This window comes from Bos javanicus, chromosome 21, assembly GCF_032452875.1.
Source record: "Bos javanicus breed banteng chromosome 21, ARS-OSU_banteng_1.0, whole genome shotgun sequence".
Lineage (NCBI taxonomy): Eukaryota > Metazoa > Chordata > Mammalia > Artiodactyla > Bovidae > Bos > Bos javanicus.
In genome coordinates, this window is record NC_083888.1 from 59794310 (window position 1) to 59866398 (window position 72089).

Genomic DNA, 72089 nt, shown 5'->3' on the forward strand with positions numbered 1-72089 from the left:
CCGCGCTCTCCCACAAAAGCATGCCCAACCTGTGGCTAGTGGGGACACTGGATGATGGATTGTCCCCAGGGACGCCCTGGCACCCCTGGGGAGGTCCCCAACATCCCAGACCTGGAGAGTGGAATGTCCACAGGGATGCCCTGGCACATCTGGAAAAATCCCCACTTCTCCTCAGAACCCTAGCCCAACCCTACGAGAGTTGTTCCAATGATGGGGCCCAGGTTCCAGCCCCCCAGCCCGTGTCCCAAACACGAGCTCAGAACTTAGGGTAGATGGGGTAGTGGCTGGGAAAAAGACCTCTTTTATAGTAGACACTGGAGCCACTTTCTCTCTCTTAACTTCCTACTCTGGCCCAACCCAAGACTCAAAACCCACAATCAAGGGGGTCTCTGGAGTTTCCCGAAGGCCAAAAATCAGCCCTCCATTACTCTGTCAATTTGGAAAATCGACCCTTATATACTCATTCCTCATAATGCCTCAGTGCCCGATGGCACTGTAATCCTCTCTTATCTACACTCACTTTTTCATCCTTCATCCAAGACACTCCAACAGTTCCTTCGTAACCACTTCCCCATATCCAACGCTGACCAACAAAATTTAGATAACCTTACCCGCTCCTGCCAAACAGGTCAACGTACTAACCCCAATTCCAACCTTAAACTGACATCCTTTCCAACCCATCAAATGCGAAGCAGCCTTCCAGCACAGGATTGGCAGATAGACTTTACTCATATGCCCCTGGTCCAGACAGTCAGATACCTCCTGGTTCTTGTGGACACCTTTTCGGGATGGGTAGAAGCATCAAACAAAAGAGCCCACACCGTGGCCCAAATCCTCCTCACAGAAATTATCCCCAGGTTTGGCCTGCCTTCATCCCTACAGTCTAATAATGGCCCGGAATTTACATCCAAGGTCACCTAACAACTTGTCCAATTCTTACAGATACTCTGGAAATTTCACATTCTATACCATCCCCAGTCCTCAGGAAAGGTAGAAAGGATGAATAGAATAATCAAAGAAACCCTTACCAAACTAACCCTTGAAGTACATCTGGATTGGACTAAACTTGCCAATTGTTCTCCTCAGAATGTGGGCTTTGCCCAGAAAGCCCCAGGGGCTGAGCCCCTTTGGGGTGATGTGTGGAAGGCCCATGCTCCCTCCTGGACTCCCCCCGAACCTCCTCCCACACCAAGCTTCCTACACTCCCCTCTGCTGGCAGAACTCCGCAATGCCCTCTGGAAATACGTCAACCACACCTTGCCTGCCCCTGGCCCCCAAGCCTCCTGCCCCCTTTACAAACTGGGGACATGGTCTATCTGTCTGATAATCTCCAGAGTGACCTAACCCCAAAGTGGCAGGGACCATTCAAAATCCTCCTCCTTTCCCCAAATGCAGCTAAACTCGAGAAGGTCACCTCCTGGGTATACCTCTCTTGCCTAAAACGGGTCCCCTCCGACCCTGCGCTGCCCTCCTTAACTGACCCCTATCAGGTCTCCCTCACAGGACCCACCTCCTTAAAATTCACCCGGCGACAACCTCTGTCAACCATCCAAGAGGACACTGAATGACCTGGACTCTCTTCAACCTACAACTGTTCCTGACCCAACTACTACCAGACCTCTGGACCAGCGCCCCGACAGGAACCTCCTCCAAAGACCTGACTACACGGGTGTCTCAACTGTGTCTCCAGGGAACCTTCTACAACCTGAGTCCAGACGAAACTGATTTCTTTACTTTCATTCTCTACATTATTCTACATCCTAATGAACACTGTTTCCCTCAGATTCAAACAACCACCCACTTGGGGCCTTTTCCCCTTTGCCCTGACTGCCCTCTCCCTGTCTCTCTAACTATAATAGCACTCTGAATCTTAATCCTGGCTATAGGCCTAGTAACTGTCTCCTCTCAGGACTGGCCACCTATCCTTCGTCTTTCCACGGGTATCGCCTACATTGCTAGCTGTATTCTACTCCTAGGGCGCTATTTCCTCTGCACTGCCTAACTAACACGGTGAAGGCAATGGCACCCCACTCCAGTACTCTTGCCTGGAAAATCCCATGGGCGGAGGAGCCTGGTGGGCTGCTGTCTATCGGGTCGCACAGAGTCAGACACGACTGAGCGACTTCACTTTCACTTTTCGCTTTCGTGCATTGGAGAAGGAAATGGCAACCCACTCCAGTGTTCTTGCCTGGAAAATCCCAGGGACGGCGGAGCCTGGTGGGCTGCCATCTATGGGGTCACACAGAGTCCGACACGACTGAAGCGACTTAGCAGCAGCAGCGACAGCCTAACTAACAGCCCCGTGACTCCTCTGTTTCTTATCCTTGCTGCACTCCCCAGCCTTCTGGCTACTCCCTGCCCCTGCTCTGACATTTATTCCTATGTACATTCCTCATGTTATAATACAGCTCCAAAACCACGCACCATGAACCTCAGGGGCAGAAAGTCCAAATCCCTACTCACTGTTAAGGTACAAAAGACAGGGAGTTTCATGAGTACTTGCCATAAGCCAAACGGAAGAAACATAGGTTTCTATCCCATTACCCACTGGGGGTACTCAGATGGGGGCGGGGTACTAGATCAAAATCGAGAAAAGAAACAAGTCATAAAGAATATAATTTCCCGGTTACAGGCGACCCCTGAGCCTTATAAACGCCTAGACCTCCTTTCCCAATTACAGCCTCTCCTAAAACCTCCCTCTGGCAACCAAAACCTTACCCACCTTCTCAACTCTTCCTTCCAATTCTTCCAGTACACACAACACACATCCCAGTGTTGGATATGCATGTCACTGTCTCCCTCACCGCACATAGCAATGCCTTTACCTTCAACCTGGCTGTCACAGGGCAACTATACCGCCCCTTCCCAACAAAAAGTACACAACTCATTGGGCCAGTCTCTGACAACGTCCTACTCTCAGCTTCTTCAAACCTAACCTGTATTAACTACTCTAGTCCCAACTACACTGGTCTTACAAACTCTGCTCCCTCCTTCTGTTCCACTTGGGTTCTCTGGAACAGCACAAATAATTGCACCAACCCGGGAATCTTCATTCTCTGCGGGACCTATGCATATTCATGTCTCCCCTTGGACCCCCCTGGACCTTGCATCTTGGTCTTTCTGACCCCGGGCCTAACATTCCTCAAAGAAGAAGAGGTAGAACAAATCGTCTACCCCCAAGGGGAACTCTCCCACAGGAAAAGACAGCTGTCATAGCCCCCACCCTGATTGGGACTGGCATAGCAGCAGCCCTAGGCACCTGGATTAGAGGCATCTCGACCTCTGCCCATTTCTGCTACAAGCTGTCCCAAGAACTTAATGAAGACATGGAACAGGTAGTGGAGTCCTTAGTTTCAATTCGAAGACAAATTAACTCATTAGCTCCTGTGGCGCTACAAAGTAGGTGCACCCTGGACCTTCTCACCGCAGAAAAGGGAGGGACCTGCCTTTCCCTAGGAGACGACTGCTGCTATTTTATTAATGAAACAGGCATAGTCCAGGGCAGAGTCAAAGAACTTAGGGACAGAATTGAACGCTGCAGAAAAGAGTTACAAAACCTTTACAATCCCCAAAACCTGTTCCAACAGGCCCTCCCTTGGTTGCTCCCTTTCCTGGGACCACTGATACTTATCATTCTATTCCTCTTATTTGGACCTTGTCTCTTCAATCTCTTTCAAAGGTTTCTCCAGGAACGGATTCGGGCCATCTCTAGAGATCAGGTCAAGACCATTGTTCTTCTCGAGAGCCTCACCCCAAGCTCAGAAAAAGGAGACCCTGGGCCCTAGGATGATCCCCTATTCCAGACCCAAAATCATAGCCCCTATTCAGCAGGAAGTAGCCAGAGAGATATGGCGCCCTTTTCCCCATTTTTTTATGATTTCAGGGTCTGGAATGAAGGAGTCTTTGGGGCCTAGAAAAGAAAACAACAGTTTCAAAGGCCCTTGCTGAATCATCTAACTTCGGAGAATACAAAACAGAACTTTAGTTCCCTCCCTGATGCTCCAGGCAGCTTGCATCTATCTGCGACTTATCACCCACTGTCCAGAAACCTTCCACCCCCTACACCTGCTCAGAAGACTTATCACCTCCTGCCCAAGTACAAATGCCATCTCAACTAAAGAATACCCAAAACATCCCGCCTGATTAACATTTCCCTTATCGCTTCCACAAACCTCCCTATAAATATGGAGCCTCCCTGATCCCTGTCCACGCTCAGCCTGGTCGTTAGGCCGACTGTCGCCCCTCCTTGCCTGAATAAAGGTAACCTACTTCTGTTGAGGTCGTCTTTCCCTTTTCTGCCTCAGCCCGAACTATACCTTACAGCAAGGAGGCAGAGATCCAGGATAAATAAAACCGCGAGTCAGGTTTGGGATGCTGAGTAGGGTATCCAGGTTGAAATGACCTGGAGACAGGTGTGGGTCTAGAGAAAGGTTGGGGCTGAATTCATAGGTTGGAAAGTCATCATCAGAGGTCATGCCGGCCAGAGGAGAAGAGAGAACTATCTGGGGCAGAGGTCAGCAAACTCCCTGCAAAGAGACATACAGTAAATAGTTTTGACTCTACAGGCCATGCGGTCAGCTCCTCAGCTCTGCTGTTGCAGCATGAAACTGGCCATGCGTGACAAATGGGCGTGGCTGAATCTGAATACAACGTCACTCAACAAAATGGTCAGCAAGCCAGATTTGGCTTATCAGCCATAGTTTACTGACCCCTGATCTAGAGAACAGGTATGCCAAGCAGAAGGAAGAATGCAAGACTCTCAGTAGGAAAGAGAAAGAATTAGCAAAGAAAACTAAGTAGAAGCAGTCCAGATGGATGGCAGCTAGTTGGACGAGAGAAAAAATCTGATGTGGAGAGTGAGAAAAGGAGTTTAAGAGGGACATATACATTTCTTCTTAAAGATGGCAAACGGCTGAGAAAACAAGGCCACCACCTTTGTTCCCCGAGGTGCACAACTCCGGAGGTACCACCCACTCATACTGGGATGGACTGGTCCCCCAGGGCTGTGCATCATGGTGCTCTTGCTCCCCTCAGATTTAGAACCACCCAGAACATAACACATGAAAGATAACCCAACACCGGGAAACACAACCACTGACGGTAAGTCCAAACACAGCTTGACCTTTGGCGTTTTACAGCAAGGGGCTGCCATGACTCGTTCCTGCGGCAAGTTAGAACACCGGGGCTAAAACCCTGGCCTCAGGACTCTCTGTACCACGTTACATACCATCAGCCTTGCATTGCCAGCTGGTGGGCTCATTACTTCCAGCTTCTTGGAGCCGAAAGACAAGGTCCCCCATTATCTGTGGGAAATATGTTGCAAGGTGCCCAGTAGAGGCCTGAGACCGTGGATAGTATCTAACCCTATATATACCATGTTTTTTCCTTATACATACATCCCTATGATAAAGTTTAACTTATAAATTACGCACAGTAAGAGATTAACTAATAATAAAAATATAACAATTAACAATATAGTATAATAAGAGTTATGTGAATGTGGTCTCTCTCAAAATATTGTAGATTTCATGCCTTTTCCATTTTAACATAGCATTTATTACACACTGTGGTGCTTTCCAGCTGCAACAGCAAAATTAGCATGAGTTTTTTCCCTTCTTCACAATCTCATGGATAGAATATGTGTTCTCACTGTAGATCTTAATGGTATGTGACTTCTTTCCTTGAGAACTTTTACCTTTTTACTTAAATGAAGCACTTTATGGCTTCTTTTGGGCAGATCCAAATGGCCAGCATCACTACTCTAGTTAAGGGGTTGCAGCCGTGCATTCCGGGAAACAAACTCACTCAGAAGGACAATGCAGATAGTGGAGTGCAGTTGATTACACCTGCAGGCCCAAGGCGGAGTCTCCTCTTAGCCAAGGACCCCGCCAGTTATTGTGAAAACCTAAGTATACGTGCTCAAACCCACCTCCCCAAATTCCTTGAAACTAGTCAGAACAAAGGAAAAGAAAGATATGATCAATGTTAACCCATGATTCATGTGCCTTAAGTCTAGGTAGTTAACAGAGGACAATTATCAATAGGCTTGTGGTCATACCCCAATAAGCATAATAGAATTTATGATTCTATTCGGTTACAAAGAAAATTAGGGTATTCTTTTAGGCTATGGAGAGTCTAGGTACGAGCCCTGGGGCTCTTTCATGGGTGGGGGGTGTCTGGTTTTCCAGTTGGTATGTTGTTTCTATAGATACTGGGCATATAGCTCAAAGTCCACAGTCCAGCCCAGGATGGAGTCCTGCTTTCAAGATGGAGCCTGTTCTGTTTCCTCCTTCAAAGGAGTCCAAGCTCTCTCTACTTGCCACCTGCCAGGCCAATTAACCAAGAGACAGAGTGTTTTGAGGCAAGGAATAAGCTGGCTGACCTAGAAGATAGCAGACAGATGTTTCAAAATAACCATTTTATTGGGGTGGGTCTGGATGCCAGGTTCTTTTTATAGAACAGAGATGGGGGAGGTGAGGGAATAAAGTAAAAAGGCCATTAATCTTGCAACTATCTCCTAGACTGACAAGCCTTGAGAAGGGGATGTTCATTTCTTTTTTCCTGGAGCCATGGGTGGGCAGGGTCTAGAACAAAGGCATTCTGGTTTAATATTCAGGCAGAGGGGCAGGGTTCCCCCAGGCAGGCTATTATGTATAAACAGTATCCTTTTAGTGAACAAAAGCAAAGGGAAGCAAAGGTTAAAAGTAACAGATCCAAAACGAAGTCAGAATTGGCTCCTCCCTGCAACACTCTTGTGCTCTGGGACCATTGTTAATACCGTAAGGGTTACTTAACCCTAGCACTATAATACCAAGATGGCCAGTAAGTGACTAAGGGCAGAATATGATGGAAAAAGGATGATTCATTGTGCCATGTGCTTTCCCAATGGCTCAGCAAGTAAAGAATCCACATGCAATGCAAGAGACCAGGAGAGGTGGGTTCGATCCCTGGGTCAGGAAGATCCCCTGGAGAAGGAAATGGCAGCCTATTGCAGTGTTCTTGCCTGAAAATCCCATGGATAGAGGAGCCTGGCGGGCTACAATCCAAAGGGTTGCAAAGAGTCAGAACTGAATAACAGAGCACATACGCATCGTCCCATGGAGGACGGTAGGAGATTTCATCATGCTCCACAGAATGGCCTGCAATTTAAAACTTATGAATTATTTCTGGAATTTTCCATTTAGTATGTTCAGCTCTCTCAGTTGACTTTGGGTAACTGAAACCATGCAATGTAAAGCCACAAATAAGGGGGGATTCTCATGGCTCTGTACACTTAAAGGCTACTAAAAACTGGGATTAACGAAAGTCAGGATGTTAGGCGAAGCACACAGATTGAAACCGCCCACGCTGGCCAGGCACCATAGTAACTGTTTGCATGAGTTGCTTTACGACAGGAGGTCTTGGTAAGGAACACGAAACTAATAAGCCACCACCAACCGGAAGAGTTCGGGAAAGGTCAAAAGGAGTCACCACATGTCCAACCACCTCCCAGAATCCTTCTCTCTGGCATCCATCTTGGCTGAACAAGGCCTGCACCACCAGGAAGGACTCTGAGTCAGAATGATTGGCTAAGGACAACCCAGAAACTAATCCCATCACCATAAAACCCTAGACTAAAATCTCTTGCTTTGTCAGCAGATGTGTCTCCTCGAACAATTCATTTCCGAGTTTTAGACAAGAGCCCAGTTTCGGGCCCTGGAAGGGGTCCCCCTTCCTGCAATAAGGATACAATATTTACAAATCTCTGTCTAAAAGGATTTAAAGAAATGTAAGAGGAAAACAAGCATAGTACAAGTTTTACTCTTTTGTTTATATATACAAAGACCTGTGTTTTAAGTAGGTATATAATTAACAATACAGTTTGAATTCAAGTTTACCTTTTCATTCTGTGATATTAAGACCTGGATAAATTCATTCTTGGGTTGCCTGAAGCAAACAGGAATGGGAGTGCCTGTCACCCTGCTAAACAGTCTCCAAGGAAAGTAGAAATGTTGAAAAAAGGCAGCTGTAACTTGGAGCAAAAATCAACCTATTTATTTGTGATTATATGTCATGTTTTTTAAGGCAAACCCCTCAAATAAACCAATTGTTTGATTTTTTTTTTTTTGTAATAGAGCAAATCGTATTGTTCTTGCAGTATTCTTCATCTTTTTAGCCACAGACCAACAACCATTCCCTCCTTCCTGTTTAAATTATATTTATAAAAATAAAAGAACTGGCATTGACACTTGGTTTGTCCCTCAATTTTTTTTTTAATAAAGCAAAATCATTTTGCATGTGTGCTAAGTCGCTTCAGTTGTGTCCGACTCTGTGTGATCCTATGGACTGTAGCCCAGCAGGCTCCTCTGTCCATGGGATTCTCCAGGCAAGAATACTGGAGTGGGTTGCAGTATTAACTAAGAGCGAAGTTTCCCTAGTTAATCCCTCTAAGTCCCCATTTTCTTGTGTGTAAAAGAGGCATCATTATAATAATACCTCCCTGAGGGGTAGCTCTTGGAGTGGCTCCTGCTCAGCACTGCAGGCTTGCTCTCAGGCCCAGGCCAGACTTCCTCCCGCATTCTGACCTCGGCCCTCTCCTGGAACACCCCAGGATGTCCCTCAGCACAGCTGAGTTCCGTCTGATTTCCAGAAAGTGTTCCTTGATGAGTCCTCTACATCTAAACTCTCTTCCCCTCCTCCCTCCCTTCTCACCTCAAACATTCTGAGCAGGTATACAGGAAGAAAGGAAGCAGAAAGCGAAAGAAAAGAGAAAACCTACAATGAGCCATAGCAGTTCTGCCTCCTAGGAGAGATTCTCCTTGGAACAGTTCGTGTTTTATTTAGCAAGAAACACATTGATGGGGCACTGAATCCCGAAGAGCTACCCCAAGTCAACCAGAACTAAGTTGTTCTGCATTATAAGCTAAGAATATTAGCATTTCAGAGATTAGTTATACGAAGAAAGGAGGGAGGAGCCCGGAAAAATGAGGTGATGGCTTAGTGGGGAGGGGCTGGTGCTGCTCTAACAGTGGCTGTTGGTAGCTCAGTCACATCCAACTCTTTGTGACCCACCAAGCTCCTCTGTCATGGGATTCTCCAGGCAAGAATACTGGAGTGAGTAGCCATTCCCTTCTCGAGGGTATCTTCCAGGGATTGAATCTGGTTCTCTCACATTGCAGGCAGATTCTTTACCATTTAAGCCACCAAGGAAGCCCAAGGGACTTTTCAAAACCGGTGTCCAATATCTGACTTTAAGGTATAGTCTGAATGTTGAACCAAAAACTTCCTCAAACCCTCAAACGTAACTCCATTCGCACTCCCAAATCCTGTCAACTGCAGCCATGTGGTCAAGGAATGACAATGGTGCCCAAGGGGAGGTGAAGTGATGTTCATGGAACAGGAATGGATGGGAGATAATCCATAATCCAATCTTGTAAGGGGCAATGGGCAGATGTGTGAGACCCCAGGAAATCTCTGGGGAGACAGTGAAATGTGATGTGGAAGAAGGGGAGGAGTCAAGCTGACTTAAATCATTTCTAAAAGGATGGAGTGCCCTAGCCAATAAATAGTTCACATCAAAAAATGGGGATTTTACCATGAACCAGATGGGATCATCAAATCATGATCCAAATCTATTATTCTTCTGTGTGTGTGTGTGTGTGTGTGTGTGTTGTAGCTCAGTTGTCTTGACTCTTTGCGACCCCGTCGACTGCAGCGTGCTAAGTTCCTCTGTCCACGGGATTCTCCAGACTTCCCTGATGGCTCAGACAGTGAAGAATCTGCTTGCAGTGCAGGAGACCTGGGTTTGATCCCTGGGTTGGGAAGATCCCCTCGAGAAGGAAATGGCAACTGACTCCAGTATCCTTACCTGGGAAATCCCATGGACAGAGGAGCCTGATGTGCTGCAGTCCATGGGGTCACAAAGAATCAGACATGACTGAGCAGCTAACACACACTTCTATAACATATGCTAAATCTGTGTGTGTTCTTTCCAGGATGAAGATTTATTGTGGTTATCCATGACCCTCAAGAGTCAGAAGATCAGTAGGAAGGAGACACTCAGATCTTTAACCAAATACAATCCAATCAAAAAGGTGGTGAAGTGGACATGGCTTCTAGGTGTCCTCGGTTGGTGGTCTGATGAGGCTAGTGTTGAGGGGAGGCATCATTTGATCAGAGCAACCAAGTTCTCTTGATTTTTGACTTTTTGGCTCTTCAAGTTCTCGGGCCCAGGTAATTAGCATCTTAACCAATGAGGCTGCTGTATAAAGACCCGTATCATCTGGACCAGGTTCCAAAGATGAGTTTGATTACTGAGTTTGATTATAAGTTTGACTACTGAGAAGTGCAAAGAGCTCTCCCATATTATTGAAATGTTCAGTTTAACAGTTTCATGGACTATTGATTTTCAACCTCAAAACTATTTGTGAGAGCATTTTGTTGGGAAATTTCTCACTTCAATTTGCAAACTGTTTGTCATAGGAGGTGCACTCACCAAAATGAGATGGACTCACTAACTGACAATGATTTAACTGGACTAGTTCAAGTTACCTTGTTTGGTATAAAAAGATGGGGGAGAATCTTTTAGAATTAGTATATTTCTAAGGGCATTTCCCCTTTGTTTATGAAGTTGTTTTGTAAGCAGAATACAGTGACACTAACAAAGTAGCTTTAAAAAAAAATAAGAATCAAGGAAATCTGGTAACAATGGCATTGTTTCCCAATTTCCTCAAAGCCCCTCACAAAACCCAGCAGAGTAACTAGGACAGAAAAATAGTGTAGAAAGGAGAAAAAAAAATCAATAAAAGGAGTCTTCCAAAGGATTCAAGTGAAAGTGATGGATAAAGAAAACAGGCTAAGGAGATTCAACACATACATAATAAAAGTTCCTCCTCCACTCAAGCCCTCAACTTCAGAAAAGCAACACTGTGGAATAGAACAAATACAAGATACTTCTAAAAAAAACTTTCTGGAAAATAAAACAAAAAACAATCACTTGAACCTGTGTTTTTTGTTTTCGTTTTTTAAATATTTGGCTGTACCAGGTCTTAGCTGCAGCATATGGAATCTAGTTCTCTTATCAGGGGTCAAACCCAGGTACCCTACATTGTAAGCCTGGGGTCTTAGCCACTGGACCCCCAGGGAAGTTCCAAACCTGCGTATTTTAAAAGGATATGATGTCCATGGGACACACAACCAAGAACAGTCAACTCTGAGACGTAGACTATTAAAAGTATCAGATTTTATAGAAATGAAACCCTTCTGACATTAGGTAAAATGACCAAATAACTTCCAGGGGACTAGACCTCTATGGACCACTTTTTAATTTAATATTCATTATTTATCTGGCTGCACGAGGTCTTTAGTTGCGGCACTTCGGGTCTTTCATTGTGGCTCTTGGACTCTGGTTGTGGTGTGGTTTCAGTAATTGTGGTACACAGACTTAGTTGCTCTGTGGCAACTAAGCATCTTAGGACGCCCACCAGGGATCAAAGTCGGGTCCCCCACATTGCAAGGTGGATTCTTAGCCACTGGACCAGCCAAAAATTCTCATGAACACTTTTAAGTTAAAACACAATGGAGTAATAAAGTACAGATACCAAAGAAAGAAAATGTGAACCAAGAATTTTTTTTTTTCAGCCAAAGTGATCTTCCATTATAAAGGACACAAACAAGCTGATGAAGCTGAAAGAATCAGGGAACATTGCTTTGTGCCCTGCCTGAGCGACCTACAAAACAACAAGGTTCAGACAATCAAGAAGTGTTTAGAGAAGCTTTTTATAAGAACTACTAGTGACCACTAAATGTATTTAACTGTAGAATGAAGATTAGGAGGCCAAAGGATGACAAATACTATCTATTTGTTCTATCTTCCAATAATGAAGACAAAATTCATCTGTTAAAAACAGGGAGGGAAGGGCAAGATTATGTATAATGTCAGCTTGCTCCTTACCTCAAAGGTAGTATTTAGCACTAATACTGGCCACCTGATGTGAAGAGCTGACTCATTGGAAAAGACCCTGATGCTGGGAAAGATTGAAGGCAGGAGAAAGAGACAACAGAGGATGAGATGGTTGGTTGGCATCACTGACTCAATGGTCGTGAGTTTGAGTAAACTCAAGGAGATGGTGAAAGACAGGGACACGTGGCATGCTGCAGTCCATGGGGTCACAAAGAGTTGGACCTAACTTAGCCACTGAACAACAATGACAAAGCTTTCTCATTGCCTTAAAGGTAATATGTAGCACTAAATGGATTAGATACCTAGGGAAGAAAAAGGAAAGGGGAAGAAGAGGGTACTAATTTCAGGACTGTTCACAGTAAGGAACCAAAACCTCTGTTACCATCCAACATGGCAGCCACCAGTCACATATGGCCACTTAGTTTTTAATTATCATTAAATAAAATTCAATTTCCCAATCATACTAGCTACATTTCAAGTGCTCCACTGGCTACTACATGTAGCCAGTACATCTTTCACACACTGGAGAACACAGATAACAGAACATGTTCATCATTATAGAAAGTTCTTCAGACAATGCTACAACAGATAGCATCTTTAAAAGAAGGATTAAGAATATTACCCTAAGATATTAGTATAAAGATAACCATTGAAACAAAATACCCAGTCAATCGATGGTATTTTGCTTTGACATCCCAACAGATGAATAGATAGCCATTCTCCACATACTAATCTGCAGAGTCAACACAGTCTGTCAAAATATCAGCTGACTTCTTTGCAGAAGCTGACAAGCAATCCTGAAATTCGCACAATATTCAAGGGAACCAGAATAATGAAAACAATCTTGAGAAAGAACAAAATTGGAAGACTTATACTTCCCAACTTCAAAACTTATCATAAAAATAGTGATCAAGACAGTGTTGTATTGGCACACATCACCTGAATAGAACTGAGGATCCAGAAATAAACCCTTACTTTTACAGTCAATTGATTTTTGTTTTTAATTTTATTTATTTATTTTTGACTGTGCTGGGTCTTCACTGCTGCATGGGCTTTCCTCTAGCTGCACCGAGCAGAGGCTACCCTCTAGTTGCGATGCATGGGCTTCTCATTGCAGTGGCTTCTCTTGTGGAGCACAGGCTCTAGGTGTGTGGGCTTCAGTGGCTGTGGCGTGTGGGCTCAGTGGTTGTGGTTCCCGGGCTTTAGAGCACAGGCTCAGGAGTTGTGGTGCACGGGCTAAGCTGCTCTGCGGCATGTGGGATCTTTCTGGACCAGGGATTGAATCCGTGCCTCCCGCATTGGCAGGTGAATTCTTTACCACTGCGCCACAGAGAACCCCAGGCAACTGATTGTTGACAAGAGTGTCAAGACACTTCAGTGGAAGGAAGAAGTCTTTTTAGCAAATGATACTGAGGTTAACTGGCTACACACGTGGACTCCCACCCTCACAACATACATAAACATTAACTCAGACTGGATTATATGCATTAGTGTAAGGGTTTCAACTTTAAAACTCTTGGAAGAAAATCTCAGAGTAGACTTTGATGACTGTGAAGGTTAGGCAAAGCTTTCTTAGATATAATATCAAAAACGCAAGTAATAAAAAAGATAGACTCATCAAAATTTAAAAGTTTTGTACTTTAAAGGATACCATCAACAAGTGAGTAGACAATATACATATCGGGAGAAACTATTTGTAAGTTACATCTGATAAGCAAGTTGAGTCCAGAATACATAAAGAAGTCTTGTAACTTGGTAATAAAAAAGAAAGTAACCTAATTGAAAAATGGACAATAAATCAATCATGATGATTTAATGTATAGCACGGTGATTATGGGCTTCTTTAATGGCTCAGACAGTAAAGAATGTGACTGCAATGTGGGAGACTCAGGTTCAATCCCTGGGTCAGGAAGGTCCCCTGGACAAGGAAATGGCTACCCACTCCAGAATTCTTGCCTGGAGAATTCCATGGACAGAGGAGCCTGGCAGGCTATATAGTACATGGAGTGGCAAAGAGTCAGACACAACTGAGTGACTAATACTTTCACGTTCATGTTGACTATAGTTAACAATACTGTATTATATATTTGAAATTTATAAAATAATTTTTAAGATATGCTCTCTTATCATCACAAGAAAAAAGTCTGACTATGAATGGTGATTGAGTATGCCTGATACATTACATGTCAAATATACCTCAACTACAAAAATGGGCAAAGCATCTTAGTAGGCATTTCTCTAAAGAAGATATACAAACGGCCAATAAGCACATGAAAATGTACAAACATAATTAGCCACCAGGGAAATGCAAATCAAAAATAGAAAGCTTCTTTATACCTTCTATGTGGCTGGAATTAAAAAGCCAGATAATAACTGACAGGGATGTGAAGAATGAAACTCATACAATATTTGTGGGAATGTGCAACCACTTTGGAAAATGGTCTGGCAGTGCCTTAAAAAGTTAAAAAACTTACTGTATGACTCAGTAATTCTACTCCTATGTATACAACCAAGAGAAATGAAAGCACATGTCCACACAAAAACTCCATGTGTGACTGTTTGTAGTGGCATTATTTATAATAGGAAAAAGTATAAATAACCTTAATATCCATGAATATATACAGTGGGGCATATTCATGTAATGGAATATTATTCAGCCATAACAATGAATGAAATTTTATTATATGCCATAATACATGTGAACCTTGAAAATATTATGCCAAAGTATCATCACAGAAGGTTACATACAGTATGATGCTATTTATATGAAATATACAGAACAGGCAACCGTGGTGATGGTTGTACAACTCTGGGAATATACTAAAAACAATTGATTGTACATTTTAAGAGTGCATTGTATGGTATGTCAATTATATTTTAATAAAGCTGTTACATAAAATAACCATATAAAAATTAAAAATGATGAACACCCAATTAAAAGAGCTAGAAAAGAAACAACAGAAACCAAAAGAATATATAACTTTAGAATTAAAGATAAAAACAGACATCAGTGACAGAGAAAACAAGCAAAACAACAGAATTAACAAATGAGTCTAAAAGCTGGTTCTTTGGGAAATAAAATAGACAAGCCTAATTTTACTAAATGGGTAAGTAAGATTTAGTAAAATTTTTAATAATGAAAAAGATAAATAACATGGGACGAAAAGTAGAAATGTGGCTACCAGGAGTTGGGGGTGGGGCAATTGAAAAGGGGTTGGTACAGGATAGAGTTTCAGCTATAAGAGGAGTAAAGCCTGAGGATCTAATGTAAAACATGGCAAACATATAGTTGATAACACTGGATTGTATAACTGAAATTTGCTAAGGGAGTAGAAGTGAAATACTCTCAAAAAAATTAAAAATAAATATGTGTAGTGAGGGCTAGGCAAATTAACTAAAAGGAGGAATACTTTCACAGTGTATATATATATATCAAATCATCATGACATATAATTTATACACCTTGAAATTTTATTTGTCAAATATATTTCAATAAAGCTGAATTTTTAATGATAAAAAAGAAATAACATAGCGCAGTGATAAATCCAGAAAGGACATTAAAAGTCCTGAGACTATTTTGAATAACTTTGAAAACAAAACATAAAGCCCAGATGAAATGGACACCTTTCTAGAAATAAGTTATTTAATCAAAGTTGCCTCCAGTAGAAATTAAAAGCTTAAACGGACCAACTTCTATAGAAGAAATTAAGAAGCTGGAGAAGTAGAGTTCCTTGAAAAAAACACCAGCCTTGAATGGAATTCTTTCAAGCTAAAAAAAGATAATCCCAATGCATTTTACAGTATTACAGAGTAGAGCAAAAGAAAAGCCTGTAAATTATTTTTATGAAGTGGCTATAACTTTTTTGATGTCAAAAGCAAAGATGGGGGAGAAAAATTTCAGACCTTTTTAACTACAATGCAAAATTTTAAAATAAAACATTAGCAAAGAGATCCACCAACACACTAATGCATTATTCATCATAATTAAGTGTGGTTCATTCCAGGAATGCAAGAAAGAGTCAATACCCTAACATCTAATATTATTAGAGTTTAATAAAGGTACCATCTAATCAACCCACTCTGGTATTCTTGCCTGAAGAATTCCAAGGACAGAGGACCCTGGCAAGCTATAGTCCATGGGGCCCGCAAAGAGTCGGACATGACTGAACACAGCACATAATCCTCTCCTTACATATCAAAAGGCAGGTAATAAAATTCAGTATCTGTTCAAGTTAAAAATTGTGAAATAGGAATTGAACATTTTTTAACTTGATAAAATATACATAATTAAGCCCCAAAGACTGTCACGCGAGTGTATATTCCTGGGTTCTTTGTCTTGTCACAACAAAGGTTTGCAGTGACGGACATTGAAGCCCCCTCGGCGTGTCACAGCTGTCTGGTCTTGGATAGACTGTGTTAGAGCTCTCAGGTCTCCAAAGGACAATGTTATAGGTCTTAGACAAATCAGTGTCACAGCTCAGTGTTACAGCTCTATTTTATTTAAAAGATAGGTCGATCCAAAGATGCGAAGAGCACCCCGGCGCTCGGGGCGGAGTGGGTGGGGGATGGGGTGGGGTGGAGAGAGAGAGCTAGCTTTGGCTCCTCTTTTTTATGTTTATCTCTAACTGGGTCTGTCCTATGTAAATTGGGCCAGCCAGGAGTGTTGTTTTACCTGAGGTCCTCAGACCTTCTTTTGTTCTATTTTCGTGGGCTTTTCCCTTCTTTGTCTTTCAGCCACCGCCATTTTGGACTCCTTTTCCCTATTCTAAGTAAGTAAGTAAGGATCATACTCACTGGGGAAACACCAGAGGCCTTTCCAATAAAGCTAAGAAAATTTTAAAAATGTCTATTACTTCTATTACTTATCATAGCTTTGGAGATATTAGACAAGAAAAAGGAACGACAACCGTTAAGAGTTATAAAGTTTACCTGGTTTGCTGTAAGGAAGAAGGTGGGTTATAGATCACAAGAGACTTCAGATGCATCAACCACACGCAGTCTGAGTCTTGATTTAAACCAGCTGCAGAAAGACATTGGTGACATCTAGGGAAATCTGAAAACAGACTGGGTTAGATATTGAGGAATTACAGTTAATTTTGTTAGGGGTGACAATGATACTGTGGTTATCAGGAATAAAATGTCTTCTCTGTGAAGATACATAATAAATTACTTATGAGTGAAATTATACAGCCTGTAAAATACTTCAGTCAAAAACCAAACCCCAACTTTTTGGGGGTTGGGGGGGAATGAAACAAGACTGGTATGATACTGGTAAATGCTGAAGCTCTTTGTCAGATGCCAATATACATTTGTGACCCAGTTCATCTTGCTTGGCTTCCTCAAGAATGCTGGTTCTGGGACTTCCCTGATGGTCCAGTGCCCAAGACTCTGCACTCTCAATGCAGGTGGCATGGGTTCAATCCCCGGTCAGGGAAACAGATTCCACAAGCTGCAACCAGCAGTCCACATGCTGCAATTAAAAAAGCCTGCATGCCGCAATGAAGATCAGGGATCCCACGAGGCGCAACCAAGACCCGGCACAGATAAATACATTAAAAAATTAATAAAATAAATATTTTTTAAAAAGACTGCAGGCTTTTTGACGATGGCCTCTCTGCTGTCCCTCCTTCCCTTTGGCTGCACATAGGAGTGTCCATCACCCCTGACTGAAGCCCCCTTGCGACCACACTTCTCTACAGCAAAGCTCCTAGCAAGGGCTGTTCCTCCTCACTCCCCTTCTTTGTTATGCCCACCATGACCAGACCACATCCCTATCACAGCAAATTTCTCCTGATGATATCTCCACCAGCCTCCACATGGCCAAATCTGATGCCCACTTTTCTCAGTTCAGCCTCTCGCCAGTGTGCTCCCCAGCCTAGCATCGTTGCCCTCTGTAATGACTTCTTTTTACGGTTTTAAAGATGCCACCATCTTTCCATGAGGGGCCTCAGCCAGGTCCCTGGCTTTCACTGACATTTTAATCCTACACTGATAGTTTTAGTCCTGACAGGAGTTCTAGATCTATATTCAAACAACAGCCTATTGACTCTCTAACTGGAACGTCACAAGCAACTCAAACCTCATGTTATTAAAAGTCTGGACGTTTCTGTCCTGCTGAGCCCACCTCAACAATACCACTGTCCATCCTGGGGGTCTCAACCACAACCTCAAAATCATTCTTGTTGCAGAAAACTGAGATTCTGTATCACACTTATAATTTATCAGGATGACTTATTCTCATAAAGGGCTTCCTCTGGTGGCTTTGAATCTGCCTGCAATGCAGGAGACTCAGGTTTGATCCCTGGGTTAGAAAGATCCCGAGAAGGAAATGGCAACCCACTCCAATATTGCCTGGAGAACCCCATGGACAGAGGAGCCTGGCGGGCTACAGTCTGTGGGGTCACAAAGAATCAGACATAACTGAGAGACTGAGCTCTCGCGCATGCATTCTCTTAGTGAAGAGAATCTTGTGCTCTTTCAATTTCCACAGCAAATTAGACTCGCACAGCCTTGAACCTCCTCATCCTGGGGCTCTCCTCCCTAACTTAAGGAGATCTAGCTCCCTCTCATTTTCAAGGTCTGATCTTAAAGGCCACCTACAAGGGTGGGAATTCTTTCATTACCTGACCTAACTTGCTACCTGGTTACTATGTTCTACTATCTCTGTAGGATTTAGCACATTCTGAGCTTCTTCTTCATCCAGAGGGACAGCTGCCTGAGAGCAGGGCCCTCGGTTTTGTTCATTGCTGTATCTGCAGCCCTCAGCAGAGTTCACAGTGGTGGCCAAAGTTTTCATGAACATCGCCTTGGTTTGCTTGAGCTGCTGTAACAAAACAGCAGCTGGGGGCTTAAACCACAGATAGTTATTTCTCCCAGTTCAACCTGAGGTCAGAAGTCCAAGGTCAAAGTGCCGGCCAGCCCACTCCGTGTCCAGTGTGTGGTCCTGGCTTGCTGACTGCTGTCTTCCTGCTGTGTCCTCACGTAGCCTTTCCTTGGTGCAGGCGCATGGAGAGAAATCTTTCTTCCTCTTCTTATAAAGGCAGTAGTTCCATCATGGAAGCCCCATCCTCAGGCCATCTTCTCACTCTAATCATCTCCCAAAGGTCCCACCTCCAAATACACACACCCGGCAGTTAGGGCATCAACATATGAATATGGGGTGGGGGGTGCTGGACACAAACATTCAGCCCCAATTGAGAACTTTCCTCTTCCTGTGCCTGTTCCTAAAACAGGCCACTGGCTGGCCATGGATTCTCTTTCTCCTCTGAGGTTCTGACGCTCCAACAGACCAAACTCCTACACTGTCAAGGACCATGCAAAACGACAGGGTTAAAATAAGAGATAGAGGCCCAGGCAGGTGTGGAACTAGACGCTCACCCATCTAATGCTGGGTAAGAAGACTGGGATCAGAGAATATAAAATAGGAAAAGTGGTATTTTTCTTCTACAATTCTCATACTAGATACTTGTATGAGTGTGTTAGTCACTCATGTCTGACTTTTTGTGACCCCCAAGGACTGCAGCCCTCCAGGTGCCTCTGTCCATGGGATTCTCCAGGCAACAATACTGGAGTGGGTTGTCACGTTCCTTCTCCAGGGGATCTTCCTGACGCAAGGATTGAACCTGGGTTTCCAAGCCAGGTTTTTCTGGGTGTTGCAAGCAGATTCTTTACCATCTGAGGCACCAGGGAAGCAGTATTTTTCTTAGGTAATTCTCAGATACTTAACCACCTATTGATGTTTGTGTCCTGACCCTGACATGACTCTGTGATGAAAAGCTAGGGACTAGGATTACACCAAGTGGAGAGGAGCAGTATTCCTTTGACTGGAAGGCATTTCGTTGTGATGCCTGAGGTCCTGTTTACCTGCTCAGAAGGTAAAGGAGGGGTAGCGAATCTTGAGGAGGAATCAGGAGGCTTCTGGGGGATGGGCTGTGACTTGGGAGGAAGGGAAAAACTCTGGCTGGCTGGCTGGCTGGGGACAGTGTCAGGCAGGCGGGGGCTCAGGCTGGGACTGGAACTACCCAGGGAAGGACAGGAGACAGAGCTGGCTGGGCCAGGAAGGGAGGAGAATGGGGCGGGTGTGTGTGTGTGTGTGTGTCCTGAATACCAGGAGCTGCTGACTGTGACTTTTTGAGGTCACTTACTCCAGTGGTTAAGAACACTGGGCTTTTGAGCACTTGGATTATATGAAAATAAATTCCAGCCTTATCTCCAAAGTAAAAACTATATATATATATACAGTAAATTCATCAGTATTCTTTCCCTTTCAACTATTCTTACTTGGTGACTGTTCCTGCTTCTCTCCACTAGAATCAAGGTCAAGGATAGAAGCTGGTCCAGCAAAAAGTTAGATGAATTGTCTTACATTTAATCAGTCAACATTACAAAGTGTTTATGCTACATACAACTTCATAACATCCGGGTCTGAGGGCATCTGTAAAACAGGGGGACCTCCAACCTCTCTTTCCACAGGTGGGCAATCAGAGGGCCAGTCCACTGCGCTGGCCTGCCGGGCCTCCTGCCATGTCCCGGGCTGAGCGCCTCTGAACCACAAGCTTCGCAGTCCTGAGCACTGACCCAAGGCCCTCCCAGGCCGTCCTGTGAACCGCACCTAGGCTGCTCGGGCAGGGGGCGGGGCTTTCGGAGGCGTGGGCGGGGCTTTCGGATGAGCGGTCCTGTACAGGCAGGGACCACCGGAGACAGCTGGTTCAGGGGCTCAGAGACCAAGCGTAGGCAAGCCAGCCCCATTCCCTGAGGCCAGAAGGATACAGAGGGGGAAGGACAGAGCGGGAAGCAGCCCAGGGTGTGCAGGACGTGACACTGTTTGCTGTGAGGGACGGAACAGAGAGGGAGGCTGAGACCATCAGGCAGCTGAGAAGGCCAGAGGCACAGGTAGAGCCAGGGCACGTGGACCCCGAAGCTGTGCCCACCCAGCCTATCCCGCAGGCAGGTCCGGTCGGGGGAATTCATCCTCTGTGTGTCTGTCCGACCCGGGTGTGGTGGAGCAGATCACACATGGTTGGTAGGTACAGGAAGGTGAACCGAAGCACAAACATCCCCCTGGCAGGCTCAGGGCTTGGGAGGAGATGGGAACTGCGGGACCTGGGACAATAGAGAACAAGGTCAAGGGCAAAGGGATGGAAGGGGTGGAGTGCAGGGTCGGGGGTTGTGGAGAGGCTGGGGTCTGGATAGGGGAGCTAGGGGGTCAGTGCTGGTCCCCAGAGCCCAGGCCTTAGCCCCAAGTCGGCGGCTTGGCGTGAGAAGACCTGGATCAGAAACTTGACTCTGTGATCTCGACCAGTCATCGTATGTCTCAACCCCCCTGTCCCGTTTTATGACCTATAAAGTTAAATACTATCCAGGTCTGGTGATGTGATGGTCAAAGGATTATGCCCACGCCTATGAAGCACCGTGCAGCTATGCGCCCCTAATATTAAGGACTTGATTGGCTCCTGAGGTGTTAAAGGAGAGCAAGCGTGGGTCCCAGCCCCAGGGATGACTGGAGGTCAGCGCAGTTGGGGATGGGGGTCAGCACAGCCTCCACGGCGGGGAGGAGGGGCGTCCCCTTTTCCTGACCTGGTCCTAGGGTGCTCACCTCATCACTCATCCTCTGGGTCCGGCATCTGCTCCAGGAGCATGTCCTCGGTGCCGCCGATCTGTGAGAGGGGGAAGTGGAGGCCAGAGCCCGGGATCTTCCGTCCCCTCCCACTCCGGGCCCTGGGATTGGGGTAGCAGCTGGGAACCTGTGTGTGGGGGGGACCCCAGGGGCCCCTTGTCCCCCCAGCCTGCAGCATTGGACTGCCCACTAGAAGAGGCACCTGCCACCAAGGGGGCTTCTGTTGGAGACCCCTGAGGGTGGCTGGTCATTCCCTTTTAATGTCTCACCAATCCAGTCCTAAAAATACCTGCCATTGTAAAGTCCCTCTTTTTTTTTTTTTTGGTCACAAGTGGAGGGAACAGATAGACTGCAGGGGCCAGACATGGGGGTGGGGGAGCGGGGCCAGCCACGACCATCTTATGGGTCCCCGGAGAAGCCCACACTTGCCTCGATATGGTACACTATGCGCCAGAAACTGGAGTCTGAGGCTCGGTACCTCCTCCCGGGGTAGAGCTGCCACATGACGGGCAGCAGGTACGGGCCCAGCTGGCTGGGGGACACAGGATCCCCCAGGGGCACGTCTTCCTGACGCATGAGGACTTGGAGGCTACCTTCTATCTGAAGAGAAGAGAAGGCCGGGGCACACCCTCAGGACACAATACCCACGGGCCGTCTGGCCACCCGCCCAGCCTGCAGCTGAGATGCTAATGGTCACTGCTCCCCGAAGATCCAGTCCCTAAGCCAGACAACGCTCCTCTCAAGGGGCTCAGGCTGGGCCAGGATGAGCAGCACTTGAATGGGTCTAGATACCCAGATGGGACCGCAGAAGATCCACCTTGTGGTGACCAGTGCCTAGTTGCTAGGGAATGCCACGGGGCCCCGGGGCTTCTGTAACCATGGCATCTGGGGTCTGCTTCAGCTGATGTGGGACGTTCTTGGATTATTCATTATCATGCATCCCCTTTGAAACAAGATCTCCCCAGACCCTGGAATCAGGTAACAACAGAGCGTGTTTCACCATCTCCACCGTAGTGCCTGTTTCATTGCCTCTCACTAGACTACAGAGACAACTGCCCAGCCTGCCGACTAGTTGGTCCTGTGGCCCAAAGCCAAGTCTCAGCCCCACAGCCAGGGTGCGTACAGCCAGGGTGTGTGTCTAAAAATCTTGTCTCTCCCCTGCTGGATGCCCTTTGACAGCTTCCAATCGCAGGCAGATGAACTGGAATCTTCACCGTGGCCCACAGGCCTGCTGAGCCAGGTCCCTGCCTCTCTCACCTCCTCCTGTTCCATCCCAGTTCCTTCATCCACTCCGGCCACACTGACCTCCTCGCCATGTCTGGGACACACACTCCCTCCAGGTAGAAATCCCTCCTACTTGCTGTCCTCTGCCTGGAACATTGTCCCCTAAATCCATGCAGGACTCACATCCTTTTTAAAGGCAGGTCTCAGTTCGAATGAATGTAAATCTATAAAGACAAATGCCAGAAGAATCCAACTCTATGATATCCATAAGGGGCGTGCCCAAACCCATGTCCAAAAAGGTTTCAGAGAAAATGACCGGCAATTTGCAGGTACATGGAAATGAAGACTCTGGAGGGGACCTGCATGAAGACCCCACGCCACTGGTTCTTGCCTGCCATCCCACTGCAGTTATCCTACACAACTTCCCCCCCGCCTCACCTACTGTGCTGTCCCTCTCCCTGAGTAGAAGATCAGCTTCACAAGCAGTAGGATTTAATCCCACTCACTGCAAATCCCCACAACTTAGAATTTTTGGCATATCAACCAGACACTTATTCAATGATTATTTTTCCAAAGTGGAAACAGCTTTTCAAATTTTATCTATGAAGTAAGTTAGAATTCACCATTAAAAAACAATTCAGAATATCTTGCAAGGTGCAAGGGTGGAAATCACCATTCTTGCCATGTTAGGATATGGCTTTCCAGATCCTTGAACCATTTGAAATCTGCTTATTCATCTTTTTGTTGCTGACTTACATAAATCTTTTCAGATGAAGAATACTAGGTCTTTAAAATTATGTGGAGAAAATCCTGTCCCATGGTTTGCTAAATGGTTTTGTCAAGAATTTATAATGATTATGTGAAAAACTCTGCTTTACAGTTTCAGCATCATGTTTAAGAAGATATGCCCCAACCAGAGATTAAAAAAAAGATATTCACTTACATTTTCCTCAAATACTTGACTTAAAATGAATATTTAACTTAATTTTTAAAAGTATATATATTTCAAAATCTTAAAGGATAATAGAGATACAAATTTTAGATGGTGGTTACATTTTAGATGATGTTGCGCTAGAATCCCAACCCCATTACCTACAAGCAACACTACTTTGAACAAATGTACATTTTTATGCCTCTATTTCCTCACCTATAAAATGGGAAAACAAGTATTCTCAGTAACTTTTTGCAATTTTACTATTATATTCCATAAATGTTCTAATGACATTTTAACTACGCTTTTATATATCCTTTCTTTGGTTTATATATGGAAAGTTTCACTGTTTTCACCTAAGTTTCTTTGAGGAAACCCATGCTCTGACGGAAAGTGCTTGTAAGAGAGTTGTATTTCTTTTAAAAAAAGAAGTTAATATTAACTAAAGATCCATCTTAAGGTCTTAAGGCATCACACATAAAACAAAGTCAGTATTCGGTACTGCTTTATGCCATCTGAAATTTGTTTCTTTCAAAGAATAGAGGAGATAGGAAATATCCCAAACTCTACACTGCAGTGGTTCCCAAACTTGGCTGATCTTAATTTGTGGAGGGTCCTTTCAAAATACAGATTTCTGGATTCACCTATGGAGATCCTGATAATCTGCCAAGGGAGGTAATCACTTTCTAGTTTTAGTCCTTCAGTCATGTCCGACTCTTCGTAACCCACGGACTGTAGACCGCCAGGCTCCTCTGGTCATAGGATTTCCAGGCAAGAATACTAGAGTGGGTTGCCAGTTCCTTCTCCAGGGGATCTTCCCAACCCAGTAATCCAACCTGGGTCGTCCACGTTGCAGGCAGATTCTTTACCGCCTGAGCCACTGCTACTGCTACTGCTAAGTCACTTCAGTCGTGTCCGACTCTGTGCGACCCCATAGACGGCAGCCCACCAGGCTCCCCCGTCCCTGGGATTCTCCAGGCAAGAACACTGGAGTGGGTTGCCATGTCCCTCTCCAATGCACGAAAGTGAAAAGTCAAAGTGAAGTCGCTCAGTCATGTCCGACTCTCAGCGACCCCATGGACTGCAGCCCTCCAGGCTCCTCCGTCCATGGGACCCTCCAGGCAAGAGTACTGGAGTGGGGTGCCATTGCCTTCTCCGAGCCACTAGGGAAACCCAAATCACTTTGGACACAAGATTATTCCCATTTTATGGATTACGTCCTTGAGATCCAGAGAAATCCTATTTTACTAGAGATCATATTCATACACTCCAGACATACTGGGTCCCCATCCTTTGGCTTTGTGTTTCTCCCACCCTCCTTTCCTGGCCTGGAGAACCTCTCATCCTTGAGCCCAGCTCAGAGTGGTTTCATCTGTGTGTCCTGGCCGCCCTGGGCGGACCTGCCCTTCTGAGTCTCCCTGCCGCCGCCCTCGCCCTGCGGCATCTGAGGGTGTCCTCTAGGGCCCGCACAACCGGGGGCGTCCGGGTCCAGACCCTGGGCCATGGGTGGGCCGCCCGTGCTTCCCTGCACGCCCGGCCCCACAGCGGCTGTACCTCGATGGTTATGGGCAGCCAGGTGCGCTGGTTCTCGTCCACATACACGGCCTTTTCCCAGATCCACAGGTGGTCCGGGTGCAAGGGCGTGTGCGCCCCGAAGAACGCGCCCTCGGCCATGGTGCCTCGAGGGGTCTGGAAGCAAGCGCAGGAGCCGGTCGGGGCTTCTCGCCGGAACACGGGCTGCAGAACCTCGATGCTTTAAAGCCGGAGGCAGCGCCGGCGCCCCCAAGAGGTGGGACTGGAGGAGGGGCGGGGGCGGGGGCGAGGGGAGGGCGGGGCGGGGGCGAAGGGGGCGGGCACAACAGGATCCGCGGGCCCTGCATCCAGACCTGCCTGGTGTCCTGAGACCCTGGCAGCCTGTAACTCACATGCAGTCACACAGACTCAGGGCTTCCTCCAGACCCCAACCTGAGCCAGCCATGTGCTCCCCACTGCCAGGGAAGCACTCAGGTCTGTGGCCTTGGCCTTTTCTTCTGTGAGCGGGCACCAGCGCCCTCTGCCCCCCTTTACACCGGGACTCCATTGTCTGTGTGCGGCTCCTTGGAGCCACCCTGCAGATTGGAACTCACCGCCAACGTTGGGCAACCCAGAGCCAGGGCCCCGTCCACATCTGGGATCAGAAGAAATGGGTGCAAGCCTGAACGAGGCCTGGACTTTTCCCAGGTTCACGGCACCACTTTTAGCCTGTGGATTTGGGTATCAATTTCCTTGGTAAATTACAACTCTTGAAGCCCCCGTGCCCCTCCCCCACACATTTTCCACTCTTTGATGATGCTGTGGTCATCTAATAGCTATTGTGAAACCCGGTTGTGAAGAAACATGGGTTTTTCCCTTTATAGGCTTTGTATTCATTAGTGAAAACGTCGTTCGAAATGAATGCTTAAAAAGAAACCCCTCCCTCCACCCCAAGATCAATGGATTTGAAGAGCCCCTGCGTTATAAGATCAAACTGTCTCCCAGTAAATTGCATCAACTGAGGAAAACAATTTCACTTCATTTTGGAGTACCACATGCCCATTAAAGCAATTAGGAAAATAAAATACAGTGAAAAACATGTAAAACGGGCTCCAACCTCGTTGCTCAAACATCACCCATGGTTTCTTGCCTCACCTTCCAGCTCTTTACTGTGTCTGACTAGGTGCTGAGAAAATAGTCTGTGATCTTTTGAAAATGTCTCAGAAGTGAAAATGACCTTGACACCTGAGCCCCCTGACGGCAAAGGTATGAATCTGCATCTCTGCATATCCAGACAGCTTAATTCCCCAGAAGGTGCTGAGGTGGCCTCAGGAAACAGAGATACATCAGGGTTTATCATGAACACAAAATAGAAGACAGACACCAAGTAAAGTTCGAAGTGGAGAGAGGTGACTTGAGTCCAGGAAACTTCTTTCCCACTGCAGCCCCTAGTGGTGCTGCTATTTAATATTCAGATTTGTGGCTTTCAGGTTGATTTCCCCTTGGCTGGTTCTTAATTTCAGACCCAGAGAGCCACTGGGAGCAAGATAACATGGTCACACACTCTGCTGACAAAGTGTCAGCCCAGTCCAGAGCTTTGAGGTATAAACGAGAACAAGTCCAGCTTAAACAGTGTTGCTGGGAGGGCCTCTTTTGGCAAGGGAAGGGAGCACTCAGGAGCCAGTGTGGCCACTGATCCAGCCACATGGACCCAGAATGCTGTGCGGTCTGCTGATTTCAGTAGCACGTGTTCTGCTTTCCTAAGAGGCCACAGAAAATGAACCAAGAATGAGGCCCATTTGGCTGGATACACTTCTGAATGTTCTGGGAATATGATTGCCCTTCACACTCCCCATATTGAAAGAATATTGTACGTCTTCAGTCTCACACGAGGGCTTTTTAACATTGAATAGGAGTATGTGTCATTCTTGTGTAGGATTTAGAAAATCATTTGAGTAGCAGGTCCAAGAATCGATGAGCAAAATAAACATGACTGGGGAATTCGTCGAGCAGCTTCTGTTGGAAGCATGAATCTTCCTTATGGAAATTCCATAGGGCAGCCCCTTTAGCATCATATCTACCCCATCTTAAGGCTCAAGGCCAGCCAGCCTAGCTTTAGAGCTGTGTGTTCCTTTCCAGCTCTGGCCTTTATTAAATAGACAACTAGCTCCCTGAGGATAATGAACATGATATTTCATTTAAAAAGTAACACAAGGCAATTATGTTGACTCACTTTTTTAATAGTATCTTTAACTGACGCTTTCATGTCCTAACTTGGAGCCAGCTTTGACTTTGCCTCTATCACCTGTGAACTTGGCAAATCCTTTGCCATCTTGGCCCAATCACCATACTTTCCTAATGAATGAGTCAAGCTAGATGGATGTTCTCCAAGCCCGTTTCTAACACACCAGTCCCTGCTTCTCTGATAAAATTGCCTAGTGGAGGAGAAAATAGTTAAGAACAGTTTTGAGCAGAGTGGTTCTGGACACCAACGATGCCAGGAGAATTCTTTCTTCAGGACCGAGGAAGTCATTCTTCTTGTTTGGGTTCCTCAGAGGGTTTGGGGGGTGAGTAATGGCCATCAGCATGCATGATCTAGAGCTGTGCAGCTCAGAGTATGGTCTCTGACCAGCTACATCTCAAGTCCTCTTCAGACCTACTGAGTCAGAATCTGCGTTGTAACAAGATCCCCAGGGAATTTTGGGGCACATTAAGTATTGGTCTACAAGGGGAGGATCAGAAAGGAGAGATGGTGGTGTCTGCCTCCCTCCACCAGTTCCCTCTAGGTCTCTTTACGACACAAGAATTAGATATGGGTTTCTTTATCATTTAGTTCTAGGCTCTCTTACTTTCTGTCAAAATCACTTCTAATATATAAGGTATTTTCTTCTTAAAATCTTGGTCATCAATGACACTGCTCATCAATGACATTGCTTAATCAGTCGTGTCCGGCTCTTTAAAACCCCATGGGCTGTAGTCCACCAGGCTCCTCTGTCTATGGGATTCTCCAGGCAAGAATACTGGAATGGGTTGCCATTTCCTCCTCCAGGGGATCTTCCCGACCCAGGGATTGAACCTGCATCTCTTGTGTCTCCTGCAGTGGCAGGCGGATTCTTTACCACTGAGTCACTGGGGAAGCCCTCAGTGACATTGTGCTGCTGCTGCTGCTAAGTCGTGTCAGTTGTGTCCGACTCTGTGCAACCCCATAGACGGCAGCCCACCAGGCTTCCCCGTCCCTGGGATTCTCCAGGCAAGAATACTGGACTGGGTTGTCATTTCCTTCTCCAATGCATGAAAGTGAAAAGTGAAAGTGAAGTCGCTCAGCCGTGTCTGACCCTTAGCGACCCCATGGACTGCAGCCTACCAGGCTCCACCGTCCATGGTGATTTTCCAGGCAAGAGTACTGGAGTGGGGTGTCAGTGTGCCTTCTCCACAATGACCTTCTAACCATCATCAAAGAATGTAACAAGCTATAAAGAACCTATTTGGGGCTATCTAGGGTCCGGGCCTCTGGGTTCTACAGTGAGTGGCCCCTGATGAGTGTGGGCTCGGTCACTCAGTCATGTCCAATTCTTTCCTTTCCCATGGACTGTAGCCTGCCAGGCTCATCTGTCTGCGGATGTTTCAGGCAAGAACACTGGAGCAGGTTGTCATCCTTCCTCCAGGGGATCTTCCCAGGCCAGGGATCACACCCGTGTCTCCTGCAGCTCCTGCACTGGCAGGCAGATTCTTTACCACGGAACCAGCTGGGAAACAAACTGAACCAAACCACTAAGCTAATGGTTCACAACCCTGGCTGTTTATTAGAATCATCTGGGAAGCTTTTACAAACTACTTGTGGCTGGACCCCACCCCAGACCGTTGAGACCAGAATCTCTGAGACTGAAGCTTTGGGCTTTGCTTATTAAAGGATTCACCAGGTGCGTCTAATAGGCAACCACGATTGAGAACCACTTCTTTAAGACCGGTTTTTGAGGTATGACTAAGATTTATAAAACAAAATAACTGTGAAAATGTTAAAGCCATTCTTTCTCCCATCAGTGCTCATTGTGAAACTCACCTCAAGCCTGCAGGCACTTCACTTCTTTCCCTAGGCTCTACTTTAAATTTGCTGCTTCCAATTTTTGTGTGTGTGTAGGGAACCATAATACCAAGATTATTGGGATTGTAAGGGTCTGTGTGTGCTAAGTTGCTTCCGTCGTGTCTGACTCTTTGCGACCCTATGGACTGTAGCCCACCAGGCTCCTCTGTCCTCGGAGATTGTCCAGGCAAGAGTACTCAAGTGGGTTGCTGTGCCCGCCTCCAGGGGATCTTCCCAAACCGGGGATCGAACCAGCACCTCCTGTGTCTGCTTCATTGGCAGCCAGGTTCATTATCACTAGCACTACCGACTAAGAGTCTGAGATCTCACCAAGGTATGAAATATATAAGCAGCGTCCATGTTAATTGCCTGGGGTGTTTTTGTTGTTGTTGTTGTTAATTTCTACATCTGGGCCATATTTTAGATAATGAAAGCTGATGACTAAGTGAGTGCAGGGTAAAAGGGATGTTATAGCTTTAATCATAGGGATGAAATTTTATCTCTAGATAAAGGAGAATCTGGGACAAGGATACACTAAAACTCAGGGACCAAACATAGCTTTATCCCTGCATGGCTTCTGTCTCTCTCTAAACTTCACAGTTTTCATTAAGTTTTAAGTGCTTCTCAAACTTGAAGGTATATATGGTGACCTTGGTAAAACACTGTTTCTAACTGGGTGGAGCTGGGTTGAGATTCCGCATTTCTAACAGACTCCAAGGTAAAGCTGACGGCCATCAACTACCTCTGAGTAGCAAGGTCCTAGGCTAACCCAACACACACAACACAAATGCAGAAGCAAACACCCGTAAGCCCAACACACCATATGCTTGACCCTGACAAGCTGGTGGAGTCCAGCAGGTAGTAGAACTGTAATGGAACACTGTGAGCTAGAAATTCTTCTTTCTCTTCTTCTTCTCCTCCTCTCCCTCCTCCTCCTCCTCCTTCTATTTATATTGGAATGAATTCTTATGATTAACTTAATATACAGCGTGGTTCTTGCTCCACCCTCAGTTCTTCTTTAATTTACTTTGATTGCATTAATCTGACCTCAGAAAAATATTTCACATATCTCTTTATTCATCCTAGAAAAGTGGCGCTTCGCCTTCATGCTTCTAACATGTATAAACTGAGATAAATATATTAACAATTAATAATATATTCAATGCTTATATTATTAATATTAATAATATATGCAGTGCTTGTAGTTTTCGTACTGAAAATGTCCTCTGTACTATTTACACAATGTCTCTTGACCTCGCTTTTCAGTTTTAGGGCATTTTAAGTGGAATTCTTATCAATTAACAGCATGGGGGACTTGTTTTTATTAAGGTATGGGTTGCCATTTCCTTCTCCAATCTATGAAAGTGAAAAGTGAAAGTGAAGTTGCTCAGTCGGGTCCGACCCTCAGAGACTCCATGGACTGCAGCCTACCAGGCTCCTCCGTCCATGGGATTTTCCAGGCAGGAGTACTGGAGTGGGGTGCCATTGCCTTCTCCAGAGGTATATATACTATGATATATAATAATACTAACATGTATTGTATTTTGTGCACTGGTCAGAATCTAGTTGCCTCTTAATTTTTCCAAATTTTTAGTTGCTCTCCCAAAGTCTGCTGCTGCTGCTGCTAAGTCGCTTCAGTAGTGTCCAACTCTGTGCGACCCCATAGACGGCAGCCCACTAGGCTTCCCCGTCCCTGGGATTCTCCAGGCAAGAACACTGGAGTGGGTTGCCATTTCCTTCTCCAATGCATGATAGTGAAAAGTGAAATTGAAGTCGCTCAGTCATGTCCGACTCTCAGCGACCCCATGGACTGCAGCCCACCAGGCTCCTCCGTCCATGGGATTTTCCAGGCAAGAGTACTGGAGTGGGGTGCCATTGCCTTCTCTGCTCCCAAAGTCTACTGAATAATTTATCCTTCCACGCAGGATTTCACAGCGCCACTATTAATTATGAAGTTCCCGTGTACAAGTTGGTCTGTTTCTGGCCTTTGTTCTGTTCCATTTGACTGTTCCTATGGTAAAACCAAACTTAAAAATTATTGCGAATTTGAAATACTTGGTGGGATAGGTCATGCCTCTATTCTTTTTTTGAAATTGTACTTTCACATACTCTGTATTTTTCCTTAATACTTTTGGGATTTTTACTGGGAGTTCATTGAATTTATACAGTTAAGGAAAACCTCATATTCTTTAATAATGTTTTGTAGTATCGCCCATAAAAGTGTTACATATTTTGTTTTGCTTACTGCTAGATACTTTGTAGTTTTGTTGCTTTTGTGAATGGTATAATTTTTTTAATTTGCATAATTTTACTTAGAATTTTTGCATCTATCACTGTAGGCTGAATAGAAAATATATTTTCTCTGTGTTTGTATCACTGAAAAGATAACTATGCCTTAAAAATTGGAAAGGATGCAACTAAATTGTTTATTGGTGTGTAACACGCATACAAAAAATTGCATGAAGGCATGCGTGAATGGCATTTTTTAAAGAGATTTTAAGCCTTTTAAAAAATTGGAGTATAGTTGATTTATAATATTGTATTAGTTTCAGGTATATAGCAAAGTGATTTGGCTATCTATATTAATAACTAAATATATATATTCTTTAAAAAATTATATTCCACTATAGTTCATTATAAGATGTTGAATATAGTTCAATATATGCATACTGTGTGTGTATATATATGTATATATTGTATATATGTGTGTGTATATATATACATATGTGTATATCTGTATATATATATGTATATATTGTGTATATGTGTGTGTATATATACAGTATGTATATATCTGTATATATAGTGTGATTACATGTGTGTATGTGTGTGTGTGTATATATATATATATATATATACAGTAAGTTCTTGTTGCTGAATGGTATTATTTATGCTGCCTCCTAGTGTAAAATTCTGGTGTTGACTTTGTCCCTAGCATCCTTTCTAAACTCTCATATTAGTTTTGATGGTTGGTTTATCTGCAGAGAATAGTTTTTCCCCCCTCTTCCTTTCCATCCTTATACTTCCTAATGTCTGTCAATCCATCCCTCTTGTTTTTCTGTCTCACTGATTTTTGGTTTTTGTTAAAATATGTTAATAACAGGACTGGGTGATGGTAGGCATTCCTGTCTTGTTGCTGTCTTTCATAAGAATTCTAAAGTTTAACCAGTGTAAGCGTGATGTTAGCTGAAATTTTTGGTAGATATGATTTATTATTTAAAGAATGTCCTACCATTCCTAGTTCTTCAGCTGAGTTTTATTGGATGCCTTTTCTGCATCTACTGAAAAGATCTCCATTTGTGGTGAAGCCGTTACTGTAACATTGTAGGTTGTCTTCCCAGCCTGCATTTGCCTTCTTCTTCATGCTGCAGAATATTCATTTTGGAGGGAGTTCAGCCTCTAAACTCTTCATGTAACTGGGAGTAAGGATGACTCAGCTCATGGGTAAATCCTGATTTCTGTAAGGTGGTTCTTGGTTTGGGTGACCACATGTCTTAGCACTGGCCTATGGGATCTATATTATTTTTTATTTAGATATATAACATTCTCAGCTTTACTTCCTCAGCTATTGTTTGTCTCATTCTTTTTTATTTTCTTCTTTTGGAAGCATTATTAAATAGGTGTTTATATTTCTGCATTCATCCTCCATCTCTTAGCTCATTTTTATTCTCTCCTTTTTTGCTAATACATCCTGGGAGACTTCCTAAGACTGATTTTGCAGTTCAGTAATTTACTCTTTACTGGTATCCATTATTCAATTTAGGTTATCTACTGAGCTTTTCATTTCAGGAATTTTATTTGTATTTCCACAATTTTTTTTGGTAGGGCATAGGCAAGTGAGTACATAACTTAAAAACTATTGCATCCTGTGACCTAGAAAGAAACAATACTCACAAAAATGGAAAAGAATGATGCATTGAAAAAATTGTTTAGCAAAGCACAATAAATGGTTTAAAACATAAGCACCGTACTCTCTTTCTTCCCCTCTCCCTGTCTCTGTATCTCTCCTCCAACTCCAGATTTTTAAAGAGATATTTTGAAACTGACTCAGGATTTATGAAGAGTAACAGTGAGGGAAAAAAGGAAATTCAATCAAAGGAGAAGGCAGTGCAAGCATTCTTACACGGAAGTGACATCCCAGTGAGGTGGGAGTCACAGATGGGGACTCCAGGCAGAAAGACTCACGCCTTTGGGCTTCCCTGGGGGCTCAGCTGGTAAAGCATCCGCCTGCAGTGTGGGAGACCTGGGTGCGATCCCTGGGTTGGGAAGATCGCCTGGAGAAGGGGAAGGCTACCCACTCCAGTGTTCTGGTCTGGAGAATTCCATATATTCCATAGATTGTATAGTCCACTGAGTCACAAAGAGTCAGACACGACTAAGCGACTTTCACTTGACTTCAGGGTGAGGAGGGAGTGGGAGTGGCCATCAACAAAAGGACTGACTAGAATTTTACAGGAGGGCATGTGTTCCAGCTGTTGTGAAGATCTTGCAGCTACCTCCATACGCACCACCCTGGTTAAGGGAAAAAATTGTATCTGTTCTCTGGAGGAACGGTGGAGGACTTGGGATAGGTGTTGGGGCAGTGCCCCAGAGGGAAGCAGAAAGTCAATAAATAAACAGAAGACCCCCACCCTCTCCCACTGGAGACTCAGCCAAAGTCCTTATCCCTGGACAAGAAGTGAAACGAGATTGACAGAAGTTCTGCTCATTGCTCAGAGAGATTTCCAAAGCCAGGCCAGCTGAAATTCTTGTAGGGGAGCACAACTTCTGAAATAAACTCACGGAAAGGAATCACAGGAGAGTGCAAGAACACACACACCATGAAAAAGAGGCAACAAACAGAAGAACTTACACGTGAGGGAACAGAACTATCGAAACAGCCAGAAGAGGCGTTTAAAATAAGCGTAAATCCATAGGCCCACAGAAAGTGAGGTTGTGTTTCATGGCGATGACACAAGTGTATGTGGTTATTTTCTTAAAAGTCATTTTCTGGAAAGGCAGTACTGTCAGGCTACAAGCACAGGCTCTGGATTAGGTTGTCTAAATCTACATTCCATCACTTACTCGGTCTGTAACATTTGGCAAGTCACTTATCGTCTCTGTATTTTGAGTTTGGTGTTTGGAAAATGAGAAAAATAATATTATATCTACTTCATAGGGTTTTTATGAAGAGTAAATAGTAATGTTTGTAAAGTGTTTAGAATGGCTCCTAATGTGCAGTAAGTACTGCTGCTGCTGCTGCTAAGTCACCTCAGTCGTGTCCAACTGTGTGACCCGTAGACGTTAGCCCACCAGGCTCCCCCGTCCCTGGGATTCTCCAGGCAAGAACACTGGAGTGGGTATCTAGATGATATTAATATTATCTTGGAAACAAAATGTGCAATTGTCGAAATTAAAGACTCACTAGATATACTGAGGTACAAAATGAATAAGATTGAAGCCTGGATGACTGGCTTCCTAAAAACATCAGAGACTGCAAGTTGGAGAGTATGAAGTTAAGAGATCTGGAGGATAAAGATATGAATTCCAAGATCTGTTAAATAATAAGAATTTCAGAAGCAGAGCAAAGTGAATAAAAGGGAGGCGATATTTGAATAAATAATTGAGAAATTTCCAGAACTAGAGAAGATTAATATCATCAGAACAGAAAAAATAAGGAGAAAGATAGCTAAATACATTGTAAAAAATTATCAAGGATATATTTTAAGCAAATCCTTATCCATAAGCAACGAGCTTTGATGAATCAGTAGATGGATAAGTAGATGGATACCACGTATTGGTTCTGTTTCCTTGGAGAACCCTGACTAGTTCACATGCAATATTGGAGGATGGAAGCGGGATAGAGGGGTTCAACACTCAGGTGCCCCTGAGCAGGAGGCATGCTAGGATCTGGAAACAGACATGCAAGGAGGGAAGTTGAGACTGAGGCAGGCGGTTGATGGGCCCCTGAGCTGCACAGCTGATGTTTGTCAAGTGCAGTGAAATTAAGGATTTGTTCTCACTCACATCCCAAGGACAAAGCTAGTGGCAGAAGTGAGCTTTGCTGAAGTAAAGGGATAAGGTACCCACTCTGAGGTCAAGGAAGACTTCCCTATCTGCACATGCACAGGAAGGATCCTTGGGGGTCAAAAAGGGAGGGGACCCCACCCCATAATAAGTGTGGACATGCACCCACAGGCCTCTGTGATGGGATCCATTTTAGCAAAAAGCTGTATGTGCATGCATGAGGAGGGTCCTAGGACCAGAAAGCTGTGAGAAACAGAAACAAGATAACTGGACAAATGCAAAGACCCAGAAGGACTGTTTCACATTGAAGAGGGAAATTTAGAACTCACATCCAGCTAGAAATAACTTCATGCTGGTTCTGCTTCTGTAACTCAGCTTGCTCCTTGCAAAGTCATGTATGTTTCATAGTTTCATTTTGTGTGTAGGGGGGTGGGAGGTGCAGGAATGGAAACTTACAACAATGCTAGGAGCTGAAACTTACCTCACTCACCCTTGTCCTACTTTTGCAATTACCCAGCCCCTGTAATTCTGCCTAACCATGTTTGTTTGTGCAAAGGTCAGGCGTCCCCCATGCTTTGTCCTAACCACTGTTCCCTAACCGCTGTTCCCTAACCGCTGTTCTGGGTGGCAGAAATCCCTCCTTAAAAATAGCCTATTAAAAAAAAAAAAAAAAGCCTATTAACTTTCAGCACCGCCCATTACAGCCTGATGTCATGCACTGCCTATAAAAACTTTGTAACCCCTTTGTTCGGGGTTCAGAGCTGAAAGGGTTAACTCCTTTGGGCCCGCTGGCATAATAAACCTGAGTTCTCCATCTCTGGTTTCTCGAGGGACTTCTGAAACAACACACGGGATTTAAATCACCTCTTTATTGTGCTCCTCATTCAGAATGCCTGCTCTTCTCTCTGGGTGTGTATTTCTGCTCTGCTTCTGACTTACCGTGCCCCTCCTCATGAGAGAGGACACCCATACCCTTTCTCTCTGGGTGTGTATTTCTGCTTTGTTTCTGTCTTAAATAAACGAACTGTTTCTCTGTGTGCTCTCCCACATGCTATGCTGTATCTCTATGAATACCCTTTTTACCTGTTTTTACAGTTATTGCCTCCTGGAAACATTCTTGCTTTCAAACTGGGGGCGGGGTGTGGCGGGGGTGGGGGTGGGTAGAGGGTGAAGAGCCAGGGCCACTTTGCTTCTCGCATTTGGCCCCTAGTGGTCTAGTGGCTAAGATTTCTGATTTTCATCCGGGTTTCCCAGATTCAATTCCTGGACAGGGAACTGAGATCTCTCTTCAGGGCCGTTCCCTGCTATCTCTTCGAGATCAAGATTAGGCCAAATGTCTCCAGTGGGTGGGGCCTCTGGTGGTGCAATGAATAAATGAGTAAATACCAGTCCTATGTAAATTTCTCAGCAATGAAATAGAGCTGGGGAAGATTAGCCAAGATTACACTATTTATAAACATGGGTTTTAAACACATTATTATTAAAGAGTATAACTGCAGAAAGGGCTTCCTGGAAGGTTCATTAACTTGGGCAGAGTGAAACAAAAATAGCAACACTTTATTTGTATTGCTGGGAAATGAGTCAGAGATTACAATCTGAAGTTCAAAGCTAAACATCAGGATCCTGGAACTGTATGTACAATTTTATCTGTATGGAAATATACAACTTTTTTCTAGAAAGAAGGTCCTAGATTCTAAAAGTTAAAAACTACCCATCATATGATTTGTTTTCTTGATAAATGAAGTTATCCCTCTCTTTTAGGACAACTTAAAAAATATCATCTTTGTGAAAAAAATCTCTCTCCTACAGAGTATAACATCTGTCCTTGAGTTCATAAAGAGAGTAGACTGAATATAAATAAACTTTATCTTATTGACTTAACAGGTAAAGTGACTAATCATTATGGTTTGGAAATATTCATAAGTTTAAAAAAATATATATTTATTTATTTATTTGGTTGTACTGAGCCTTGGCTGCCGCATGCAGAATCTTTGTTGTGGCATGCGAGCTCCAGAGTTTCTGGGCTCAGTAGCTGTGACACATGGGCTTAGTTGCTCCTTGGCATGTGGAATCTTACTTCCCTGATCAAGATCAAACCTATGCCCTCTGTGCGGGAAGGTGGATTCTTAACCACTGGACCAACAGGAAAGCCCCCTAAGAACTTTTAATACTCAGGCTGACCATCCCCCAAAGAGTTTGACTGTATTCCCACCCTCCCACCCCCTGCTGACTCCTGTACCTTTTTAGTTCTATTTACTTCCCAAAGTATTTGTTTTGGTGGGAGGGATTGGGGGCAGGAGGAGAAGGGGATGACAGAGGATGAGATGGCTGGATGGCATCACCGACTTGATGGACATGAGTTTGGGTGAACTCCGGGAGTTGGTGATGGACAGGGAGGCCTGGCGTGCTGCAATTCATGGGGTCGCAAAGAGTCGGACACGACTGAGGGACTGAACTGAACTGAACTTCCCAAAGTATTTGTTCAGTGTCTCTTCTGTTTCTGTTCACCACCCCTTAATGATGGCCTCTGTATATCTTCATTCTTCTATTGTCTAAGTTTACCTGACCATCATCTGGATGAGGGGCTAAGGATGATCTAGGTTGCATATCAGACATTTTTCTTACAGCTTAGTGTCCTGACTATGATCTTGTTCATTTCCTGGCTTGTATTTCTGCCAAAAATCTGACCACTGGATTCATCTGAGCATTGCTACATTTTGTTAAAACTAAGCAAACCAGTTGTGGCAATAACCTTGAGAGATTGGAATATATTTCTGGAACATCCAGTCAAACAGCTGCCATTTTTTTCCCCTTCTTCTAATTTACAACCCTCTCATGTTGGTTTGATCTCTTCCTAAGTTTCTGAGGACTGATGCAGAAGGTCATAGCATTTTTGTGATTTTATACATTCATCATGTCTGCTCCCACGCAGCCCACTCAGCAGCCTTACAGATTTATAATCTTACTCATATTGAAGATTTCCAACTTACTCTTCTTCTAGTTCCTCACCAGAATGTAAGCATCTTAAGGGTTGAGACTTGGTCTTATCTCCTCATATCCTGAGCACCTAGGAGAGTCTGGCACACAGAAGATACTTGAGAAATAACAGAACAAGCAAATGCAGACCAGAGAAATTCTATAGGGAAGTGGCTGCAGTACATACACTCTCCCAGCAACTGTTGGGCCACCCAGAGTGTGGCAACACAGGGAGTCATTAAACTCAACCCTGAATTCTCCTTTAATAACATTAGTAAATTGAATTTCATGAAGTTAGGAATTTCTCTTCATCAAAGAGAGTAAAAACCTACAGAGTGTTTTATTTGCCATGTATAGAAACTGATAAACTGCTCATATCTAGAATACGTGAAGATGTCTAACAAAGTAATAGAAGAATGGACAAAAGACTTGAACAGACACTTCACAAAATAGGATATCCAAATGGCCAGTAAACATATAAAATATACTAAACCTCCTTACTTATCAGGGAAATGTCAATTAGGCCACAGTGAAATCCTGCCCACCAGGAAAGCTAAATCCTACTATCCTACTGGTCCTCATTAGTTACATTTGATTCAGAAATATTAAAATAGTTTTACAGATTAATTTATCTGTTGATGATTTTGATGGCTGCATGGGGTGTTTGTCACTGCACGTGGCCCTTCTGCAGTTGTGGCGGGTGGGGGCTACTCTGTAGTTGCGGTGCACGGGTTTCTCACTGTGGCGGCTTCTCTTGTTGCAGAGCACGGGCTCCAGGGCGCCCGGGATTCAGTAGTTGCATCACATTGGCTGCAGAGCACAGGCTTGGAAGTGGTGGTGCATGGGCTTAGTTGATCCACGGCCTGTGGGAGCTTCCTGGACCAAAGACTGAACCTGTGCCCTCAGCATTGGCAGATGGATTCTTTACCACTGAGATACCAGGGATGCCCTAAAGTTTTTTTTTTTTAAACATTTAGGTTTCAATATACTTGGAATCCATTTTAAAGGTTATGTATAGTAAAAATTCTATTTTTTAATATGAAATTTCTTAATTCCAGTAAGCAAATAGAGCATTCTCTACCCAGGGGGCTATGATATACTTCTGTCATAAGCCAGGTTATCATAAGTGTGGACATCATTTTGGGCTAGTGATTAATATCATATACCATTTTTTCTTTTTATCTACTGCTATATCAATATCACAGTTTTATTTACTATAATTTTATGGTAACTTTGATATCAACATTGCCTTTCCTTTATACCTTATTTATATCTTCCTATTCCCTTCTTAGGGCTTCCCTGATGGCTCAGACGATAAAGAATCTGCCTGCAGTGCAGGAGACCCAAGTTCGATCCCTGGGTTGGGAAGATCCCCTGGAGAAGGGAATGGCAACCTACTCCAGTATTATTGCCTGGGGAATCCCATGGACAGAGGAGCTTGATGGGCTACTGTCCATGGGGTTGCAAAGAGACTCTACTGAACGACTTAATACTTCTACTTCTGTTTCCTTCTTGAAAAAAACTTCTTTAGTTTAGCAGCCAAGGCCCACCATAACCTGGCTTTGAACCTCCTCTCCCCTCTCCTCCCCTGTCCCCTACCCTATGCTCTCTGCTTCCAGCATAGTGATATCTACTTCAGCGGTCAAACTGTGTCATGCAGGCAAAGACATGGAACGGGAGGTAAGGAATGGGCGCTATGTTAAGTGCCTGACTTAACAGCCTGACTATGTTAAGGCTGTTGTTCTATGATTAAGGAACGATTTTTTTTTTAAGAAGCATGCTCTTAAAAATCCAGAATTAAGTGTTCAAACAATAACAACATAATTTCTTCTTAATAATAGAAACCTCATTAAGAAATCAGTGCTGACATTCTTGTCCTGGTTGTAGGGAACTAGTGGAGAGAAGACAGAGGTAATCTCTAACAGACATTAGGAAAAATTAAGCAAAGTTAGAATACTTAATAAGTCAAGTGTGTCTAAAAGAAAGCATAAAAACTACCCACCCACCACCAAATCCCAGGAATGCCAGGTTAGTTAAATACTCAAAAATGGCTTAATGTAGTTTACTATATTCACAAACTAAAAAAAAAAAAAATCTTATCATCTCAGTAGATGCAGAAAAAGCACTTGACAAAATTTAACATCCATCCCTGACAAAAAGTCTCAGAAAACTAGAAATAAAAAGAAATTTGCCCAAAGCTGATAAAGAGTAATCTATGAAAACCTACAGTTTACATACTTAATGGTAAAATAAAGTTAATGCTTTCTAAGATCAGGAAGAAGGCAAAAATGTCTCTCCCTACAAACTCTATTCAAATTGTGCTGATGTTTCTAGTAATGGAAATTAAAAAAAAAGATATAAAAGACATCAGATTGGAAAGGAAGCAGAAAAACTGTCTTTATTAACAGTTGACATGATTGCTTATGTAGAAAATCTGATGAAAACTATTTTTTAAAAAGCCACTAAAAGTAATAATTTTAGGAGATCAATATAAGAAATCAGTTGCATTTCTCAATATTACCAACAAAATCAGCAATTTTTAAAATATTATTCAGAATAGCATACAAATGTGAGATGCCTAGGGAGAAAGCTGACTGAAGATGTGCAAGAACCATATACTACAAAACATAGCTAGGAGAAACTTTAAAAGGCCAAACAAATGGAGAGAAATAGAGTGTTTGTGGGTCGGAAGATTCAATGTTGTTAAGATGGCAGATCCCCCTAGATTGATCTGTTGATTCAGATGCAAGCTCAGACAAAACCCTAGAAGACTTTATTTTTTTTTTTTTGGTAACTGACAAGCAGTGGTATGAGAGAAAGTGGATTTACATGTGAACCAAAATGAATCTTAGTCCTTATACAATGTGCAAAAATATTTTGAAATGGATTGCAGATTTAAATGAGATAGGCAAAATAATAAAACTTTAAAAGGAAGACAAAACAGAATATCTTTATGACTCTAAAATAGACAGGCTTCTTGAGTAGAACATAAAATACCTAATAATAAAGTAAAAGTAATAAATTAGCACTATATTAAAATTAGGGAACTCTACTCACATGGTGGAGGTGATGGAATTCCAATTGAGCCACTTCAAATCCTGAAAGATGATGCTGTGAAAGTACTGCACTCAATATGCCAGCAAATTTGGAAAACTCAGCAGTGGCCACAGGACTGGAAAAGGTCCGTTTTCATTCCAATCCCAAAGAAAGGCAATGCCAAAGAATGCTCAAACTACCCCACAATTGCACTCATCTCACATGCTAGTAAAGTAATGCTCAAAATTCACCAAGCCAGGCTTCAGCAATACGTGAACTGTGAACTTCCTGATGTTCAAGCTGGTTTTAGAAAAGGCAGAGAAACCAGAGATTAAATTGCCCACATCTGCTGGATCATGGAAAAAGCAAGAGAGTTCCAGAAAAATATCTATTTCTGCTTTATTGACTATGCCAAAGCCTTTGACTGTGTGAATCACAATAAACTGTGGAAAATTCTTCAAGAGATGGGAATCCCAGACCACCTGACCTGCCTCTTGAGAAACCTGTATGCAGGTCAGGAAGCAACAGTTAGAACTGGACATGGAACAACAGACTGGTTCCAAATAGGAAAAGGAGTACGTCAAGGCTGTATATTGTCACCCTGCTTATGTAACGTCTATGGAGAGTACATCATGAGAAACGCTGGGCTGGAAGAAACACAAGCTGGAATCAAGATTGCCGGGAGAAATATCAATAACCTCAGATATGCAGATGACACCACCCTTATGGCAGAAAGTGAAAAGGAACTAAAAAGCCTCTTGATGAAAGTGAAAGAGGAGAGTGAAAAAGTTGGCTTAAAGCTCAACATTCAGAAAACGAGGATCATGGCATCTGGTCCCATCACGTCATGGGAAATAGATGGGGAAACAGTGGAAACAGTGTCAGACTTTATTTTTTTGGGCTCCAAAATCACTGCAGATGGTGATTGCAGCCATGAAATTAAAAGACGCTTACTCCTTGGAAGGAAAGTTATGACCAACCTAGATAGCCTATTCAAAAGTGGAGACGTTACTTTGCCAACAAAGGTTCATCTAGTCAAGGCTATGGTTTTTCCTGTGGTCATGTATGGATGTGAGTGTTGGACTGTGAAGAAAGCTGAGTGCTGAAGAATTGATGCTTTTGAACTGTGATGTTGGAGAAGACTCTTGAGAGTCCCTTGGACTGCAAGGAGATCCAACCAGTCCATTCTAAAGGAGATCAGTCCTGGGTGTACATTGGAAGGACTGATGCTGAAGCTGAAACTCCAGTACTTTGGCCACCTCATGCAAAGAGTTGACTCATTGGAAAAGACTCTGATGCTGGGAGGGGTTGGGGCCAGGAGGAAAAGGGGATGACAGAGGATGAGATGGCTGGATGGCATCACTGACTTGATGGACGTGAGTTTGAGTGAACTCCGGGAGATGGTGATGGACAGGGAGGCCTGGTGTGCTGCAATTCATGGGGTCTCAAAGAGTCGGACACGACTGAGCAACTGAACTGAACTGAACTGATTCACATGCTATACTATAAGAGTAAAAAGTCAACTCGCCAAGTGAGAGAAGATATTTTCAGTACATGTATCTGACAAAAGACTCTTATACAACATATATAAAGAATGTCTACAAATCAATATGAAAAAGAGGCAACCTAGTAGATAAGTGGGTAAAATACTTGAACAGGAACTTCACTAAAGAGGTTATCCAAATGGCCAATAGACATATGAAAATAAGCTCAAATTCATTAGGCAACAGGTTTAAGTTTCAGCTCAGTTGCTCAGTTGTGTCCAACTCTTTGTGACCCCATGGACTGTAGGATGCCAGGCTTTCCTGTCCATCACCAACACCCAGAACTTACTCAAACTCATGTCCATCGAGTTGGTGATGCCATCCAGCCATCTCATCCTCTGTCGTCCCCTTCTCCTCCTGCCCCCAGTCCCTCCCAGCATCAGAGTCTTTTCCAATGAGTCAACTCTTCACATGAGGTGGCCAAAGTACTGGATTTTCAGCTTTAGCATCATTCCTTCCAAAGAAACCCCAGGGCTGATCTCCTTCAGAATGGACTGGTTGGATCTCCTTGCAGTCCAAGGGACTCTGAAGAGTCTTCTCCAACACCACAGTCCAAAAGCATCAATTCAGAGGCGGTCCTAAGATGGCAGAGGAATAGGACGGGGAGACCATTTTCTCCCCCATAAATTCATTGAAAGAATATTTAAACGCTGAGTAAATTCCACAAAACACTTCTGAATGCTGGCAGAGGACATCAGGCACCCAGAAAAGCAGCCCATTGTTTTTGAAAGGAGGTAGGAAAAAATATAAAAGACAAAAAGAGAGACAAAGAGGTAGGGACGGAGATCCGTCCCAGGAAGGGAGTCTTAAAAAGAGAGGTTTCCAAACACCAGGAAACACTCTCTCTGCCGAATCTGTGGCGAGCCTTGGAACCACAGAGGGCAACAAAACTGGGAGGAAAAATAAATAAATAATTAAACCCCACAGATTACGAGCCCAACGGTAACTCCCCCAGCGGAGAAGCAGCTCAGACGCCTGCACATGCCGCTAGTAAGCGGGGGCTGGGCAGGGAGGTGTGGGCTGCATTGCTTAGAGTAAGGACCAGGCCTGAATGCCCCGAGGGCAATCTGAGGGAACTAATTTGGGCTAGCAAACCAGACTGTGGGATAACTACTATGCGAAAAGCCCTAACCTAAGAGTTGGACTGTGAAGAAGGCTGAGCACCGAAGAATTGATGCTTTTGAACTGTGGTGTTGGAGAAGACTCTTGAGAGTCCCTTGGACTGCAAGGAGATCCAACCAGTCCATTCTGAAGGAGATCAGCCCTGGGATTTCTTTGGAAGGAATGATGCTGAAGCTGAAACTCCAGTACTTTGGCCACCTCATGCGAAGAGTTGACTCATTGGGAAAGACTCTGATGCTGGGAGGGATTGGAGGCATGAGGAAAAGGGGACGACAGAGGATGAGATGGCTGGATGGCATTACTGACTCGATGGACCTGAGTCTGAGTGAACTCTGGGAGTTGGTGATGGACAGGGAGGCCTGGCGTGCTGCGATTCATGGGGTCGCAAAGAGTCGGACACAACTGAGCGACTGAACTGAAGACACCGCCAGACCTGCTCTCAGAACAAAAGACTGAGCAGAGCTACGTGAAAAGCCCTAACCTAAGACACCGTCAGGCCCACTCACAGAACAAAGGACTGTACAGAGATAGCCGGCTACAGACCATCCCCTTCCGGTGACAGGCCGCCAGAGCCGGAAGGGGGCGATCGCAGCCCCAGAGAGGCATTATCTACCAAACTGCAAGCAGGCTTCTTTGCTAACCAAGACTTCTTGGGGTTCTGGATGGTCAACATCCGCCTGAGAAGGTGCGCTGGGTGTACACCCAGAAAACTGAGAGGCAAGGACGGGGGAGGCGGTAAGTTGCAGCGACTGCACTTGCCAAACACCTCATCACCTGAGCTGCTCGGACCTGGGAAGGGCACAAAACGCAGGCCCAACTGGGTCTGTGCCTCTGAGGACTACCCGAGTGCCTGAACCTGAGTGGCTTAGACCTGGGAGGTGCATGCAAGCCCAGGGCCGGCCTCAGACGGTTCCCGGTGGAGCAACCTAGAGCCTGAGCAGTGTGGGCAGGGAGGACACACACGCCGTGAGTGGGGACAGGCCCAGTGTGGCTGAGATACTGCGAGCACACGCCAGTGTTATTTGTTTGTAGCGTTCCTCCCTCCTCACAGTGCGACTGAACAAGTGAGCCTAAAAGAAAGCGTCCACCACCGCCCTCTTTGTGTTAGGGCAGAAATCAGACACTGAAGAGACCAACAAACAGAAGAAGCTAAAACAGAGGGAACTGCCTTTGACATGACAGGTGCAATAGATTAAAAGCCTGTAGTTAGTACCGACTACATAGGAAGGGGTCTATAGATCTTGAGAAATATAAGTTGGACCAAGGAACTACCCAAAAATGAACTGACTCCACACTGCCCACAACACCAGAGAAAGTCCTAGATATATTTTTATTATTTTTACTATCATTCTCTCTTTTTAAAAATTTTTCAAAAAATTTTAAGTCCTCTATTACTCCTTCAATTTTTGTTTTTATAACCTACTATTACTTTGCAAAAAAAGAGACCCTATTTTTAAAAGCAAACTTCATATATATATATTTTTTAAATAATTTTTGTGATTTTTTTTCCTTTCTTTTCTTTAATATTGTACTTTTGAAAATCCAACTTCTACTCTAGATTTTTAATCTTTGCTTTTTGATATTTGTTATCAATTTTGTACCTTTAAGAACCCAATCTTCAGTACCCATTTTTACTTGGGAGCGAGATTACTGGCTTGACTGCTCTCTCCCCCTTTGGACTTTCCTTTTTCTCCACCAGGTCGCCTCTATCTCCTCTCTCCCCCTTCTCTTCTCTACCCAACTCTGTGAATCTCTTTGTGTGTTCCAGACGGTGGAGAACACTTAGGGAACTGATACTGGCTGGATCTGTCTCTCTCTTTTTAATTCCCCCCTTTATCCTCCTGGCCACCTCTGTCTCCTTCCTCCCTCTTCTCTTCTCTGTATAACTCTGTGAACATCTCTGAGCAGTCCAGACTGTGGAGCACACATAAGGAAGTGATTACTGGCCAGCTTGCTCTCTCCTGTTTTGATTCTACCTCATCTCATTCAGGTCACCTCTAACTCCCTCCTCCCTCTTCTTTTCTCCATGTAGCTCTGTGAACCACTCTGGGTGTCCCTCACTGTAGAGAAACTTTTCATCTTTAACCTAGATGTTTTATCAATGGTGCTGTATAGATGGAGAAGTCTTGAGGCTACTGTAAAAATGAGACTGAAAACCAGAAACAGGAGGCTTAAGTCCAAATCCTGAGAACACCAGAGAACTCCTGACTCCAGGGAACATTAATCGACAGGAGCTCATCAAATGCCTCCATACCTACACTGAAACCAAGCACCACCCAAGGGCCAACAAGTTCCAGAGCAAGACATATCATGCAAATTCTCCAGCAACACAGGAACACAGCCCTGAGCTTCAACATACAGGCTGCCCAAAGTTACTCCAAACCCACTGACATCTCATAACTCATTACTGGACACTTCATTTCATTCCAGAGAGAAGAAATCCAGCTCCACCCACCAGAACATCGACACAAGCTTCCCTAACCAGGAAACCTTGACAAGCCACCCAAACAACCCCACCCACAGCGAGGAAACTCCACAATAAAGAGGACTCCACAAACTGCCAGAATACAGAAAGGCCACCCCAAACACAGCAATATAAACAAGATGAAGACACAGAGGAATACCCAGCAGGTAAAGGAACAGAATAAATGCCCATCGAACCAAACAAAAGAGGAAGAGACACGGAATCTACCTGATAAAGAATTCTGAATAATGATAGTGAAAATGATCCAAAATCTTGAAATCAAAATGGAATCTCAGATAAACAGCCTGCAGACAAGGATTAAGAAGATGCAAGAAAGTTTAACAAAGACATAGAAGAAATAAAAAAGAGTCAATATATAATGAATAATGCAATAAATGAGATCAAAACCACTCTGGAGGGAACAAATAGTAGAATAAATGGAGGCAGAAGATAGGATTAGTGAAGTAGAAGATAGAATGGTAGAGATAAGTGAATCAGAGAGGAAAAAAGAAAAACGAATTAAAAAAAATGAGGACAATCTCAGAGACCTCCAGGACAAGGTTAAATGCCCCAACATTAGAATCATAGGAGTCCCAGAAGAAGAAGACAAAAAGAAAGACCATGAAAAAATACTTGAGGAGATAATAGTTGAAAACTTCCTTAAAACGGGGAAGGAAATAATCGCCCAAGTCCAAGAAACCCAGACAGTCCCAAACAGGATACACCCAAGGAGAAACACCACAAGACACATATTAATCAAATTAACAAAGATCAAATATGAAGAACAAATATTAAAAGCAGCAAGGGAAAAACAACAAATAACACACAAGGGGATTCCCATAAGGATAACAGCTGATCTTTCAATAGAAACTCTTAAGGCCAGGAGGGAATGGCAGGACATACTTAAAGTGATGAAAGGAAATAACCTACAGCCCAGATTACTGTACCCAGCAAGGATCTCATTCAAATATGAAGGAGAAATCAAAAGTTTTACAGACATGCAAAAGGTGAGAGAATTCAGCACCACCAAACCAGCTCTCCAACAAATGCTAAAGGATCTTCTCTAGACAGGAAACACAAAAAGGGTGTATAAACTCGAACCCAAAACAATAAAGTAAATGGCAATGGGATCATACTTATTAATAATTACCTTAAATGGGTTGAATGCCCCAACCAAAAGACAAAGACTGGCTGAATGGATACAAAAACAAGACCCCTATATATGTTGTCTACAAAAGACCCACCACAAAACAGGGGACACATACAGACTGAAAGTGAAGGGCTGGAAAAAAATATTCCACGCAAATAGAGACCAAAAGAAAGCAGGAGTAGAATACTCATATCAGATAAAATAGGCTTTAAAACAAAGGCTGTGTAAAGAGACAAAGAAGGACACTACATAATGATCAAAGGATCAATCCAAGAAGATATAACAATTATAAATATATATGCACCCAACATAGGAGCAACACAATATGTAAGACAAATGCTAACAAGTATGAAAGGGGAAATTAACAATAACACAATAATAGTGGGAGACTTTAATACCCCATTCACACCTATGGATAGATCAACTAAACAGAAAATTAACAAGGAAACACAAACTTTAAGTGATACAATAGACCAGTTAGACCTAATTGATATCTATAGGACATGTCACCCCAAAACAATGAATTTCACCTTTTTCTCAAGCGCACACAGAACCTTCTCCAGGATAGATCACATCCTGGGCCATAAATCTAGCCTTGGTAAATTCAAAAAAACTGAAATAATTCCAAGCATCTTTTCTGATCACCATGCAGTAAGATTAGATCTCAATTACAGGAGAAAAACTATTAAAAATTCCCACATATGGAGGCTGAACAACACGCTGCTGAATAACCAACATTCACAGAGAAATCAAAAAAGAAATAAAAATATGCATAGAAATGAATGAAAATGAAAACACAACAACCCAAAACCTGTGGGACACTGTAAAAGCAGTGCTAAGGGAAGGTTCATAGCAATACAGGCATACCTCAAAAAACAAGAAAAAATTCAAATAAATAACCTAACTCTACACCTAAAGCAACTAGAAAAGGAAGAAATGAAGAACCCCAGGGTTAGTAGAAGGAAAGAAATCTTAAAAATTAGGGCAGAAATAAATGCAAAAGAAACAAAAGAGACCATAGCAAAAATCAACAAAGCCAGAAGCTAGTTCTTTGAAAGGATGAATAAAATTGACAAACCATTAGCCAGACTCATCAAGAAACAAAGGGAGAAAAATCAAATCAATAAATTAGAAATGAAGTTGGAGAGATCACAACAGACAACACAGAAATACAAAGGATCATAAGAGACTACTATCAGCAATTATATGCCAATAAAATGGACAACTTGGAAGAAATGGACAAATTCTTAGAAAAGTACAACTTTCCAAAATTGAACCAGGAAGAAATAGAAAATCTTAAGAGATCCATCACAAGCACAGAAATTGAAACTGTAATCAGAAATCTTCCAGCAAACAAAAGCCCAGGTCCAGATGGCTTCACAGCTGAATTCTACCAAAAATTTAGAGAAGAGCTAACACCTATCCTACTCAAACTCTTCCAGAAAATTGCAGAAGAAGGTAAACTTCCAAACTCATTCTATGAGGCCAGCATCATCCTAATACCAAAACATGACAAAGATGCCACAAAAAAAGAAAACTACAAGCCAATATCACTGATGAACATAGATGCAAAAATCCTTAACAAAATTCTAGCAATCAGAATCCAACAACACATTAAAAAGATCATACACTATGACCAAGTGGGCTTTATCCCAGGGATGCAAGGATTTTTCAATATCCACAAATCAATCAATGTAATACACCACATTAACAAATTGAAAAATAAAAGCCATATGATCATCTCAATAGATGCAGAGAAAGCCTTTGACAAAATCCAACATCCATTTATGATAAAAACTCTCCAGAAAGCAGGGATAGAAGGAACATACCTCAACATAATAAAAGCTATATATAACAAACCCACAGCAAACATTATCCTCAATGGTGAAAAATTGAAAGCATTTCCCCTAAAGTCAGGAACAAGACAAGGGTGCCCACTCTCACCACTACTATTCAGCACAGTTTTGAAAGTTTTGGCCACAGCAATCAGAGCAGAGAAAGAAATAAAAGGAATCCAAATTGGAAAAGAAGAAGTAAAACTCTCACTGTTTGCAGATGATATGATCCTCTACATAGAAAACCCTAAAGACTCTACCAGAAAATTACTAGAGCTAATCAATGAATATAGTAAAGTTGCAGGATATAAAATCGACACACAGAAATTCCTATACACTAATAATGAGAAAGTAGAAAGAGAAATTAAGGGAACAATTCCATTCACCATTGCAACGAAAAGAATAAAATACTTAGGAATATATCTACCTAAAGAAACTAAAGACCTATATATAGAAAACTATAAAACACTGGTGAAAGAAATCAAAGAGGACACTAATAGATGGAGAAATATACCATGTTCATGGATCAGAAGAATCAATATAGTCAAAATGAGTATACTACCCAAAGGAATCTATAGATTCAATGCAATCCCTATCAAGCTACCAACAGTATTTTTCACAGAGCTAGAACAAATAATTTCACAATTTGTATGGAAATACAAAAAAACCTCTAATAGCCAAAGCAATCTTGAGAAAGAAGAATGGAACTGGAGGAATCAACCTGCCTGACTTCAGGCTCTACTACAAAGCCACAGTCATCAAGACAGTACTGTACTGGCACAAAGACAGAAATATAGATCAATGGAACAAAATAGAAAGCCCAGAGATAAATCCATGCACTTATGGACACCTTATCTTTGACAAAGGAGGCAAGAATATACAATGGAGAAAAGACAATCTCTTTAACAAGTGGTGCTGGGAAAACTGGTCAACCACTTGTAAAAGAATGAAACTAGAACACTTTCTACACCATACACAAAAATAAACTCAAAATGGATTAAAGATCTAAACGTAAGACCAGAAACTATAAAACTCCTAGAGGAGAACATAGGCAAAACACTCTCCGACATAAATCACAGCAGGATCCTCTATGACCCACCTCCCAGAATATTGGAAATAAAAGCAAAAATAAACAAATGGGACCTAATTAAAATTAAAAGCTTCTGCACAACAAAGGAAACTATAAGCAAGGTGAAAAGATAGCCTTCAGAATGGGAGAAAATAATAGCAAATGAAGCAACTGACAAAGAACTAATCTCAAAAATATACAAGCAACTCCTGTAGCTCAATTCCAGAAAAATAAATGACCCTATCAAAAAATGGGCCAAAGAACTAAACAGACATTTCTCCAAAGAAGGCATATAGATGGCTAACAAACACATGAAAAGATGCTCAACATCACTCATTATCAGAGAAATGCAAATCAACACCACAATGAGGTACCATTTCACGCCAGTCAGAATGGATGCTATCCAAAAATCTACAAGCAATAAATGCTGGAGAGGGTGTGGAGAAAAGGGAACCCTCTTACACTGTTGGTGGGAATGCAAACTAGTACAGCTACTATGGAGAACAGTGTGGAGATTCCTTAAAAAACTGGAAATAGAAATGCCTTATGACATAGCAATCCTACTGCTGGGCATACACACTGAGGAAACCAGAATTGAAAGAGACACGTGTACCCCAATGTTCATCGTAGCACTGTTTATAATAGCCAGGACATGGAAGCAACCTAGATGTCCATCAGCAGATGAATGGATAAGAAAGCTGTGGTACATATATATAATGGAGTATTACTCAGCCATTAAAAAGAAAACATTTGAATCAGTTCTAATGAGGTGGATGAAACTGGAGCCTATTATACACAGTGAAGTAAGCCAGAAAGAAAAACACTAATACAGTATACTAACGCATATATATGGAAATTAGAAAGATGGTAATGATAACCCTATATGCGAGACAGCAAAAGAGACACAGATGTATAGAACACTCTTTTGGACTCTGTGGGAGAGGGAGAAGGTGGGATGATTTGGGAGAATTGCCGGGGTCCAGCCCTGGTGGATCCAGGGGATTTGAAGGGGAGACGGCTTCGGCGATCAGGATATGATAGAATTAAAGAGTGGTTAAATAAGGATAGCTCAGTGAGGAAATTCAGTGAAGAAAAGAGGCTGAATAACTTGGTTTACGTGGAAAGCTAATAAAATTCCAAAATAAGGAATTTGCGTCACCTACGTAGGCTGCAGGCATCCTCGGTTCTCCCAAAGGAGAGGAGACACTAAGGCCTCCCGGGTCAGATCTTAGAAGCCCAGGCAAAATTAGTAGGCTTGACGAGCCTCCACGCCCCAGATGGGAATTCAGCCAGAAGGTGAGAGAAAGAACGACATGAGGAGACCAATTTTCAGTGAACAAGGCCTGCACTTTATTTTCCAAAGTAGTTTTTATACCTTAAGTTGTGCATAGAGGATAATGGGGGAAGGGGTAGAGTCATGCAAGGACAGCAGTCCTTGATCCCAATCGAAGCCAGGCTTTCAAACTTATCATATGCAAAAGTTTAGGTGAATTACATCATCTTCTGGCCAAGAGGCCTGTTAACATTTTAAGATCCTTTCTTCAGAAAACTTATTTTTCTCTTAAGGTGATTATTCTAAAGTCAGGCGCCACCCTCCAAAAGCATTAGATACAGTTGCATTCCTATAGGGCAAAAGTGTGGTGGGCTATAACAAGAAAAGACTTAACTCAAGGGTCCAAGGTTACAAACATTAAAGCTACTACTTACATTCATATACACCAATTATATTAATCAATATGCTGCCAGGGACACAGTAGATAAGGGATATGGAAACTTAGCAGCAAACATTGGCCCAACAAGTGAAAAACCCTTCACCAATACAATTTCTAATCAATCTTTTAACTGCTCAAAGGATTGTCTGTATTTAGACAGTTTTGAACATCTCATGCCTCTTACGGTTGGGAGGCTGTGAACAATCACATGTGGCCGGAAGAACCTATTCAGGCAGGCTAGAGGACTTCCAAAGGAGTTTGTAGGTTGAAACACCCTTGGCACGCCCAGGAACTTTATTAACTGGAGCTGTAAGTTAACTCTTTTTCAGAGAGAGGTGGTGGGGGACAGCCCCCCGTAAAGTCAGATGTGTAGGTGAGAGCACAAAGCAGTAAAGTAGGCAGACTCTGGATTTGGGGGTAGATGCTCGAGAATTTCCAGGGGGACTCCTGAGGCTCGATCCCGCCTTTGCGTATGCCGAGTCTCCTTCCTCATGACCTTTGACACAGGTGGAGTTCCTCACGCTGGCTCCCGGCAGAGAATGGCATTGAATCATGTATAATATCATATATGAAACGAATCGCCAGTCCAGGTTCAATGCAGGATGCAGGATGCTTGGGGCTGGTTCACTGGGATGACCCAGAGGGATGGTATGGGGAGGGAGGAGGGAGGGGGTTTCAGGATGCGGAACACGTGTACACCCGTGGTGGATTCATGTTGATGTATGGCAAAACCAATACAATATTGTAAAGTAATTAGCCTCCAATTAAAATAAATAAATTTATATTAAAGAATAAAGCTATTATTACTCATTTACTCTTTCTTAAAACAACAACAACAACAAAAGCATCAATTCCTTGGCACTCAGCTTCCTTTGTAGTCCAACTCTCACATCCTTACATGATTACTGGAAAAACCATAGCTTTGAGTAGATGGACTTGTGTTGGCAAAATAATGTCTCCTCTTTTTAATGTGCTGTCTAGGTTGGTCATAGCTTTTCTTCCAAGGAGCAAGCATCTTTTAATTTCATGGCTGCCGTCACCTTCTGCAGTGATTTTGAAGCCCCCAAAACAGTGTCTCTCACTGTTTCCATGGTTTTACCATCTATTTGCGATGAAGTAATGGGACCATATGCCATGATCTTAGTTTTCTGAATATTGAGTTTTAAGTTTTTCCACTCTCTTTCACTTTCATCAAGAGGCTCTTTAGTTCTTTTTCACTTTCTGCCATAAGGGTGGTGTCATCTGCCTATCTGAGGTTATTGATATTTCTCCCGCATCAGGTTTAATGTAAGTTAAAACCATTAGGACTTCCCTGGTGGCCCAGTGGTTAAGAATCTGCTGCCAGTGCAGGGAACACATGTTCAATCCCTGGTTTGGGAGTAGCACCACAACTACGGAGTCCATGCATGCAAGTACCAGGACAAAGCCTGCACGCCCTAGAGACTGTGCTCTGGAGCAAGAGGAGCCACTACAAGGAGAAGCCCATGCACCCCGACTAGAGAGCAGCCTCCACTCGCTGCGATTAGAGAAAGCCCCTGTGCTGCAAGGAAGACCCAGCAGAGCTAAAAATGAAAATACCTGAAAAATCTAAAAAATCCGTATTAGGCACCACTGTACTAACCAGAATTGAGAAAAGGCAGAAGAAAATATCAAGTGTTCCTAAGGTTATAAACAACAGGATCATTATGCCTTGTTGGTAGAAATGTAAAGTCATACAATTTGGGAAACCATTTGACACTTTGTACTAGTGTTGAAAACACGACCCAACAATTCCATTCCTCATTACACACCCGAAAGAAATGTGAATCTATGTCCACCAGAAGTCTTGCACTAGAATGTTCAAAACTGTTCAACCTGAGTACCACTCAAAAGCCCATCAATGGTCAAATGGTGGTCATTCCATCATGGTATTTGCACACAATGGAACACAACTTGGCAATGAGAATGGACAAATTAAAGAAGTTGAAGCTCCAATACTTTGGTCACCTGATGTGAAGACCCAACTCATTGGAAAAGACCCTGATGATGGGAAAGACTGAGGGCAAGAGGAGAAGGGGGATACAGAGGATGAGATGGTTGGATGACATCATCGACTCAGTGGACATAAGTTTGAGCAAACTCTGAGAGACAGTGAAGGACAGGGAAGACTGACATGCTGCAGTCCATGGGGTTGCAAACAGGGACTGGACAACAACAACAACCACCAACAAATGAATGGACCTCACAAACAGAAGGGTGAGGAAAGTACATCAGTCATGGGTAAGCTTGCAAACATTGTATGGGCAAGGAAGCCAGGCTCAAAGGGTATGTATGCATGACTCCATTTACAATTGTATTTATGGCAAGTACTCACTGCAGATGGTGACTGCAGCCATGAAATTAAAAGAAGCTTACTCCTTGGAAGAAAAGTTATGACCAACCTAGATAGCATATTCAAAAGCAGAGACATTACTTTGCCAACAAAGGTCCGTCTAGTCAAGGCTATGGTTTTTCCTGTGGTCATGTATGGATATGAGAGTTGGACTGTGAAGAAGGCTGAGTGCCGAAGAATTGATGCTTTTGAACTGTGGTGTTGGAGAAGACTCTTGAGAGTCCCTTGGACTGCAAGGAGATCCAACCAGTCCATTCTGAAGGAGATGAGCCCTGGGATTTCTTTGGAAGGAATGATGCTAAAGCTGAAACTCTAGTACTTTGGCCACCTCATGTGAAGAGTTCACTCATTGGAAAAGACTCTGATGCTGGGAGGGATTGGGGGCAGGAGGAGAAGGGGACGACAGAGGATGAGATGGCTGGATGGCATCACTGACTCAATGGACGTGAGTCTGAGTGAACTCCGGGAGTTGGTGATGGACAGGGAGGCCTGGCATGCTGCGATTCATGGGGTGGCAAAGAGTCAGACACGACTGAGCAACTGAACTGAACTGAACTGAAGAGAAGTAAATTGGTAGTGTTACAAAGTCAAGAGAGTGGTTATTCTGGGTTGAGGAGGTAGTGTCTGTAAGAGGGCACAGGGGAGCCCTTGGGCAGGTCTGGTCATGTTCCTTTTGAGTTGGGTCCTGCTGCACAGCTGGATTCAGTTTGTGATCATTCAGCATACTATACACTCATCTAGTCAAAGCTATGGTTTTTCCAGTAGTCATGTATGGATGTGAGAGTTGGATTATACAGAAAGCTGAGCACAGAATTGATGCTTTTGAACTGTGGTGCTGGAGAAGACTCTTAAGAGTTCCTTGGACAACAAAGAGATCCAACCAGTCCATCCTAAAGGAGATCAGTCCTGAGTGTTCATTGGAAGGACTGATGTTGAAGCTGAAACTCCAATACTTTGGCCATCTGATGGGAAGAGCTGACTCCTTTGAAAAGACCCTGACGCTGGGAAAGATTGAAGGCAGGAGGAGAAGGGGATGACAGAGAATGAGATGGTTGGATGGCATCACTGACTCAATGGACATGAGTTTGAGTAAACTCTGGGAGTTGGTGATGAACAGGGAGGCGTGCTGCAGTCCATGTGGTCGCAAAGAGTGGGACATGACTGAGCGACTGAACTGAACTGACTGAACTGATACACTCATACTTGCAAAGATGGGAATACCAGACCACCTGATCTGCCTCTTGAGAAACCTGTATGCAGGTCAGGAAGCAACAGTTAGAACTGGACATGGAACAACAGACTGGTTCCAAATAGGAAAAGGAGTTCGTCAAGGCTGTATATTGTCACCCTGTTTATTTAACTTATATGCAGAGTACATCATGAGAAACGCTGGACTGGAAGAAACACAAGCTGGAATCAAGGTTGCCGGGAGAAATATCAATAACCTCAGATATGCAGGTGACACCACCCTTATGGCAGAAAGTAAAGAGGAACTAAAAAGCCTCTTGATGAAAGTGAAAGTGGAGAGTGAAAAAGTTGGCTTAAAGCTCAACATTCAGAAAACGAAGATCATGGCATCCGGTCCCACCACTTCATGGGAAATAGATGGGGAAACAGTGGAAACAGTGTCAGACTTTATTTTTCTGGGCTCCAAAATCACTGCAAATGGTGACTGCAGCCATGAAATTAAAAGACGCTTACTCCTTGGAAGAAAAGTTATGACCAACCTAGATAGCATATTCAAAAGCAGAGACATTACTTTGCCAACAAAGGTTCGTCTAGTCAAGGCTATGGTTTTTCCTGTGGTCATGTATGGATGTGAGAGTTGGACTGTGAAGAAGGCTGAGTGCCAAAGAATTGATGCTTTTGAACTGTGGTGTTGGAGAAGACTCTTGAGAGTCCCTTGGACTGCAAGGAGACCCAACCAGTCCATTCTGAAGGAGATGAGCCCTGGGATTTCTTTGGAAGGAATGATGCTAAAGCTGAAACTCCAGTACTTTGGCCACCTCATGCGAAGAGTTGACTCATTGGAAAAGACTCTGATGCTGGGAGGGATTGGGGGCAGGAGGAGAAGGGGACTACAGAGGATGAGATGGCTGGATGGCATCACTGACTCGATGGATGTGAGTCTGAGTGAACTCCGGGAGTTGGTGATGGACAGGGAGACCTGGCGTGCTGCGATTCATGGCGTGGCAAAGAGTCGGACACGACTGAGCGACTGATCTGATCTGATCTGATCTGATATTCCCAGGGGACTCAGTGGTAAAGAAACTGCCTGCTAGTGCAGGAGATATGGGAGCCTCGGGTTTGATCCCTGGATCAGGAAGATCCCATGGAGAAGGGAAATGGCAACCCACTCCAGTGTTCTTGCCTGGAAAATCCCATGAACAGAAGAACCTGGTGGGTTACAGTCCATGGGGTTGCGAAGAGCTGGACATGACTTAATGACTAAAACAACAACATATTTAGTTAGAAGGTTTCTATTGTTAAAATGAAATGACTATCAAGTGTTAAATAATAAAAAAGGAGAAGCTATATGGAATTCTGATGTTTAAAAACCAAAGGATCAGCGTAGGCTTAGGTGCCATAGGAATTTAGAATTAAGAATGGCTGTTGTGGCTTGGAGTGTTGCCAGTGGTCTTTGGGGGAAGGGATGCTGGAATGGCCTCAAAGGCCAGGCATGCTCTGGATGAAAGAGAAGAGATCCTTTGGCTCCAAACAAAAAATAACCTTTAAATGTGGGCCAATGATTATAGCCTACTCTTTCCACCCAGAGAAGTCTTTTTGACCAGTCTTTTACAGGAAAAGATTTAAAGGGGCTTTCAGCATATAGTGGGAATGGAAAGAGGCAGAAATAAGTGCATGATCTTAGTCAAGTTACTCTGCATCTCTGAGTCTCAGTTTCTTCATCCGTAAAATGGAGGAGAAAAAAAATGTCCTTTCAGAGATTGTGTGTGTTAGTCACTCAGTTGTGTCTGACTCTTTGCAGCCCTATGGACTCTAGCCCACCAGACTCTTGTGTCCATGGAATTCTCCAGGAAAGAATACTAGAGTGGGTGGCCATTCCCTTCTCCAGCGAATCTTCCTGACCCAGGGATCAAACCCAGGTCTTCTGCATTGTAGGCAGATTCTTTACTGTCTGAGCCACCAGGGAAGTCCCATACTCCTTACATTAGTTTATTGATTTAGTTCACTGTGGCTGCTCCATGTTTTGCCTGGATAGGAAGCAGCACTTTTCTTTGAAGACAAGAAGCAGACTCACAGTGGGTTCTTGAGTCCCTCAGTGCCAAATGTGCTTAATTCTTCAGACTCTGTAAGACTGCTCTCTCCCACTGAAATCCTGGGGGTTCAACATTGTGAGTTGTAGGGCTGCCAGGAGGGTGAACTCATCTATTCCCAAACCTCTTGCTTCTTGGGATTTTACCACCTCTGAGCCTGGGGTTCTTGTGGGAACCTCCTAAATTACCTCCCTCCTCTAGACTCTCCTCATCACCACTCCCATCCCCACCATCTCCCCTCCCACCAGAGTGAGGGTAAAGTTCAAACTGCAGAGCAGACAACACACGATTCTCTGAGATCTGGCCTCCTTGAGTGCTGGAAGCAGGGAGACCAGTGAGATGGCTTCTGTATGCTGGGGGAGGGATGACAGTGGCCCGTAAAAAGGCAGAGGCAGCTGAGATGCTGAGAAACAGCTGTTAAGAAAGCTCACAGGAGGTAGAATCAACAGGAAGTAAAGACGAATCAACAAGAAATAAAGTAAAATCCATAGGTAGGAGGATAAAATCAACAGGAAGTAAGATAGAGTCCATAGGAAGTCCAATCAAACCATCAGGAAATAAAGTGGAATCAACAGAAAGACAATCACATGGATGGGTTTACGTGGGGGAGGAGTAAAGAAGGGAAAGGAAATGGAGAGGCTCTCTTCCTAGATTCTTTCCTGGGACCATCGTGGATGATGTTGCCATTACCTGTGATGGAAACACAGGAAGAGGAGCAGGATGACTTAGCCTGGGCCCCCTAGAAACAGAACCCTGAGAGAAAGGTTCTTAGTGGGGCTGTTTATTGGAGAACATAATACTGGAGAGCAGGAGGGAGGGCTTGAGGAAATGAAACAGGAAGGGAGACCCCAATGCCAGGAGGCCTAATTAAGTTGGCCACTACCCTGAGTGACTGGTTGCTTGATCCCATGAACCCTCTGAGTCCCTTTATGGAATGCCCCTCAGGACTGTGCTCCTGGGGAAAGAAAGTGGGAGGCCTCAGCTCCCATCCCATTGGTCAAGACCTGTCCATCGGTGTTCACTTTCCACACTTCTGGTTGTGCAAGCATGAGTGCCAAAGAGTATGACACCCATGAGAGAAGCCCTGGGACAGTGTGTAAGGGACATGTGGCCCAAGGCTGAGACTCAGCAACCCCAGTACAAAGCTGCTCAGAGTTCAGCAGAACCAGCCAGGGTGGCAGTGGCTGGAAAAGAGGTGAGGCTGGGGGTGAGAGGGTTGTACTCCATCAGAGAGAAACATGCAGGAGGCCTCCGGTACCCAGTGCAGGAGGAAAATAAATTAAATAGAAAGGACATGCCCCTGCCTGTGCTTGAGAAGCCCACAGTCTCATAGGAATGACACAAAAACAGACAAATCACACACAAGGTGCTAAGTGTGCTTGGGCTGCTGAGCTCTGTTAATGTCTATTTGCTTTGTGTCAGGCCCTCTCCGAGTTAAGTGCTTTACCATGGATTTGTTCATTCAGTTCTCACCGCAATCCTGCAGGGAGGTACTATTATTATCCCCGTTTCACAGAGAGGTGATGCATTGTCTAAAGGCATAATCTAGTAAGTGGCAGAGCTAAGATGCCCATCTTTTAATTCCTTTGGGGTTGGTTATCTGAGGAAGTAGAGGCTGAGTCTGGTGGGTGGGAGGGAGGGCGCAGATCAGCCACAAGTTAGTTAGAATCATACCTGTGTTTTTGCAAAGGCATTGGCATCTGTGATTTAATCAACACTAATAGTACAAGGCAGGACTCGTCATTATTATTTTAAATTTACTGAAGAGGAAACACCTGCAGACGTGCAGCGCCTTTCTCCTAACCACCCAGAGCATCAGCAGTGAGGTCACTGTAACGTCAGCCGGAGGTCAGCCGTGCTGCCCTTCCCCACCCCTGTGAGTGGACAGCCCGCTTTGGGAGAGGGATGCCAGCAGGGCCTGGGCCCATTGGCATTCCAGTGCTGTCCCCACGTGAGTCAGGCACCACTAAACAGACTCAATTCTCCCTCTGGCCATTTCCTCCCTCCGTAAAGATTTATTCTGGGCTACAGTGAAGAATGGATTCCTCAAAGCTGAAAGCAAATGCCATTTGATTCCGGGAGTGGAGGGAAATATTGGTTTTCCTTTAGACCACATCTCCTGGGTCTTGCTCCCTGGAAGCCAGCCACAGGGCTGTGGGCCACCAAGCTTGGGGCAGCAGTCACATTCCAGATGGCAGAAAACATTTGTGTACCCTTGGTTTCAGTCAAAAAAGAGAGTCTTCCTGATGAATAGGAGAGCCTGACAGCATTGTTCCCAGGCTATGTGGACCAGTCTTGAGTAAGACCATGAAGTTGACAAGCATAAGATATATTATATCATCCTCTTGAATATTTATATAGATATAGATATGCACATATATATGCACACATACACATATATGCATATATATATATATATATATACACACATATACTGGAGAAGGCAATGGCACCCCACCCCAGTACTCTGCCTAGAAAAATCCTATGGATGGAGGAGCCTGGTAGGCTGCAGTCCTTGGGGTCGCTAAGATTCAGACACGACTGAGCGACTTCACTTTCACTTTTCACTTTCATGCATTGGAGAAGGAAATGGCAACCCACTCCAGTGTTCTTGCCTGGAGAATCCCAGGGACAGGGGAGCCTGGTGGGCTGCCGTCTATGGGGTTGCACAGAATCGGACACGACTGAAGCAACTTAGCAGCAGCAGCAGCATACACATATATATATACACTTACTTACATATATAATGGGCTTCCCTGGCAACTCAGAGGTTAAAGCGTCTGCCTGCAATGCAGGGAGACCTGGGTTTGATCCCTGAGTTGGGAAGATTCCCCTGGAGAAGAAAATGGCAACCCATTCCAGCATTCTTGCCTGGAGAATCCCATGGACAGAGGAACCTGGTGGGCTACAGTCCACAGAGTCGCAAAGAGTTGGACACGACTGAGCGACTTCACTTTCACATATATAATATATATATACTTGCATATTATATATATATAACTTGAGTATATATATATTTATGGGCTTCCCAGGTGGCACAGTGGTAAAGAATCTGCCTGCCAATGTGGGAGATGCAATAGACACAGTTTCAGTCCCTGGGTTAGGAAGATCCCCTGGAGAAGGAAATGGCAACCCACTCCAATATTCTTGCTGGAGAATCCCATGGACAAAGGAGCCTGGAGGGCTACAGTCCATGGGTTGCAAAGAGTGGACAAGACTGAGCAGGAGCACAACAACAACGTGTGCGTGTTCATACTCATACATGTGTATGGAGAGTATAGCGTGTATACAGTATTCAGTACGTAGTATCTATATAGTGCTCATAAAGGGTCAACCTCCTTGTAATCCTCTCAGCAGCCTCATGAAGCGGGTACAGTTAATGTCCCCATTTTACAGAGGAGGATATTGAGTCAAGCAGAGGTAAGTGATTGCCCAAAGTCTCAAAGGTAAGCAGAACAGGGATTCAAGCCCAGGCAGACTGGCCCTAGAGTCATGTTTTTAACCTCTAGCAGGTATGACCAGTCTAGATGAATGAACATTGGACTGGACATTGGATTAGAGTTGGATTGGAAGGGACAAGTTGCCCAGCTGCAACTCACCGAGCATGATTCTGAGCAAGATGAGCTAAACTAGCCTGTGAGTTATTTTAGCCTGAGTCTAAAGCCATTATCTAAAATAGGGTGGCAAACATCATCCTTTTGTGCAAAAAAAAGATGACATTTTCTTTGGTGATACCTCTCATTTGGGGATTCACGGTGGTAACCATGGTTACTCAGAACCTTCCCCTCCAAGGGCCATTTCCCATTAAGTAAAGACGGGCAGGGGCTTCCCTGGTGACTCAGACGGTAAAGAGTCAGCCTGCAATGCAGGAGACCCTGGTTTGATCCCTGGGCCGAGCAGATCCCCTGGAGAAGGGAACAGCTCCCCACTCCAGTATTTTGCCTGGAGAATGCCATGGACACAGGAGCCTGGAGGGCCACAGTCCATGGAGTTGCAGAGTTGGTCTCAGCTGCATCCCAGGCCTCCACCCACTAGATGGCAGCAGCACCTTCACACACATCAGAGGTGTGATGACTTAAAATACCTCCAGACATGGCCAAATGCCCTTGGGGATCAGAACCACTCCAGTCAAGAATCACTGATCTAGGGATTTCCTGATGACGAGTGTAGACATGAAGGCCACATTTCCTAGTTCTCACTCCAGCTGTCTTTAAGGAGCAGCTCATGGATCCCCAGGCACTACGGTTCCTGACAAGGTGATTGCAGGCACCTCAGTTCTGTTTCAGGAAAATGTGGCTGGGAACTCTACCTGAGGTGTCACCATCCCCCACCTCCGAAGCAGAAGGGATGGAGGGATGGAGGTGAGCCATCCAGCCAGTCTCGAAGGGGCCATTCCAGCGAGATTGCTCCATGTGACATGTCTCACCAGGCAGGATCCACAAAGTCCATCCCGATGGAATTGAAAAGGGGCATCTCTCCCAGTCAGTTGCAGGGGCCTTGGTCAGTTCCAGCTACTCACGGAGAGGGAAATCCTCAGTGCCAGGAGACACAAAAGGCACCGGATCCCTTGATCATTGCAGCTGCTGGAGGGGCATCCCCCTGCTTCTCTGCACCCATTGCCCAAACTCAAAGAAAAGAGAGCCTTGCTCAGGGTGACTTTGCCATCTTCAATAACAAAATTTTTCGAGAGGTTTCGGGATCATGACTCTTTATGTCTGTTGTCTTCTTCCTAGTTTCAGCTCAGCCACCTTGGAAAGTTCAGAGAGTAAAAGACATTAGCCTCATTTTACAGACAAGGAGGCTGAGACTAAGGGAGGATGAGTGACTTTTCCAATAAGAACTCATTTGAGTACAGATTCAAGGGCTGTTTCTACACTTGCAAAACTGCTATTTACAAAGTTAGATGGGATTCGGGGCTGTTCAACCCCTGTGGTCATTTGCCATGGGACCTCTGGGGGACGTGTGTCTCTCTCCTTCCTTGAGGCAGGATGCCCGGAGGTGGGAACACAAGCTCTGGGATCCAATGGCTGTGTTCAAGTTTCAGCTCCACCAGGCCCACACCTACTCACCTTGAGCAAATGGCTTAACTTGCCTAAGCCTCAGTTTCCCCACCTGCAAAATGAGGGTAATAATAGTCACTACTCCCCTGCTTGTGGTGAAGAAGCCGTGCAGAGTCATCAGCACAGTTGTTGCGCTGGCGATCATCCCGCCCCCTCCCCATGATCTGTGATTGTTCTTGGAATGTTTGTTTTTTCTGCCAGTTAATGTAGCTGGTTCTGGTCTCCATAAAATGAGGTGAATCCCTCATAGTAGAATGAGTATTGTTTTCGATAAATCTACTTTGACCACCTGATACAAAGAGCTGACTCTTTGGAAGAGACCCTGATGCTGGGAAAGACTGAGGATAGGGGGAGAATGGGGCAATGGAGGATGAGATGGTTGGATGACATCACCAACTCAATGGACTTGAGTTTGAACAAACTCTGGGAGACAGTGAAGGACAGGTGTGCTACAATCCATGGGGTTGCAAAGAGTCAGAGTCACAACTTAGTGATGCAACAATAACAACAATTAAAATCTGTAAAGAGCTCATTAAATTCCAGAGAGATGGTCAGCCCTTTTTATGGGGCTCTCCTCCTGTGTCTATTCTATATGCTATTCCTTAAAGGGTCCTCTTTCTCTCTTTGAGCAATTAGCATTTATTGGTTTAGCAATTTTTAATGAGACAGGTGATTGGAGCTCATTAATCTGGTGACATAAAGTAAGTAGAGGGCATGGAGGGTGGGGGTCAAGCTCAAAGGGAGGCTAAAGGGTCACTCATATCTTTCAGGGGGTCTTGGGGGTTCAGGAGGAGCTGAACCCTGGGACAAGTGGATGATTGAGAGAGTAAAGGCTAGAATGAGCGCCTATCAGTCTGGAACTGAGCTGCAAGGCATCACACTCCTGTTGGTGTTCAAGCCTCATAATCACCTAACGATGAGGAATGACTCTTCAGGAAGGTCTGAAGATGCCACTTGTCTCCACTGAACTTAAAGACTTCAGTGCTGCCGTCTTTTTATTTAATTATCACACATTTTGTGCCTTGTACATTATTATCCCCATTTGACAGCTGGGGAAATTGAGGCCCAGACTTGCTAAGGGTCTTAAACTAAAAATTCTGTTTCCTGCTTAAAGCAGCAGAGCTTTCTGGACCCCAAGACCTGCCTTTTCTGTGGCGCCAAGCAGTCTCCAACAGAACAAGGTGGGACAGCCAGAAACCAGGTGGTCTGGGCCAAAGGAAAGACAGTGGCATCTTGCTGGGGAGAGAGGCTGCTGATGCCTTAGGTGGAGAAGCAGCTTCACCGCACTTAGCGTTCCTCACATCATGGGCAGTCCAAGGTTAGGGTGGTGGTGTTGGTTTAGTTGCTAACTCATGTCCAACTCTTGTGATCCCATGGAGTGTAGCCTGCCAGTCTCCTCTGTCCATGGGATTCTCCAGGCAAGAATACTGGAGTGGGTTGCCATTTCCTTCTCCAGGGGATCTTCCTGACCCAGGGATTGAACCCAAGTCTCCTGCATTGCAGGCAGATGATTTACCAGTTGAGCTATGAGAGAAGCCCCAAGGTTAGGGAGACAGAGACTAATTAGACGGATGGGAACCAGAGGGGATACGTGGAGGCCAAATGGAAAGGAAGCCAACAGTTGGAAGGAGGGAGAGATCCTCCAGGATGGGCAACCGAGTGAAATGATGGGCATCCAGAATACATGAGAAGAATGAGAGACAGGAGCTGAAACGTGGTCCAATACCTTCCTAATTAGAATAACCAGAGGGATCGCAGAGGAAATAGGGAGGGACCGTGACTTCTGTAACTCAGATTATGGTAAAGCTCATCAGAGACTTAAAACAGCCCTCAGAACAGCCAGGGAAGGGAGCCGTTTCCAACCCTATAAACTTTCTGTTCGAGCTACCCTATTGGCTCAGATGGTAAAGAATCTGCCTGCCATGCAGGAGACCTGGGTTTGATCCCTGGGTCAGGAAGATCCTCTGGAGAAGGGAATGGCAACCCACTCCAGTATTCTTGCCTGAAGAATTCCATAGACAGAGGAGCCTGGCAGGTTACAGTCCTTGGGGTTGCAAAGAATCAGACATGACTGAGTGACTAATACTTTTTCACTTTACTTTCTGTTTCTGGGCTCTGTTGTGTCTGCCTTCTGGGAGCCACAGGAATAATTTCAGAAGGCATCAGCTGTGTTAATTATTAATAGATCAGTAGGCTATGGCTTCTATGTGGCTCTTTTGATGTACTTAAATGGCCTATTTCCCTTGTTACTATTAAGACTATCATTAAGAATGTTTCATGTGAAGGAGAAACCATTTTCTCTCTCAATCAGGTTTTCTACCTTGGTCTGTAAAATAGAAACTTTTGTTCTTTTGGAAATGTTGGAAAGTGGCTTCTACCCTTTAGTCCACTCCTAACAGCTGACTACTTCTGGAAGTAGGAAGAAAGACACTGGGGAGAGAGATGGGTAAAGGGACTGTACATGGGTGTCTTGGGCTCCAGTGGGCTCTTTCTTTTTAAAATAATTTTTATTTTATATTGGAGTAGTACTTTGGCCATCTGATGTGAAGAACTGACTCTTTGGAAAAAACCCCAATGCTGGGAAAGGTTGAAGGCAAAAGGAGAAGGGGGCGGCAGAGTACGAGATAGTTAGATACCGTCTCTGACTCAAGGGACATAAATTTAAGCAAACTCCGGGAGACAGTGAAGGACAGAGGAGCCTGGCAAGCTGCAATCCATGGGGTCACAAAGAGTCGCACACAACAGTGACTGAACAAAAATCACAGTTGATTAACTGTGTAATTAGCTAATACTTTGCTCTTAGTTTCAGGTGACTCAGTTATACACATACATGTATCTACTCTTTTTCAACTTTCTTCCCATTCAGCTTATTACAGAGTATTGAGCAGAGAGTTACCTGTTCAATACAGTAGGTTGTTGTTGGTTATCTATTTTAAATATAGCAGAATGTACATGTCAAACTCCCAGTCTATCCTTTCTCCTGCTCTTCCTGGCTGGTAACCCTTATTTCATTGAATTCTTCTGGGCTCTTTCCATTGGCATATCCAGACGATAGTGAGTGGAGCTTCCTTTCCACTCCTGTCCTCCATGGGGTAAGCAACCCTTGATGGGGCCTGGGTCAGTCCTGGCAACCCACCAGGCATTTTTGGGGGGCCCTCTATAATTGACAGGGTGTGAATTGGTCCCAGTTCTCTTCTAGCTACTTGACTCTCCCACTGTGTATATTCCATGATCTAGGCTTTCCAGAGCAGGTGGCAACTGTGTTGAGATGTGAAGAATTCTTCAGAATTATTCACGTGAAGATAGATTGGAGGAATAGTCCAAACAGAGGACACAGCAAAGAGGTGTCAACTGAAAAAAAATGCACAACCTAAAAACTGAGAGTTATGTTTTATTTGGTGAGCAAATCTGAGGACTTAAGCCTGAGACCCTGCATCTCAGGTAATTCTGAGAGGCTGCTTCAAAGAGGCAAAGGAGAGAGGCAGGATACATAGGAGTTTTGCAAAGACCAGGGAGTCAGAACATCAAAAGGCTACTGCTAATTAAAGAAAATTAGACATCTCAAGTTAATACAATTGGTGTTTTTCTGTGTCTGGGACGATGCAAGAGTCTGGGCTGGCTGAAATCATTCCCTTGATGTGCACCTCCACTCTCTGGGCCAGTGTCCTGTGTTTTCTCATCCTGAGTCCCCTCAGGGCTCACCGTCCAGGTGACTGTAACGCAAAGGCTTGACGGATGGCTGCTACAGCCTTTGCTGACTGATACAGCAGGTAGCATTCTTAATTCACAGAGGTAAGAGGCAGGGTGGCAAAGGTAGAATAATGAGTGTGTGCCTGCTATTCCCACAGCTTAGGAGGTGAGGCAGAGCGTGGGAGGAGTTGGGTTAGAGCAGTCCGTTTAGAAGACGTCACAGGACCTTCCATACCTATCTCTGGAACTCTGTTTTTAAACATTTGTATTAGAGTATAGTTGATTTACAATGTTGTGTTATTCTCTGCTGTACAGCAAAGCGAATCGGTTATACAGACACATATCTTCAAACTTTAAAAATCCATTTCCCATATAGGTCATTATAGAATATTGAAAAAAGTTCCCTGGGCTATACAGTAGGTCTTTATTAGTCATCACGTTATATACAGTGGTGTGTATATGTCAGTCCCAATCTCCCAATTCATTTCTCCCCATTGTTCCCTTCCTAGTAACCATAGATGTGTTTTCTCTATCTGTGACTCCATTTCTTTTTTGTAAAGAAGTTCATTTGTACCGTTCTTTTTGATTACACATTCTCTGGTGGCTCAGATGGTAAAGAATCCGCTTGTAATGCGAGAGACCTGGATTTGATCCCTGGATTGGGAAGATATTCTGGAGGAGAGAGCATGGCAACCCATTCCAGTATTCTTGCCTGGAGAATCCCCATGGATAGAGGAGCCTGGTGGGCCACAGTCCATAGGGTCACAAAGAATCAGACATGACTGAGTGACTAAGCAGAGCACAGAACATAATTGCTATCATACGATATTTTCCCTTCTCTTTATGGAGAACAATATAGGACTCTCTTTATTGTGTAGACTAATTGAGTTCTGAAGCATGTTCTTAGAAAACTAGTCTTGTAACATGGTCCTTGGGGAAAAGTCCTGAGGCCAAGAATGCATGGGTGTTGCTTTCAGTTCAGTTCAGTTCAGTCACTCAGTCGTGTCCGACTCTTTGCGACCCTATGAATCGCAGCACGCCAGGCCTCCCTGTCCATCACCAACTCCCAGAGTTAACTCAGACTCATGTCCATCGAGTCAGTGATGCCATCCAGCCATCTCATCCTCTGTCGTCCCCTTCTCCTCCTGCCCCCAATCCCTCCCAGCATCAGAGTCTTTTCCAATGAGTCAACTCTTCACATGAGGTGGCCAAAGTACTGGATTTTCAGCTTTAGCATCATTCCTTCCAAAGAACACCCAGGACTGATCTCCTTTAGAATGGACTGGTTGGATCTCCTAAGGTGATGCTTTAGAGATTTCTAATAAACAGTGGCACATTAGAGGACTGAGAATCCTTCAGTGAAGAAAACTGGTCCATTTATTGACTTGGTAACAATTTGTAACACTATGAAAATCCAGTATCTTAAAATTCTCTTTGGCAAACACTCTTTATGGGTAATCAAGGGTCTTGGAAACGTTTTCCAAAGGAGCGATCCTGTAGGATTTATCTTTAACAATATAGAGAATAGTTTTGAAGAAAATAAAGCTGGCAAAGGAGACTAGTGAGGAGAAGGTTATAGGAATCTGGGGAGAGATGTTAAGGATATAGAAAACACTGGGAGATATTGAGCAAGTGTGTTCAGGGTTGTCTGGGAGGTAAAATAATCAGAACTGGGAGATCTGTTGAATGTGATGAGTAAGGGGAGGAAGAGTCAAGGATGACTTCCAGGTTTAACCAGGTAGATGGTCATGCCACCATTTAAGATCAAGAGACAGCACTTTGGGACAAGTTGAGTTTGAGGAACCAATGATGTGTCAAAGTAGAAAGATCTGATATGCAGATAGATATAAGTCTGGCTCATTGGAAAAAGCTCTGGTTGATGATACAATCTTTGGAGTTGTATTTAGTTGGTCATTTAAACAATGGCACTGAACAAGTCCATTGTAAAGGACATCAGTCCCAAATATTCATTGAAAGGATTGATGCTAAAGCCGAAGCCCCCAAACTTTGGCTACCAGGTGCAAAGAGCCAACTTGTTGGAAAAGACTCTGATGCTGGGACAGATTGAAGGCAAAAGGAGAAGAGGGAGGCAGAGGGCAAGATGGTTAGATAGCATCACTGACTCAATGAACATGAGTTTGAGCAATCTCCTGGAGATAGTGGAGGACAGAGGAGCCTGGCATACTTCAGTCCATGGGGTCGCAAAGAGCGACTAAAAACAACTGAACAAGAGCTCCTAGACAAGGCTGTGTGTAAAATTCAAAGACCCACAGGCTGAGAATAGAATGTTAAGAAATAACACGTTTGGAATGGGAAGAGAGGGAGCCTATGAGGAATCCAGAGAAAGGATGAAAGTGGGATGAGATAAACCTGAAGCTTCAATGCTGTGGAATCCTTGGGAAAGGATATTCAACAAAATCCAGGGATCAGCAGAATCTGATCTTGGAGACAAGCATCATGACGAGGCGCAGAAGAAACACGTCCCACTGGTTCTCAGAAGTTCAGTGATAATCTTCCCAGGACCAGTTCTGGGAGGTAAAAGCCAGTTTTAATGGGCTGAGAAATGAAGGGAAATCTGTGAATGGCATTAAAGATAACTCCTGACAGTTGGGAAGAGAAAAACAGCAGTGAGATTGGAGGATAGCTGAAGTGAAAGAGACCCGAGCATGAAAGCAGTTGAGAGGAGGAAGTTAAAGAAGCAGGAAAAAGAGGAGAGAATCCATGGAGAAAGGAAAGAGGAAATGAAGTGGAAATGGAGGCTGAAAAAAGGACAAGTGAAAGGTTTTGACAGTGATGTGGGTCACCTGATTAGGAAAGGATCAGGAATTTTTAGCAGACCTAATCAGCATAACTTCATGCTTTTTCTTCTGCTCAGCAATCTAGCACAGGAGCAGAGAAGGTGGGAATTTGCATGGAGAGATTGATGGAGTTTTGCCAGCTGCATGCAGTGTAGGGATAAGGTGCAAGGGAATCAAGGATGTTGATGAAAGAATGGTTTAGACCACCCACCATGGAGTAAAAGCTGGGTGAAATGAAATGAAGTGAAGTCGCTCAGTCGTGTCCAACTCTCTGCCACCGCATGGACTGTAACCTGTCAGGTTCCTCCATCCATGGGATTCTCCAGGCAGGAATACTGGAGCGAGTTGCCTTTCCTTCTCCAGGGGATCTTTCCGACCCAGGGATTGAACCAAGGTCTCCAGCACTGCAGGCGGACTCTTTACCATCGGAGCTATCAGGGAATTCCAGAAAAAAGCTGGATAGGGATGCAAAATGGGCACAAGGGAGCCCAAAGCCTGGGAGAAATGGAGAAGCTGGGGGAGTGACTATGAGCCCTCGGTAGAATTGGGGGCTTGAGAATTTGGAAGATTAGAATAGAGTGGGGAATACTAGAAGTTATGACTTCAGAAGGAGGAAGTTTCCAGAGATAAGGAAATAAAGTGAGTGGTTCTGTGGGTGGACGTTGGAAAGTCAGTGGCATTAAGGGGAGTCAATATACTGGAGGCTAAAGTGTTGCTGAGTTTGCTAAAGGGATGATGGGGCTGGAATGGATTATTTCCAAAGTCCCAAGTGGCTTATGCTGAAATGTGTTAGGCCAACATCTCCAGGGCTGAACACATATAACCACCTGCCTACTGGACATTCCACTTGGATGCCTCACCAGCATCTCAAACTCAACTGGTTGAAATTGATAACATTGTATTTTTCTCTCCTTGGGTTCCCTCTCAGGGAGATGTTGGCCCCACCATCTACTTAGTAATTCAGGTCAGAAATCTCATCTCCAACGTATCTTATATTCTGTTACTTTCCTCCTCCTTGCTTTCCTATCACTGTTATCAACAACCCCTTTCTCTGTGATAATTGCAGACTTTGAGGTACTGCTAGAGATTTTCTTAAACTATTAGCCAGGGCATGTCCCTCTCTTGTATTATAACAGAAATTAAAATCCTTAGCCAAGCACTCAAGGCCCTTCAGTATGTCTCTAACCTGATTTCCAGCTTCATTTTCTGTGTCTTCCACTCAGTCATCCTTAAGTTCCAGCCAAATGAATCTATCTCCTGTTCAGGGCTCTGGAGGATTCTACCTCCTTTTTTATATATAAATTTATATTTTATATAATTTTCTAGAAATATAATTTTATTTATTTATTTTCTATTTGGCCATGCTGGGTCTTTATTGCGGCACAGGCTTTTTTCTAGTTGCAGAGAGAGGGGGCAGCTCTCTGGTTGCGGTGCACAGCTTCTCATTACGGTGGCTTCTCTCATTGTCGAGCACAGGCTCCAGGGCGCACGGGCTTCAGTAGTTGTGGCACATGGGCTTAGTTGCTCCACGAGATCTGGGATCTTCCCGGATCAGGAATCAAACCCATGTCCCCTGCATTGGTAGGCAGACTCCTATCCACTGCGCCATCAGGGAAGTCCTCTACCTCTTTGCTTTCTTCAGGCTGTTAGCTCTGCTTGGATTGCCCTCCGTCCCCTCCCTCCACAAACATGGCTTTTACCCACTCTGTTTTCAAAAATGAGATCAAATGTCACCCCTTCCATTAATGTGATCCTTCTTTGTCTTCTTCGGACTGAAAGGTCCACGCTCCTTTTGTGGATTCCCAAAGGGCTTAAATTAAACCTCTTCTTACCATTTGTACTTAGTTACCATTGGCATTTTGTCTGGGCTCCAGATTAATCCCAAGTGTATTTAAACATCCCTGTTCAACTGTGAGCAATTGGAGAGTAAGGGCTGAGTTTTTTTTAAAATTATTTTATTTATTTGGCTGCATCAGGTTTTAGTTGAACATGGGGGGTCTGTAGCTGTGGCACGTGGGATCTAGTTCCTTGACCAGGTTTTGAACTTGGGCCCCCTGCATTGGGAGAGCAGAGTCTTAGACACTGGACCATTGGTGAAGTCCCAGGGCCAAGTCTTAATTTTGTTTAACATATTCCCCTCAAGGAACCAGGTGTCAAGGACTTTGGAATCTTCCTGAAGCCTAGAGGGAAGCAGTCTCCACCACTTAGAAGCTGTGTGACTTGGGTTAAGTTTTTTAACCTCTCTGAGCTTCACTTTCCTCCTTAAAACGGAGTTGGTTAAATGGACCTCCCAGTATCATTATGAGAATGAAATAAGGCAACAGGAGCAATGCAGTAAGCACTTGCCTGGTACATTGTAGATGTTAAATAAATACTTCACCTTCCCTCCAAATCATAGCTTTGAACATGTGAAAGGAGAAGTAGAATGAAATGAATCAGATATTGCCCACAACTCTGTTTCTGAGAGGACCTGTTTACTGGGTAGGGGAAAGAAGTAACAGAGTGGAACCAAAGGGGATTCCTTCTCCCTGTGGTTTCTGTTACTTTCAATTTTTTCTTTAATGAATATGTTTTATTGTTTAAGTCAGAAAGCGTTGTTATAAGTGAATGTGTGTGCATAACTTATATTCATGTTGATAAATGCTATACTTCACTGACCACACACTTCCTGGG

The 72089-nt window shown here is 44.1% G+C and overlaps 1 protein-coding gene and 1 long non-coding RNA gene across 3 annotated transcripts; one reads left to right on the top strand and one right to left on the bottom strand.

The window, feature by feature from the left end:
- Positions 1 to 20242: 20242 nt before the first annotated feature.
- TCL1A (TCL1 family AKT coactivator A) lies at positions 20243 to 25386 on the bottom strand. Of its 2 annotated transcripts, none has more exons than XM_061395246.1 (3): positions 25267 to 25386; positions 21537 to 22157; positions 20243 to 21043 (listed from the first exon to the last, which is right to left on the bottom strand). In XM_061395246.1, the coding sequence occupies exons 1-2, from the start codon at positions 25384 to 25386 to the stop codon at positions 21957 to 21959; spliced, it is 321 nt and encodes a 106-aa protein (XP_061251230.1). In that variant the 3' UTR covers positions 20243 to 21043; positions 21537 to 21956. The 2 variants fall into 2 exon arrangements, 1 of the variants encoding a protein (XP_061251230.1); XR_009732174.1 differs by lacking the exon at positions 25267 to 25386 and having other exon boundaries at positions 20263 to 21043; positions 21537 to 21597; positions 22151 to 22406.
- LOC133234558 (uncharacterized) lies at positions 22435 to 26304 on the top strand. The gene is made up of 3 exons (XR_009732175.1): positions 22435 to 22535; positions 25328 to 25501; positions 26109 to 26304. It is a non-coding gene; the product is annotated as an uncharacterized LOC133234558 (long non-coding RNA).
- The last annotated feature ends 45785 nt before the right edge of the window (positions 26305 to 72089 follow it).

Excerpts from the sequence above, each read along its gene's own strand:
- TCL1A (XM_061395246.1), bottom strand. The coding sequence starts at position 25,386 with ATGGCCGAGGGCGCGTTCTTCGGGGCGCACACGCCCTTGCACCCGGAC. Across the intron at positions 22,158-25,266 it reads GGCTGCCCATAACCATCGAG|ATAGAAGGTAGCCTCCAAGT; the intron begins GTACAGCCGCTG and ends TCTTCTCTTCAG.